This window comes from Anomaloglossus baeobatrachus, chromosome 1 (assembly GCF_048569485.1).
Source record: "Anomaloglossus baeobatrachus isolate aAnoBae1 chromosome 1, aAnoBae1.hap1, whole genome shotgun sequence".
Taxonomy (NCBI): Eukaryota; Metazoa; Chordata; class Amphibia; order Anura; family Aromobatidae; genus Anomaloglossus; species Anomaloglossus baeobatrachus.
Genome location: NC_134353.1, coordinates 453458868 through 453530956, shown reverse-complemented (window position 1 = coordinate 453530956; position 72089 = coordinate 453458868). Strand labels below are relative to the sequence as shown.

The 72089-nt window shown below is 47.8% G+C and overlaps 1 protein-coding gene across 2 annotated transcripts; it reads left to right on the top strand.

Moving 5' to 3' along the window:
* The first annotated feature begins 11693 nt into the window (after positions 1-11693).
* On the top strand, positions 11694-47612 carry REEP6 (receptor accessory protein 6). Of its 2 annotated transcripts, XM_075353152.1 has the most exons (6): positions 11694-11901; positions 17593-17686; positions 35158-35296; positions 44274-44442; positions 44536-44609; positions 47242-47612. In XM_075353152.1, the coding sequence occupies exons 1-6, from the start codon at positions 11787-11789 to the stop codon at positions 47257-47259; spliced, it is 609 nt and encodes a 202-aa protein (XP_075209267.1). In that variant the 5' UTR covers positions 11694-11786; the 3' UTR covers positions 47260-47612. The 2 variants fall into 2 exon arrangements, with proteins under 2 accessions (XP_075209267.1, XP_075209276.1); XM_075353161.1 differs by lacking the exon at positions 44536-44609 and having other exon boundaries at positions 11704-11901.
* The last annotated feature ends 24477 nt before the right edge of the window (positions 47613-72089 follow it).

Sequence of the window (72089 nt, the reverse complement as noted above, 5' to 3'; positions counted from 1 at the left end):
TCTCGAGGACGGATATATCCGCTGTCTCCTGCCGAAACAAGGGCCATGTCTACCTACATCACAGAGAACCTGGCAAGGGGATTTATTCGGAGATCCTCCTTTCCTGCTGGAGCAGGCTTCTTCTTCGTTAAGAAGAAAGAGGGCGACCTACGCCCATGCATTGACTACCGGGGATTGAACCAAATCACCGTGAAAAATAAATACCCTCTGCTGCTCATCCCCGAATTGTTTGATCGGCTTAGAGGAGCTCGTGTGTTCACCAAGTTGGATCTTCGGGGTGCCTACAACCTGGTCCGCATCCGCTCTGGGGATGAATGGAAGACCGTGTTCAATACTTGCGATGGGCACTATGAATACTGTGTGATGCCCTTCGGCCTGTGTAACGCACCAGCAGTCTTTCAGGAATTGGTGAACGACGTGTTCCGGGACCTTCTCTACGTCTGTGTGGTGGTGTATCTTGATGATATCCTGGTCTTTTCTCCGGACCTCCAGACCCACAGAGAGAACGTGCAGCTGGTACTACAAAGACTGAGGGAGAATCGTCTGTACACCAAGTACGAGAAGTGTGTCTTCGAGCAGTCTTCTCTTCCCTTCCTGGGTTACGTAATCTCCGATACCGGCCTGCAGATGGATCCGGAGAAGGTCTCTTCCATTCTCAACTGGCCCCCTCCTTCTGGACTGAAGGCAATCCAACGCTTTCTGGGATTCGCAAACTATTACCGTCAGTTCATCCCTCACTTCTCTGCTCTGACTGCACCTCTCTCCGCCTTGACCAAGAAGGGGGCTAATCCAAAGGACTGGTCACCTGCGGCCGACGCCGCGTTTGGCTCCCTGAAGCGGGCATTTGCTTCCTCCCCTGTGCTCCACCGTCCGGAGTTAAACCGACAGTTCACCTTGGAGGTGGATGCCTCCTCCTCGGGAGCCGGAGCAGTGCTCATGCAGAAGTCCTCCTCCGGGAAGATGGTTACTTGCGGTTTCTTCTCCAAGAGCTTCTCAGCGCCTGAACGCAACTACACCATCGGTGACCGAGAGCTATTGGCAGTCAAACTGGCTCTGGAGGAATGGCGCTACCTTCTGGAGGGAGCAGTGTACCCCGTGATCATTTACACGGACCACAAGAACCTGGAATACCTGCGGTCCGCTCAGCGACTGAACCCACGGCAAGCCAGGTGGTCCTTGTTCTTTGCCAGGTTCGATTTCCAGCTCCATTTCCGACCAGCGGACAAGAATGTATGCGCAGATGCCTTGTCCAGGTCATTCATGCCCATGGAGCAGGAGGAGGAGACATCCCAGCCCATCATCTGCCCTAGTAAAATCATTCCGGTGGCCCCTGTCACCCTGGCCCAGATACCGCCCGGCAAGACCTATGTCTCTGAGACTGACAGGCAAAAAGTGTTGCACTGGGGCCATGCCTCGAAAACAGCCGGCCATGCTGGTCAGAAGAGAACATGGAGTACAATTGTACGTCACTACTGGTGGCCATCCCTTCGCACGGACGTCGCTTCTTTTGTCTCAGCCTGCTCCTCTTGTGCCAGGAACAAGACGCCCAAACATCTGCCATATGGCCGTCTTCTGCCTCTGCCTATACCCTCCGTTCCGTGGCAACACATTGCAATGGACTTTATTACGGACTTGCCCCTGTCCTCCGGACACACAGTCATATGGGTCGTGGTGGATCGGTTCTCCAAAATGGCTCATTTCGTCCCTATGGCTGGACTGCCCTCAGCCCAGGAACTCGCTGACGCTTACATACAGCACATCTTCCGGTTGCATGGCTTTCCATCTCACATTGTGTCCGACAGAGGAACTCAGTTTACCTCCCGCTTCTGGAGGGCTCTCTGCAAACATCTGGGAGTGACTCTGGACTTTTCTTCAGCCTACCATCCTCAGTCGAATGGCCAAGTGGAACGAGTCAATCAGATCTTGACCTCCTTCTTACGTCACTACGTCAACGCCCATCACGACGACTGGTCCACGCTTCTTCCTTGGGCTGAATTCTCCCATAACCACCACGTCAGTGAGTCCTCCTCCAGCTCTCCCTTCCATGTCGTTTACGGACTTCAGCCTTCCGTCCCGTTACCTGTATCCTCTTCCTCGGATGTCCCTGCTGCTGATGCTGTAGCCCGTGACTTTGCAACAATTTGGGACTCTGTCAAGGCGTCCCTTGGATGTGCTTCCCTGCGGATGAAGAGACACGCAGACAAGAGGCGTCTGGATCCTCCGCGTTTCTCTCCAGGAGATCTGGTCTGGCTTGCTTCCAAGTACGTCCGATTGAAGCTACCATCATACAAGCTGGGTCCTCGCTACATCGGGCCGTTTAAAGTCCTCAGCAAAATAAATGAGGTCTCCTACAAGCTGCAGCTCTCGGCCACGATGAGGATACCCAACTCCTTCCACGTCTCCCTGCTCAAGCCGGTTGTCCTTGGTCCCTTCTCCGCTGCTGCCAGTTTGGCTCCTCCTCCTATTGCTGATGATGACATCTATGCGGTAAGGGATATCGTGGCCATGAAAACTGTACGGGGCCGGCAGTTCTTCTTGGTGGACTGGGCAGGGTATGGTCCTGAGGATAGGTCCTGGGAACCCCGGGAGAATGTGGGTACTCCTCTGATACGTGCCTTCCTGTCCCGGTTGCGGGGAGGGGGGGCGTGGGGGGGGGTACTGTCACGCTCCCCGGGTCCCCTGCCCTGCTTCCCGGCTCCCCTGCCTCGCTCCCCGGCTCACCTGCCACGCTCCCCGGCTCCTCTGTTAGGCGTCCCCCGCTCCACAGCCTCCAGCCCCCATCACCTGCGGTCCCCATGCGGCCCAGTCCCCGCTCCCGGCGCCCGTCGGCAGTTCTGCTCCAGGCCGGCTCCCCTGCTTCCTATTCACCGCTCCCTGCCCTGGCTTTTGGCACCCGGGCCTCGCGCATGCGCATTAGGGCGCGCGCGCGGTCATTGACCCTCTCTTAAAGGGCCAGCGTCAACTGACAGGATATTGAACACACAGGTACAGGGTATAAAGGGGTTTAGTGTCCAAGTGGGCGGGGCCTGTTCTTCGTGTCTTCCTAAGCTAGCAGTCAGGTCTCCTTGCGTTTGCTGGTATACTTACCTATCTCTCTTCTAGAGCCGCTCCTGCCTCGCCATCCGGTCCTGACGATTCCCGAACCCCGAACACTGACTGTCTGCCATCCCGTCAGTCCGTACCATCTCTGATCCCTGTGGTGACCCGTCCTCTCGCTCCATCGGTTCCGGAATCTGCCTGACAACATCTCGGCCTCCGAACCTGAGCTCCGTCACCCGGACTACCATCAGTGACTCCGTGGTCCCAGGGACTTCTCCACTCCACTCTTTTGAACGGACTGTCCTGCTACCTGTAGTGCTCCGGCTACCGGACCCCTTGCCTTCAGTAAGGTGTTCGGCCCAGTGGATCCACCTCCTGGGTCTGCCCGTCCACCTGGCCCTAACAGTACTCCAGCGTCCTGCCTCTCCTGCTGTGGTCTCGGCTCTGACTTCCGGGTTGCGGCACTCACACATGCACACTAGGGGGCACGCGCCTGCACTCACCTAGACTTAAAGGGCCAGCACAGCTGTCCGGAATATCACTAATAAGTAACCTTGGGTATTTAAAGGGAACCTGTCATCAGAAATTTTGCTTGAAACCTAAAAGTTTCCCCCTCTGCAGCTCGTGGGCTGCATTCTAGCAATGTTCCTGTACTTTTTGTGGCCCCTTTTAAACCAAATTAAATCCTTTATAAACTTGTACCTTTTGCTATGTAAATTTTGTAAACCGTCAATGGGGGCGGGCTCTCTGCTGACCGTTGCTGTTCCTCCAGCAGATTTACGCCGCCCCCAACGCTGAATTTCATATCTCAGGACGCCGCCCCTGGGCGCCCGTTGTCCCACGCATGCGCTGTGCGACTGTAGCAGGACTGTGGACTGTGTGCACGTGTGACCGCTGGTGACGTTTTGCGCAGGTACGAGGTTATGGGCGGCGCTGTGAGTGTCATCAGCAAGTGCCGCCCATAACCTCGTGACCGCACTTTCCCCTCTTCTTCCAGCGTTCTGCGCAAGCGCTTGCTGGCCAGATGACCCGACGTTACCTTTTTCCCATCTTGCCCTGCTGCAGGGTAAGATGGGAGGGTGACGTCGGGTCATTTGGCAGGCGAGCGCTTGCGCAGAACGCTGGAGGCAGTGGGTGAAAGCGCGTCCACGAGATGATGGGTGGGCACTTGAGATGCAATCACAGCGCCGCCCATAATCTCGTGCTTGTGACACATGGTACCAGCGATCCTGGCGTGGGCTGCACCTCGGGTGCAGTGGGCAGCGTCCTGATGGATGAAATGGAGCGTGGGGGGACCGCGTCAATGTGCTGGAGGAACAGCAACGGTCACCAGAGAGCCCGCCTCCATGCACGATTTACAAAATTTACATAGCAAAAGGTACAAGTTTATAAAGTATTCAATTTGGTTTAAAAGGGGCCACAAAAAGTACAGGAACATTGCTAGAATGCAGCCCACGAGCTGCAGAGGGGGAAACTTTTAGGTTTCAAGCTAAATTTCTGATGACCGGTTCCCTTTAAGACTTCCTATTCCCCATGGATAGTGATTGTTCAACATGTCCCTGTAGCTTGTCTCTTGTACTAGTTGTTCAGGTTCCTCTATGCCTGTGCTTGGTGTAACTCTGTCTCTGCTTGCAGATCCTGAGTACCGTTCTGAGCACACACTCCAGCCTGATCCCAGTAACCTGCACCAGTCTCTGGTTCTGGACTTCAGCCTGATCCCGTTAACCTGCACCAGCCTCCACCTTCAAACTTCAGCCTGAGCCCGTTAACCTGCACTAGTCTCCGCTCTTGGACTTCAGCCTGATCCCGTTAACCTGCACCAGTCTCCACTCCTGGACTTCAGCCTAATCCCTGTGACCTGCACCAGTCTCAGTTCTGGACTTCTGCCTGATCCTGTTAACCTGTACCTGGTCCAGATCGGATCCTGCATCCAGTGACTCTTGCTGATCTCGGCTTCCGTGCATCTAGGCCCTCTGTGGTTATGCCTGACAATCCCTGTATAGGGGTTCGCTCGAGGCGGTGGTGCAGGTGAGTCCGATGCACGGTTCAGTGGGTCCACTCCCAGGACTATCCTTACATCCTTTATCCCACTAACTCTTGTATTAAAACACTCATTGGGACCAGGTCTTTTAGCCCACTAGGATTTAGCTTTCTTATGTAGAGCAGGCTAAATCCCAGTGGGAAGAAGGACTTGGTCCAGTGGATCACTAAGTCTTCTATTAAAACACTTATTGGGACCTGGTCCTTTACCCAGTAGGATTTAGCTTTCTCATAGAGAACAGGCTACATCCCAATGGGCAGAAGGACCTGGTCCAGTAGATCACGAAGTCTTCTATTAAAACACTTATTGGGACCTAGTCCTTTACCCACTAGGATTTAGCTTTCTCATAGGCCTCCTTCACACGCACGTGTCTCCGGTACGTGCTAGGTCCATGCCCGCATGTACCGGAGACACGGGCACATGTAAACCCATTAAAATCAATGGGTTTATGTGCACGCACGTGTGCAGCCATTGGCCCGTGCCTCCATGTGGAGCAGACATGAGCCCGTGTGCTCCACACGGATGCATGTCCGTGTTTCTCCGGCAGCACGGGTGTCACGCGGCCCGCACACGTACCACATGGAAGTAGCGTGGATGGGGGCCCACGTGACACGCGCCGGAGAAACACACATGTCATTTTGAAAATAAAAAAAACACACACTCACCTCCACGAGTCCTGCAGGCTCTGCCGCGGCTGTCACCTGCATCTATCCCCCAGTGAATTTGAACAACGCATCATCTTCACTGGGGGCCGGAAGCAGCGTCAGCGGGGCGGGGCCTGTGCCGGACGCTGTCATTCAGCACCACAGACAGCTCCGGAAGAATAAGGTAAGGCAGGACTTTCCGTTCTCCATGTGTTATTACGTATAACACACGGAGAACACACGTCGTGCCATAAACACGGCACATGGAGGGGAACACGCACCTTTGACACGTCCGTGAAACACGTGCATGATTTTCACGGACGTGTGAAGGGGGCCATAGAGAGCAGGCTAAATCCCAGTGTGCAGAATGACCTGATTCATTATCTCACTACTTCATGTCATAAAAATATGTGGGAAAAAAGCCAGCAAAAAATTGACAAGTGGTGAAATGGTTAAAGCACTCATTGGGACCTGCATGGAAAAAATATGTGGTTGTAAAATCCAGAAAAATTACTAAATGAATTGGGCCGGGGATGTGATCGGTGCAGTGCATTGTAGAGACGGAAAACTCCAGGACATAAACAAAGCTGAAAAGTAAAGATCGGTGATTGGACGTCATATCTAGTCATATGTGAATAATAAAATGAGAGGGATACAAGGTATCTACAGTGCCTTGCGAAAGTATTCGGCCCCTTTGAATTTTTCAACCTGTTCCCACATTTCAGGCTTCAAACATAAAGATAAAAATTTTAATGTTATGGTGAAGTTCAACGATATTTATTGCTTTTTTTAAACTTTTATAAAAAATAAATAACTAAAAATTGGGGCGTGCAATATTATTCGTGGCCTTTAAGTTAATACTTTGTAGCGCCACCTTTTGCTGCGATTACAGCTGCAAGTCGCTTGGGGTATGTCTCTATCAGTTTTGTTCATTTTGTTTTTTTGTCCTGATGAAGAAGACGGATATGTCTTTGAAACGCGTTGACCTGCAGAAATAAAGAAAAAGGAATTTATTATACCTGCTTCGATTCCTGTGATTTCTAGCGCACCATCAAACCCGTATTTCTCTTTTTACCCTCATTGTTGTAGTTTTGCACATCGAGAGACTGAAATTCTTGCCCATTCTTCCTTTGCAAACAGCTTGAGCTCAGTCAGGTCGGATGGAGAGCGTTTGTGAACAGCAGTTTTCAGCTCTTTCCACAGATTCTCGATTGGATTCAGGTCTGGACTGTGACTTGGCCATTCTAACACCCACCTGGATACGTTTATTTGTGAACCATTCCATTGTAGATTTTGCTTTGTTTGCGATCATTGTCTTGTTGGAAGACAAATCTCCATCCCAGTCTCAGGTCTTTTGCAGACTCCAACAGGTTTTCTTCAAGAATGGTCCTGTACTTGGCTCCATCCATCTTCCCATCAATTTTACCCATCTTCCCTGTCCCTGCTGAAGAAAAGCAGGCCCAAACCATGATGCTGCCACCACCATGTTTGACAGTGGGGATGGTGTGTTCAGGGTGATGAGCTGTGTTGCTTATACGCCAAACATATCGTTTGACATTGTGCCCAAAAAGTTTGATTTTGGTTTCATCTGACCAGAGCACCTTCTTCCACATGTTTGGTGTTCTCCCAGGTGGCTTGTGGCAAACTTTAAACAACACTTTTTATGGATATCTTTGAGAAATGGCTTTCTTCTTGCCACTCTTCCATAAAGGCCAGATTTGTGCAGTGTTCGACTGATTGTTGTCCTATGGACAGACTCTCCCAGCTCAGCTGTAGATCTCTGCAGTTCATCCAGAGTGATCATGGGCCTCTTGGCTGCATCTCTGATCAGTCTTCTACTTGTTTGAGATGAAAGTTTGGATTGATGGCCGGGTCTTGGTAGATTTGCAGTGGTATGACATGTGGAGACACGGGGCTCAGTGGGTGCTCTCGTCCACTAAAACCCGCCGCCTTTAGAAAGACAGCGTGGCTCAGGGCTCATCCCAACTGAACGCCGGCCTCCTTAACCGTGGGCGTAACACTACTCAGACAACACAGGGTGAGGGAACCACAATAATTAGACTTTATTGGATCCCCAAACAATTAATGGCACATAACACATAGCCAGCAAAACACACAAATGTAACAGGCAACAGTGTCTCACCCTTCCGCTGGCTCACCAGGGATTTAGAATGTCCATGACTCACAGGTTCCAGGGCCACTTACTCCAATACAGCAGCACCCCGCTTTTGGCGGGCACCCACCGTGACTGGAATAACGCCAGATTTAGGAAGCTGTGTGAGGTCTGCAAAGTCTGTAACAGGTGACTGAACTGTCCCAACCTGAGTGTCCTCCTTAGGTAGTCCTGTATGATGATACAATCCTGGCTGCCGGGGTCGAAATCCCTAGGCTGTGGATATGGTCTCCAACTGGAACCGGAGCCCCTAGATTGAAGCCATAAGATATCCTGATCCTCTAGTCAGCTCCAAAGAGCTTAGACTGGATCCATCAGCATCCATCAACCTTCATCAACCTGGTGGCTTAAAGAAGTCCCTTTTATAGCCACTGCCTTCCACTTAGATACACTGCGTCCTCATCGGATTGGTTGGACAAGATTGCTTCTCCCATTGGATGAATTTCAAGCTGCATGGATAATGTTCATTTAAATGATGTGCATAGAAAGACTCAGTATGTCTACATGGAGTCGGCAAGTCACCGACTAGACAATGGCTACTAAGGTAATTACATTATCAATACACAACTACAATACAATGGTTACTGGAAATGTCTGGAGAACAATACGTCTGGCTTTCAGTGGCCAACGCAATTACATTGAGTCAACAAGAGTCTTGTAAAAACAATGAGGGACTTCTCCCCCGTCTATAGACAATCTATCATGCTGTCTGGCTGGATTTTAAGAAACTTTAACCCATGAGAGTCCATGTCGTCACATGACACTCCTTCCATATCAATATGATCGCTTGCACAGTGCTTCTTAGGATGTTTAAAGTTGTGGAAATCTTTTTGTAACCAAATCCGGCTTTCAACTTCTCCACAACAGTATCATGGACCTGCCTGTTGTGTTCCTTGGTCTTCATGATGCTCTCTGTGCTTTAGGCCCGTTTCACACGTCAGTGAAAAACACAAACATTCTTCACTGACGTGTAAAACACGCACATGTCCCTCCGTGTTCCGTGATTCACGGCACACATGGGTTGTCCATGTGCAATCCGTGATCTGTGATTGCATATGGACATTACTCACCTGCCTTCGCTCCTGTTGTCCATGGTGCTGATCTCTTCAAGTCTAGAGCGTCCGCCCACCGCTCTCAGCAGCTACTTCCTGGTCGGGTTTTCCTTCTCTCATGAATATTCATGAGCCAGGCAGAAACTGCTGAGAGCGGAGGCTCCAGAGCGAATCGAAGGCAAGGTAAGTTGAAAATATTTAATATGTCCGTGATTTTCTGGTACGTGTTTCACTGATCACACACGGATCACACCATAGTGTGGTCTGTGGGTCATCAGTGATGCCAGAAAAAAACTGACTTGTCTCCGTGCAGAATCACGGCCACGTCGTGTGCACGCTGCATGGAGACACGTTCAGTGAAAAATCACTGATGTGTGAGCAGACCCATTGATTATAATGGGTCTGCGTATGTCAGTGATTCTGGTACGTTTTAGGGTACTTTCACACTTGCGTTGTTTTCCTTCTGTTACAATCCGCCCTTTTGGAAAACAGCGGAATCCGTTAACGGATTCCGCTGTTTCCCATAGACTTGTATGGTTGACGGATTGTACCAAAAGGACCTGCATTGCTTCCGCTGGGCGACGCTCCATTGCTTCCGCCCAGCGGGAGGAACGCAGCATGTAACGTTGTTTTGAGCAGCGGAATCCTCTGGCTTTCACTGCGCATGCTCTTTTTTTTTTTTTTTTTAATCACAAACTTTATTTTGGCTTGCGGTGGCCGAACGTTCAGCTGAGCGCCCGGCCGTCGGCAAGTGACAGCGCTCAGCTGAGCGACCGGCCGCCGACATGCCCGGCCGCCGGCAAGTGACAGCGCTCAGCTGAGCGCCCGCCCGCTGGCATGCCCGGCCGCCGGCAAGTGACAGCGCTCAGCTGAGCGCCCGCCCGCCGGCATGCCCGGCGCCGGTAAGTGACAGCACTCAGCTGATCACCCGGCGGCCGGCTGCAGGGAGCGATCAGCAGATCACCCGGCGGCCGGCTACTGGGAGCGATCAGCTGATCACCCGGCGGCCGGCTACTGGGAGCGATCAGCTGATCACCCGGCGGCCGGCTACTGGGAGCGATCAGCTGATCACCCGGCGGCCGGCTACTGGGAGCGATTAGCTGATCACCCGGCGGCCGGCTACTGGGAGCGATCAGCTGATCTTTCACAATAGTCTGCCGCCGGTAAAACTGTAAAAAAAAAAAAAATCAAAATGGATTCCGTTATTTTGCAGCATCCGTTGTGCCACTATATGCAACACATCCGTTGCATCCGTCACACAATGCAATGCAACAGATACCGTTCAACGCAAGTGTGAAACTAGCCTTAAAAAAAGCACAAACGTACCAGCATCACTGACGTGTGAAAGGGGCCTTAAACAGAACACTGAGACTATCACAGTGCAGGTGCATTTATACGGAGACTAGATTATACACAGGTGGCTTGTATTTATCATCATCATCATCATCATCATCATTTAGGACAACATTGGATCATTCAGAGATCCTCAATGATAACCTGGAGTGAGTTTGCTGCACTGACAGTAAAGGGGATGAATAATATTGCACGCCCCACTTTTCAGTTCTTTTTTACATAAGTTTAAAATAAGCAATAACTTTCGTTCAACTTCACAATTGTGTCCCACTTGTTGTTGATTCTTCACCATAACATTAAAATTTGTATCTTTATCTTTAAAGCCTGAAATGTGGGAAAAAGTTGAAAAATTCAAAGGAAAAGCCAAGACAAAGCGTCAGAATTGGTGCATGTTATGTGATGCCCCACTTCTGGGGGCTGTGGGCTATTTTTAAGCTGGGACGGACGCGATAACCATGAGCCTGATAATACCAGGCCACAGTTGTCTGCTTTACCTTTGCTGGTTATGAAAAATAGGGGGGACCCTACGTCTTTTATTTATTTCGTTAATAGCTGTAAAATCTATTATTTATCATCTATCTCTCTATTATTTAATTATCATGTCTATCCATCTATCACTATTTATCTCTCCCTCTTTGCACACTTTAACACAAAAAATAAACATTCATTTGGGTATGGTGTTTTTCCCGCGTTGTGTCACACGTGACGTACCAGACACACATGGACAGTACCCGGATGGTTATCACGTGCGTTTCCTATGCGGCCTGTACAGGAGGCCTGAATTCATTGTTTAGCCGTCTTCTCTCTGTCGCTTTGCATTTCTTGTGAATAGGTGATTTCCCTTTCTCCACATGTATACTCTGTGTCTTTATACATGAGTTACTATAATATAGCACCTTCTTGGCCCACTATTGCTTTATACATTGGTGTATAATCTATATACTATGAGTATGAACATGTTACTGAACATGCGCAGAAATGACGTTATACCATTGCTGGCCAATATGGTCATTTCTGTGGCACGTTCTCAGGCTGATGTACCCTGGAAAAGACATGGTGTGCGCATAGCCTACGTAATGTGGCTTTGACACCCGCCATCGCCACAATTCCATATTTAGGCCATAGAATTGGAAACGTATACAACCATGGGTACATACAGTCCACCAGCAGGGTGTACTGTGCATTGGACGCCTGTCAGCGCACATGTACGCGGCGCCGGTGTGTCACGTGCCGCGGCCCTCTCAGCGTGTGACCACTCCAGCACTGGAGCCTGACAGCGCTGCGGAGGTGCATGACGTCACGCAGACAGCAGGCTCGGTAGTACTGCACACCTAAAGACCCATTCGTAGCCTCCAGCATGCACCTGTACACTACGAACACGCCCCCTGCAGGGATTGGCTGCTGCCGGTCAGGTGTCGGCCGTAGCCGGGGGCGAGGCATCTCCTAGAGGCGAGCTCAGCTGGGCTCTGTACGGTGCAGTCGCCATGCCGTCCCTCCGGGAGCGGTTCATCAGCTACCTGAATGGGGATAACATAGTCGCCAGACTGCTGGGGAAAGCGGAGGAGAAAACCGGCATCAAGAAGGATTATCTGGCGACCGGTGAGCTGCCGTTTATTGGCCGTTAGTCGGAATACACCTGCCTGTGTGACGGGCTCCTGTAGTGAAAGCACATGCGCATACATCTGAATACATGCGAGAGGGGAGAGGGAGGGTGCTGCCTGCCTGGCGACCGCATACGAGCCTGTGCTGACACCGCCTGCTGCTGCTGGCCACTAGTCACCACACCACGGTTAGATAAGGATTCCCCGCGGGGAGGGGGGGGCTGCTGCCTGTGCTGACACCGCCTGCTGCTGCTGGCCACTAGTCACCACACCATGGTTAGGTAAGGATTCCCCGCGGGGAGGGGGGCTGCTGCCTGTGCTGACACCGCCTGCTGCTGCTGGCCACTAGTCACCACACCACGGTTAGGTAAGGATTCCCCGCGGGGAGGGGGGTGCTGCCTGTGCTGACACCGCCTGCTGCTGCTGGCCACTAGTCACCACACCATGGTTAGGTAAGGATTCCCCGCGGGGAGGGGGGCTGCTGCCTGTGCTGACACCGCCTGCTGCTGCTGGCCACTAGTCACCACACCATGGTTAGATAAGGATTCCCCGCGGGGAGGGGGGCTGCTGCCTGTGCTGACACCGCCTGCTGCTGCTGGCCACTAGTCACCACACCACGGTTAGATAAGGATTCCCCGCGGGGAGGGGGGTGCTGCCTGTGCTGACACCGCCTGCTGCTGCTGGCCACTAGTCACCACACCACGGTTAGATAAGGATTCCCCGCGGGGAGGGGGGTGCTGCCTGTGCTGACACCGCCTGCTGCTGCTGGCCACTAGTCACCACACCATGGTTAGATAAGGATTCCCCGCGGGGAGGGGGGCTGCTGCCTGTGCTGACACCGCCTGCTGCTGCTGGCCACTAGTCACCACACCACGGTTAGATAAGGATTCCCCGCGGGGAGGGGGGTGCTGCCTGTGCTGACACCGCCTGCTGCTGCTGGCCACTAGTCACCACACCACGGTTAGATAAGGATTCCCCGCGGGGAGGGGGGTGCTGCCTGTGCTGACACCGCCTGCTGCTGCTGGCCACTAGTCACCACACCACGGTTAGATAAGGATTCCCCGCGGGGAGGGGGGTGCTGCCTGTGCTGACACCGCCTGCTGCTGCTGGCCACTAGTCACCACACCACGGTTAGATAAGGATTCCCCGCGGGGAGGGGGGCTGCTGCCTGTGCTGACACCGCCTGCTGCTGCTGGCCACTAGTCACCACACCATGGTTAGATAAGGATTCCCCGCGGGGAGGGGGGCTGCTGCCTGTGCTGACACCGCCTGCTGCTGCTGGCCACTAGTCACCACACCACGGTTAGATAAGGATTCCCCGCGGGGAGGGGGGTGCTGCCTGTGCTGACACCGCCTGCTGCTGCTGGCCACTAGTCACCACACCACGGTTAGATAAGGATTCCCCGCGGGGAGGGGGGTGCTGCCTGTGCTGACACCGCCTGCTGCTGCTGGCCACTAGTCACCACACCATGGTTAGATAAGGATTCCCCGCGGGGAGGGGGGCTGCTGCCTGTGCTGACACCGCCTGCTGCTGCTGGCCACTAGTCACCACACCACGGTTAGATAAGGATTCCCCGCGGGGAGGGGGGTGCTGCCTGTGCTGACACCGCCTGCTGCTGCTGGCCACTAGTCACCACACCACGGTTAGATAAGGATTCCCCGCGGGGAGGGGGGTGCTGCCTGTGCTGACACCGCCTGCTGCTGCTGGCCACTAGTCACCACACCACGGTTAGATAAGGATTCCCCGCGGGGAGGGGGGTGCTGCCTGTGCTGACACCGCCTGCTGCTGCTGGCCACTAGTCACCACACCACGGTTAGATAAGGATTCCCCGCGGGGAGGGGGGCTGCTGCCTGTGCTGACACCGCCTGCTGCTGCTGGCCACTAGTCACCACACCACGGTTAGATAAGGATTCCCCGCGGGGAGGGGGGGTGCTGCCTGTGCTGACACCGCCTGCTGCTGCTGGCCACTAGTCACCACACCACGGTTAGATAAGGATTCCCCGCGGGGAGGGGGGCTGCTGCCTGTGCTGACACCGCCTGCTGCTGCTGGCCACTAGTCACCACACCACGGTTAGGTAAGGATTCCCCGCGGGGAGGGGGGGTGCTGCCTGTGCTGACACCGCCTGCTGCTGCTGGCCACTAGTCACCACACCATGGTTAGATAAGGATTCCCCGCGGGGAGGGGGGGTGCTGCCTGTGCTGACACCGCCTGCTGCTGCTGGCCACTAATCACCACACCACGGTTAGATAAGGATTCCCTGCGAGGAGGGGGGGGTGCTGCCTGTGCTGACATCGCCTGCTGCTGCTGGCCACTAGTCACCACACCACGGTTAGATAAGGATTCCCCGCGGGGAGGAAGGGGGTGCTGCCTGTGCTGACACCGCCTGCTGCTGCTGGCCACTAGTCACCACACCACGGTTAGATAAGGATTCCCCGCGGGGGGAGGGGGGGGTGCTGCCTGTGCTGACACCGCCTGCTGCTGCTGGCCACTAGTCACCACACCATGGTTAGGTAAGGATTCCCCGCGGGGAGGGGGGGTGCTGCCTGTGCTGACACCGCCTGCTGCTGCTGGCCACTAGTCACCACACCACGGTTAGATAAGGATTCCCCGCGGGGAGGGGGGCTGCTGCCTGTGCTGACACCGCCTGCTGCTGCTGGCCACTAGTCACCACACCACGGTTAGATAAGGATTCCCCGCGGGGAGGGGGGCTGCCTGTGCTGACACCGCCTGCTGCTGCTGGCCACTAGTCACCACACCACGGTTAGATAAGGATTCCCCGCGGGGAGGGGGGGGTGCTGCCTGTGCTGACACCGCCTGCTGCTGCTGGCCACTAGTCACCACACCATGGTTAGATAAGGATTCCCCGCGGGGAGGGGGGCTGCTGCCTGTGCTGACACCGCCTGCTGCTGCTGGCCACTAGTCACCACACCATGGTTAGATAAGGATTCCCCGCGGGGAGGGGGGGTGCTGCCTGTGCTGACACCGCCTGCTGCTGCTGGCCACTAATCACCACACCACGGTTAGATAAGGATTCCCTGCGAGGAGGGGGGGGTGCTGCCTGTGCTGACATCGCCTGCTGCTGCTGGCCACTAGTCACCACACCACGGTTAGATAAGGATTCCCCGCGGGGAGGAAGGGGGTGCTGCCTGTGCTGACACCGCCTGCTGCTGCTGGCCACTAGTCACCACACCACGGTTAGATAAGGATTCCCCGCGGGGAGGGGGGTGCTGCCTGTGCTGACACCGCCTGCTGCTGCTGGCCACTAGTCACCACACCACGGTTAGATAAGGATTCCCCGCGGGGAGGGGGGGTGCTGCCTGTGCTGACACCGCCTGCTGCTGGCCACTAGTCACCACGGTTAGATAAGGATTCCCTGCGAGGAGGGGGGGGTGCTGCCTGTGCTGACACCGCCTGCTGCTGGCCACTAATCACCACACCACGGTTAGATAAGGATTCCCCGCGGGGAGGGGGGGTGCTGCCTGTGCTGACACTGCCTGCTGCTGCTGGCCGCTAGTCACCACACCACGGTTAGATAAGGATTCCCCGCGGGGAGGGGGGGTGCTGCCTGTGCTGACACCGCCTGCTGCTGCTGGCCACTAGTCACCACACCACGGTTAGATAAGGATTCCCCGCGGGTAGGGGGGGGGTGCTGCCTGTGCTGACACCGCCTGCCGCTGCTGGCCGCTAGTCACCACACCACGGTTAGATAAGGATTCCCCACGGGGAGGGGGGGTGCCTGTGCTGACACCGCCTGCTGCTGCTGGCCACTAATCACCACACCACGGTTAGATAAGGATTCCCCGCGGGGAGGAGGGGTGCTGCCTGTGCTGACACCGCCTGCTGCTGCTGGCCACTAGTCACCACACCACAGTTAGGTAAGAATTCCCCGCGGGGAGTGGGGGTGCTGCCTGTGCTGACACCGCCTGCTGCTGCTGGGCAGTCATCACACCTAAGCAGCATGTCGTTACTAAGCATACGATCCTGTGCTTACCAGGGCTGTGGAGTCGGTAAGCCAAACCTTCGACTCCGACTCCGACTCCTCAAATTCTCTTGCACCGACTCCGACTCCGGCTCCGACTCCGACTCCGGCTCCGACTCCGACTCCTACATATATTGCTTATAGTTAGGTGAAAAATTTATTGTAGTACATGAATATGTGTATGTGAACATCAGACATTTAATAATTTTTATGATACAATAATCAAGATATTTGGATAGAACATAAAATATATTTATTGGAATACAACTTTAGAACACAAAAAACTGTAATAAATTGTAAATATGTAATACACTATGTAATATACAGTAGATTACATATATATCTTGTGTGTGTATATACACTATATATATATATATATATATATATATATATATATATATATATATATATATATATATATTTACAATTTATTAGTTTTTTGTGTTCTAAAGTTGTATTCCAATAAATATTTTATGTTCTATCCAAATATCTTGATTATTGTATCATAAAAACAATTAAATGTCTGATGTTCACATTGTACTACAATAAATTTTTCACTTAAATATAAGCATTATACTAAATGTTATTATTTAGTAAAATATTCAGCACATTCTGCATTGCACTCCTGCCCCCAATTTATTATATATTTTAGGAGTCGGAGTCGGTGCATTTTATACCGACTCCGACTCCGACTCCACCAAAATGAGCTCCGACTCCGACTCCGACTCCACGACTCCGACTCCACAGCCCTGGTGCTTACACCTGCCGGTGCGCTGACACTGCTGCTGGGCATGTCATCAGACAATGATTATACAGATAAGGGTTCCCCGGGGGGAGGGAGGGGTGCTGCCTGCCTGGTGACCCTAAACATGGTCGCCTGTACACTGCCGCCTTTGCCTGTGCGCTGCGGCTCTTGCCTGCACGCTGCCGCTTAGACTATGTTCACACTTCCGTTGTTTAGGATCAGTCACAATCTGCCGCTATGATAAACGCAATCCGTTTGGCGGCTTCCGTTGTTTCCCATAGACTTGTATGAGCGGCGGATTGTGACTGATGACCCTTTGTCCCTCCGCCGCGCATCAGTCGTTTACTGACTGTCGGGCGGGAGGGACACAGCCTGCAACGTCTTTTAGTTGCAGCAAAAAAACGCACCCCGCAGGATTCCGTTGGAATTCGTCAGGAGGCATAATGTGGTGCAAGATTCCGTTATCCTGCGTCCCGCAGCAGATTCCAGTGCAGGAATCTGTCACGTTGTACTGAGCATGCCCAGCAGAACGTCCGAAATCATGTAAAGTCAGTTCCCTTCTCTCTTCTCCCCCCACCCCCCCCCCCCCACGCAGGTTTTAAACTGAAATCATTGCACCGATGCAATCCGTTCTTTGTGAACAAGTCCATGCATTTCTTGTCACACGTTGCACAGCACATCAGTCCCATGCGTCAAGCAACACGTGCAAAACAACGGAAATGTGAACATAGCCTTACATTGCAGAGTTCTGGGTGCCATTCATCAGACCATGATTATTACACATAAGGCTTTCCCGGGGGGAGGGGTGCCGTCTATCCGGTGACATGAAGCATGTGAGCCTGGGCTTACACTGCCTGCTACAGGAGGATTACACACTAATTCTTATCAACACTGTGGGAAAACACTGGCTATATAATGCTGAGATTCTGGTGCTATTAACCCTCTGTGCTTCTGTCTCCGTAGGCTCCATCTGCTCTCTGGGCTTGTACCTTGTGTTTGGCTATGGGGCTTCTTTGGTCTGCAATCTGATTGGCTTTGTGTACCCTGCTTATAGATCGTAAGTACGGGGTGTGAAGAATTGCTGGCCATATACACTAGATGGCGGTGCAGCCACATCCCCCCCCCCCCCCCGTAAAGCTGCATGCTGGGGTGATCTGAGCATACGTGTTTATTTCATGGAGCATAATGACAGTAACAGCACCAGCCATGCTAAAATCTAGTATGCTTGATATTTCTTTCTTTATAATCTGCTGCTATCAGGTGTATGTATGAGTCCGCCGGACGTTTTCCAAGGAGATACCCGCAGCTAGAAATGTCTGCCGGAGGCTTATCCTCCTTCCCCTACTGAAATGAACAGGCACGCTCAGCTAATCCATCCATGCATGCATGTTTATGGGGTTGCCCAAAGTGATATGTACTGTCAGAATGGATCGGTGGTAGCGCTTGTGAGTCCCAGCTCTTCTCATGGTCTACAGCCCAATGGTCGGACCTTCAGCGATCTGCAAGTTATCCTGTGCACAGGTGACCACTTGCTGAGATGGGACAGTATTTCAAGAGCTGAAGTCCGAGAGACCTGTTGACATTACAGCGATATCTTGTATGTAATACCAGATGTTAAAAAGGGCTACTCTGAGAATGGTACAGTATTGGGCACATCTGCACATCAGTTACTTTTCCCTGTATTTGATTTTCATTTGTTTACTGTTTGTCTCGCTTACCAGCCACCACTTCAGCTTGTCAGAGGCGGCCGGTCTCCCAGGCAAGGAGTAAGGCTAGGTTCACACACTGCGTTTTTTTGACGCTGCGTTTTCTTCAGCGCTCTATTGGGAGACCCAGACGATTGGGGTATAGCTACTGCCCTCCGGAGGCCACACAAAGCACTACACTAAAAAGTGCAAGGCCCCTCCCCTTCTGGCTATACCCCCCCGTGGTATCACGGGTTCTCCAGTTTTCAAGCTTTGTGCGAAGGAGGTCAGACATCCACGCATAGCTCCACAGATTTTTGTCAGCAGTAGCTGCTGACTATTTCGGATGGAAGAAAAGAGGGCCCATATAGGGCTCCCAGCATGCTCCCTTCTCACCCGTGGATGGTGTTGTAAGGTTGAGGTACCTATTGCTGGTACGGAGGCTGGAGCCCACATGCTGCTTTCCTTCCACATCCCCCTGAGGGGCTCTGAGGAAGTGGGATCCTGCCGGCCTCAAAGCTCTGACGCCGGGCTCCATCCACAGACCCATTTGAACCTGCTGGATACGGAGCTGGAGTACCGTTCAGGGACATGGCCCTGCACCATTACAGGTACTCTGTGTCCCCGTACACACAGGCACAGCACACTCCAGACTTGCTGGGTGTGCTAGTGCGCCGGGGACAGTAAAGGGTTACAGTCACTGCAGCTTTGCTGGGTGACTTTGTGTTTTGGGAACTACCGCGCCGGACGCTCCGGGAGCGGCGGCGCGGCTGGGACTTGTAGTTCGCCGGGGACTGGGCGCCGACCGCGCTTTTACGGCGGCGGCGCTTATAAATCCAGTCCCCGGCTTCTGCGGCCTAGTGCCGCTTCGTTCCCGCCCCCTCCCTGTCACTCAGGGAAGGGGACAGGCGCTGAGCAATCAGCAGCGCCGAGGGCTGGAGCCTTTTTACATGCTCCAGCCCTCTCACTGCACACTGTCGGACGCCGGATTCCCGCTCTGCCTTGGGGGCACGCCCACGGCCCGCCCCTCCTCACATGAGCTGGGGAAGAAGCCGGCAGCCATTACTGCAGTCCGAGCTCGGACTTTCGGCACCAAGGCAGGACGGTGGCGATCATACACCCGCTTATAGGCGGGCGGTAAGAGGCACACATAGTGCTGACCACGATATAACTGCAGTGTGTACATGTGTTGTTTTTTACTGCATAGGTCGCTATATGCCCGCTTGGGGAGCGACACATCAGCAGCAGGAAAGCAGGTGTGCTAAGGCACAGGCTTTCTAGGCTGCTTGTATTGCACGACTGAGGTGTTCATTTGTGTTTATGCTTATATGCTATACATTGCACTGTACAGTCGCTAGTCTTAGCTATATTCTCCTGGAATGGCTAGACTACAGCAGCTGAAAACCAAGGGTGCTGGGGCACAGGTTTTTTTCTATGCTGCTTGTATTGCATGGGCTGCAGTGTGCATTTGTACTTGTGCTTGTATGCTATACATAGCACTGTATGGTCACTCTTCTGGGCCATATTCCCCGAGATGACTAGTCTACAGCAGCAGAAGAGCTGGGGTGCCAGGGCACAGGCTTCTATGCTGCTTGTATTGCATCTGCTGCAGTGTTCATTTGTACTTGTGCTTGTATGCTATACATTGCACTGTAGGGTCACTCTTCTGGGCTATATTCCCCTAGATGACTAGTATACAGCAGCAGAAGAGCAGGGGTGCCAGGGCACAGGCTTCTATGCTGCTTGTATTGCTTGTGCTGCAGTGGTCTTTTGTACTTTATGCCTGTATGCTATACATTGCAATGTACGGTCACCAATCTTGGCTATATACTTCTAGATAGCTAGTCGGCAGCGGCAAAAAAGCAACACAGATTTCAGTGCTGTTTTTACTACATGGGATGCTGTTCATGACACCGTCCCATTGTGTGCATGCTCCCCTGTAGCACGTCGTCTGCCGGGGTCTCTAGCACTTCGTCTGCCGGGGCTCTACTAGTTGTGGCCAAAGAAACCTCCTGTCAACCCTGTCCATGGACAGGGACGGAGTAGTCATAATATAGAGACTTGCACCCATGGGCAATCTACTTGACCAAAATGGCAGCTCTTCAGGGCTTTGTTACTGACATCGCTCTCAATCCGGAGACACCGGGTGGTAACGCCATACGGAATGATCCTATACCGTCCATCAATGGAAGGTTGGATCTTTCTCCCTCAGCTCCCCCAGTGGAGATAGGAGACGAACAGGAGAAGTTCCTTTTCAGTATCTCACGCAGATATTGAGTATTTTTCTGGCCACGCTGACTTCAGAGAAGCAGTCCAGGAACACCACGCTTACCAGATAAGCGTCTTCTCCAAACGTTTTTAGGATACACGTTATCCCTTTTCCCCTGACGTGGTCAGCGCTGGACCCAGGGTCCAAAGGTGGATTCTCCAATCTCCAGGCTTGCATATAGAGCCATAGTTGCACTGGAGATGGGGCTTCACTTAAAGATGCCATTCACAGACAGATGGACTCTGGTTGAAATCTGTCTAGGAGGCTATCGGCGTGTCGGTTGCTCCGGCATCCACAGCCGTATTGGCAACCTAACCTTTTCAGCTGTTCTTGCGCAGCTGACCTTGAGCAGGGACATCTGTACCGCAGAGGCGTCCGTAACCCCGCAATGTCTGCACTGCGACTTACCCTGTTAATACTGTCCTAAAAGTACAGTCGAGGTTTCGGTCCTTCCCAAGCTCCGGCAGGTCCCACTTGTCCTCGTGCAAAAGGGCTACAAAACCTCAGACGGGCTCAGATTCCGGCCGGGCTCAATCTCGCCCAAGGAAGGCAGTCGGAGGAACCGCTACCAAGGCGGTCTCCTCAGGACTCTCAGCTCTCTCTCTCTCTCTCCGCATCCGCGGTTGATGGCAGACTCCCCCGCCTTTGGCGACATTTGGCTGCCACAGGTCACAGACCGGTGGGTGACGGACATTGTGCTCACGTGCACAGGACAGTGTTCTGTTCTCGTCCTCCGACTCCATTCTTCAGAACGGCCCCACCTCTCCACCGAGCAGATGCCCTGCTGCAGGCGGTGGACGCTCTAAGAGCAGAAGGAGTGGTGATCCCTGTCCCCCCTCAGGAACGAGGGCGAGGGTTTGTACTCCAATCTCTTTGTGGCTCCAAAAATGGACGGTTCCTTCCGTCCTGTTCTGGTCCTGAAACTGCTCAACGAGCATGCGAACGCCAGGCGGTTCCGGATGGGATCCCTCCGATCCGTCATTGCCTCAATGTCTCGAGGAGACTTCCTTGCCTCAACAGACATCAAAGATGCCTATCTCCACGTGCCAATTGCTACGGAGCACCAACGTTTTCTACGTTTTGTGATAGGAGACGAACATCTTCAGTTCGTAGCTCTGCCATTCAGTCTGGCGACAGCCCCACGGGTGTTCACCAAGGTCATGGCAGCAGTGGTAGCAGTCTTGCACTCTCAGGGACACCCGGTGATCCCGTACTTGGACGATCTACTCGTCAAAGCACCCTCCCTCGAGGCATGCCAACGCAGCCTGAATGTTACGCTGGAGACTCTCCAGACTTTCGGGTGGATCATCAATTTGGCAAGGTCAAATCTGTCTCCGACTCAATCACTAACGTATCTCGGCATGGAGTTTCATACTCTATCAGCCATAGTGAAGCTTCCGCTGAACCAGCAGCGTTCACTGCAGACAGAGGTGCAGTCTCTCCTTCAAGGCCAGTCGCACCCCTTAAGGCGCCTCATGCACTTCCTAAGGAAGATGGTGGCAGCCATCGAGGCAGTTCTCTTTGCGCAGTTTCATCTGCGCCAACGGCAATGGGACATTCTCCGCCAATGGGATGGGCAGTCAACCTCCCTGGACGGGAAGTCTCCCTTTCCCTGACGGCCGAGGACTCTCTGCAATAGTGGCTTATTCCCACCTCATTGTCATAGCCCCCATCCTGGGCAGTGGTCACGACAGATACGAGTCTGTCAGGGTGGGGAGCAGTTTTGTCTCCGCCACATGGCTCAGGGGACGTGGACTCAGCAGGAGTCCACCCTTCAGATCGATGTTCTGGAAATCGGGGCAGGGTATCTTACCCTATTAGCTTTCCAGAAGTGGCTAGAAAGAGAGCAGATCCGAATCCAGTCGGACATCTCCACAGCGGTGGCATACATCAACCACCAAGGAGGGACACGCAGTCAGCAGCCTTCCAGGAAGTCCGGCGAATCCTCATGTGGGTGGAGGACACAGCATCCACCATATCCGCGGTTCACATCCCGGGCGTAGAAAACTGGGAAGCAGACTTCCTCAGTCGCCAGGGCATGGACGCGGGGGAATGGTCCCTTCACCCGGACGTGTTTCAGGAAATCTGTTGCCGCTGGGGGGTGCCGGACGTCGACCTAATGGCGTCTGGGCACACCAACAAGGTCCCGGCATTTATGGCACGATCGCGCGATCACAGAGCTCTGGCGGCAGACGCCTTAGTGCAAGATTGGTCGCAGTTCCGGCTCACATATGTGTTTCCACCTCTGGCACTCTTGCCCAGAGTACTGCGCAAAAATCAGATCCGATTGCAGCCGCGTCATACTCGTCGCACCAGACTGGCCGAGGAGATCGTGGTACCCGGATCTGTGGCATCTCACGGTCGGCCGACCGGGGTCACTACCAGACCGACCAGACTTACTGTCTCAAGGGCCGTTTTCTCCATCGGAATTCTGCGGCCCTGAACCTGACTGTGTGGCCTTTGTGTCCTGGATCCTAGCGTCTTCAGGATTATCCCAAGGGGTCGTTGCCACCATGAGACAGGCTAGGAAGCCCACGTCTGCTAAGATCTACCACAGAACGTGGAAGATTTTCTTAATCTGGTGCTCTACTCAGGGAGTGTCTCCCTGGCCATTTGCATTGCCTACTTTTCTTTCCTTCCTACAATAGGAGTTAGAAAAGGGCTTGTCGCTAGACTCCCTCAAAGGGCAAGTCTCGGCACTATCCGTGTTTTTTCAGAAGCGTCTAGCACGTCTTTCTAAGGTGCGCACGTTCCCGCAGGGGGTTTGTCATATCGTACCCCCGTACAAGCGGCCGTTAGATCCATGGGATCTGAACAGGGTTCTAGTTGCTCTCCAGAAGCCGCCTTTCGAGCCTCTGAAGGAAGTTTCCTTTTCTCGCCTGTCACAGAAGGTGGCGTTTCTCGTTGCGATCACATCGCTTCGGCGAGTGTCTGAGCTGGCAGCTCTGTCATCCAAGGCTCCCTTCCTGGTGTTTTCACCAGGACAAGGTAGTGCTGCGCATCATTCCGGAGTTTCTCCCTAAGGTCGTATCCTCGTTTCATCTTAATCAGGATATCTCCTTACCGTCCTTTTGCACTCATCCGGTTCACCGGTATGAGAATGTTTACGTTTGCTAGATCTGGTGAGAGCACTCAGAATCTACATTTCCCGCACGGCGCCCATACGCCGTTCCGATGCCCTTGTCGCTGGTACGCGCAAGAGGTTGCAGGCTTCTAAAGCCACCCTGGCTCGATGGATCAAAGAACCAATTCTGGAAGCCTACCGTTCTGCAGGGCTTCCGGTTCTTTCAGGGCTGAAAGCCCATTCAACCAGAGCCGTGGGTGCGTCCTGGGCGCTACGACACCAGGCTTCGGCTCAACAGGTGTGCCAGGCAGCTACCTGGTCGAGTCTGCACACTTTCACCAAACATTATCAGGTGCATACCTATGCTTCGGCGGATGCCAGCTTAGGTAGAAGAGTCCTGCAGGCGGCAGTGACATCCCCGTAGGGGAGGGCTGTTTTGCAGCTCTAACATGAGGTATCTCTTTACCCACCCAGGGACAGCTTTTGGACGTCCCAATCGTCTGGGTCTCCCAATAGAGCGCTGAAGAAGAAGGGAATTTTGTTACTTACCGTAAATTCCTTTTCTTCTAGCTCTTATTGGGAGACCCAGCACCCGCCCTGTTGTCCTTCGGGATTTCTTGGTTGTTTGCGGGTACACATGTTGTTCATGTTGAACGGTTTTTCAGTTCTCCGACGTTATTCGGAGTTAATTTGTTTAAACCAGTTATTGGCTTCCTCCTTCTTGCTTTGGCACTAAAACTGGAGAACCCGTGATACCACGGGGGGGTATAGCCAGAAGGGGAGGGGCCTTGCACTTTTTAGTGTAGTGCTTTGTGTGGCCTCCGGAGGGCAGTAGCTATACCCCAATCGTCTGGGTCTCCCAATAAGAGCTAGAAGAAAAGGAATTTACGGTAAGTAACAAAATTCCCTTCTTTGTGCGTTTTTGCGGCAAAAACCGCACAAAAACGCACCTGCGTCAAAAAAATGCGGCAAAAAACGCACGCGTTTTGCCGCACTTTGGTGCGCTGTTTTGCTGCGTTTTTGCTCACTGCGTCTTTGTGCGTTTTTTTATCAGTGAACAAAAAAAAGGTCTGTCATTTCCTTCTTCAATGTGTTCTTCATTCTCCACTAGTGTATGCAGAAGAGCAGACAGCTGCAGAACTACAAGGCTCAGCAGACTCCATCCAATAGTATATGCAGGAGAGCAGACAGCAGCTGCAGAACTACAAGGCTCAGCATGCTCCATCCAGGACTGTATGCTGGAGGGAGAGTCAGGGGGAGCAGACCTACAAGGCTCAGCATCCTCCATCCAATAGTGTATGCAGGAGAGCAGACAGCAGCTGTCGAACTACAAGGCTCAGCATCATCCTTCCAGGACTGTATGCAGGATTTCTTTGCCCCCCCCAAAGAAAAAAAATGACGTGGGCTTCGCCATATTTTTGTATGCTAGCCGGGTACAGCAGGCAGGTACGGGCTGCCCCCAACTCCCAGCTGCCTATTTGTACCCGGCTGGGAACCAAAATTATAGGGAAGCCCTTTTTGTTTAAATTATTTCATGAAATAATTTAAAAAAAAAAATGACGTGAGCTTCGCCCAATTTTTGAGTCCAGCCGGGTACAACTAGGCAGCTGGGGATTGGAATCCACAGTGCAGGGTGCCCATGCTTTCTGGGCACCCCCGCTGTGAATTGCAGTCCCGCAGCCACCCCAGAAAATGGCGCTTTCATAGAAGCGCCATCTTCTGGCGCTGTATCCAACTCTTCCAGCTGCCCTGATGCCGGGTGGCTCGCTGGGTAATAATGGGGTTAGGGCTAGCTGTATAGCTGGCCCTAAGCCCGAAATTCATGGTGTCACGCCAATATTAGACATGGCCACCATGAATTTCTAGTAAAGATAAAAAAAAAAAAACACAACACACAGAAAAATATTTTTATTAGAAATAAAACACAACACAATTAGTGACTCCATCTTTATTGAAATAAAGAACCCCCCCCTCCGCAGTAATCCTGGGTCAAGGGTCCCGCGCCGTCCAATCCGGATCCAATATCATCTGATCGGTTTGCTGGAAGGCAAAGCGATCAGATGATGTCAGGTTCTAGGGGCTGAATCACATCACACATCAGCTGATTGTATAATCGGCTTTTATACAATCAGCTTTTATACAATCAGCTGATGCATCGGTGGGAAAAAAAAAAAAAAAATACTTATGTGCTGATTACCGGCAGCTCCTGGAGCGATGGGGCGGGAGTCCGATCCTGTCCGATCGCTGCAGCAGCTGCCGGTAATCAGGGATGAAGTCTCCTGACGCATCCGCTGATAACCGGCTGGGCGCCGGCGTCAGCCCGAGACTTACGATCAGCTGATGTGTCAGGTGACTGCATCAGGTGATCCATCGCCAGGTCCTTCATCCTGCAGGCATACGCACCCGGGGAGACTGCAAACACCCCGAGCGGTGGTACCGGTAGGAGGATCTGGGAGCGGGCATGGCACCGGGAGGCTGCAGACAGTTGAGTATAACTTTTTTTTTTTCTACTGTTCACTTTTGTTTTTGCAGCCGCTTCCACCTCCCGCCCAGACATGGCGCCTCACGGCAGCATACATGCCCAGGACGGGAGGTGGAAGCGGCGGTGACGGTACCGGGAGGATTCACGCTTCTGTGTTTACTGACAGAAGGAATCCTCTTCCTGTACACGTCACTTTACTTCCCACCTCCTGCGTTTATAGCTGCGTTTTTGGTCTTAGAAACGCACCAAAACGCAGCTATTTGCGTTTCTCATTGCGTCTTTCAACATCCCATTGCACTCAATGGATGAAAAGCGCAGTGAAAAACGCGGGAATAATTGACATGCTGCGTTTTTGTGACACCACAAAAACGCAGCTGAAAAAAAACGCTGTGTGCAGACAGCAAAAATGAAAACTCATAGACTTTGCTGGGGAAGCAAAGTCATGCAGTTTTCTGAGCAAAAACGCACCCGAAAACTGTGCAAAAACGCAGCGAAAAACGCACTGTGTGAACTTACCCTAAAGCAGTTTTAAGGTTCTTCAACCTGTAATGGCTGCCATGCAGCTGTTTGCTTTAACCCTGGCCAGCTTCAGTGCTGCTATGCTCTCCAATGCTGTATATGGCTGGTTTCAGATGTCCGTGATTCAGGTATGTGTGACATCTGTTTTTAACACGGATGCCACACGTACCCATGTTATCCTATTGTGTTAATCACACAGCCGTGTTTTCACATGGACCGTGTGACCCTTCATGACCACACACGCAGACATGTCCGGTTTTTCTCCAGCAGAGCATGAGTGTCGCACGGATCGCATACTGATGTGATCTGTGCGACATCAGTGTCACATGTACCGGAGAAAACATGGGTCTTTTAAATAAAAAAAGATATTCTTTACCTGTATCCAGCGCTGTTTTCTTCGGCTCTGCTGACTCCCACTCCTGACCGCCGCTCATTATATTCACTGAATATTCACTGCACTGAAGAGCTGGAAGCCGGAGCATTGCTGGGGACTTCAGTGTCGGGGACCGCATCACACGTGTGTGTGTGTGTGTGTGTGTGTGTGTACACCAATAAACTCTGATAAACCCGTGAAGTCACTGTGGTGACACCCGCTGCAGCGCGGGTGTCGTGGAGGTGTTATCAGGATGTCATCAGAGTTCATTGGATGTCCCTGCGCACACACTGCTTGCTGAATACTCACCTGTCCTCGGCGATGCTGTCCCCGGCGATGCTCCGGCTTCCAGGTCCTTAGTGCGGTGAATAATCAATGAATATAAGGAGCGGGAGACAGCAGAGCCGAAGAAAACAGCGCTTGATACAGGTAAATATAGAAAATATTTTTATATAAAAGACCTGTGTTTTCTCTGGTATGTGTCACACGTATGCAAACATGGATGTCACACGCGGGACACACGTATGACCATAACCATGTGTGTGTGACCTGTACCTGATTAAACACGGACATCTGAAACCAGCCTTATTTGTTTTTTCCTTTTTCTTTCCCCTTTTTTACATTTTATTTTGAAAGTTGTTGTTTTGTAGCTGAAATGATGCAATAACATGGGTAGTTTTTCAGTGATGGTGTAATTTAAAGGAGGGTCAGGAAACATTTAGCACCTTGAAAGTCCATTTTCTGTCCCTAAATTGAGCAACTGGGTGGAAGCACAAAGTTATAGTGGTGCAGGGGTTACAATTTTCTTCCTAAAGCTGGGGTTCACACATGGCGACAACGACGTCGCTGTTACGTCACCATTTTCTGTGACGCGACAGCGACCTAGTAAGTCGCTGTTATGATCGCTGATTAGCTGTCAAACACAGCAGACGCAGCAGCGATCATAATGATACGCGTCACTGTGGAAGCCATGCTGCACTTGGTAACTAAGGTAAATATCGGGTAACCATTACCCGATGTTTACCTTGGTTACCAGCGCACAAGCTTAGCGCTGGCTCCCTGCTCTCCTAGCCAGGGTACACATCGGGTTAATTACCTGATGTGTACTGCAGTTACATGTGCAGAGAGCAGGAGCCGGCACTGGCAGCATGAGAGCGCGGTGCTAGTAACTAATGTAAATATCGGGTAACCAAGGGAAGGGCTTCCCTTGGTTACCCGATGTTTACCGTGGTTACAGCTTACCGCAGGCTGCCAGATGCCGGCTCCTGCTCGCTTCAGTTCGTCGCTCTCTCGGTGTCACACACAGCGATGTGTGCTTCACAGCGGGAGAGCGATGAGCAAAAAATAAAGCAGGACATTCAGCAACGAGCGGCGACCTCACAGCAGGGGCCAGCTCGTTGCTGGATGTCACACACAGCGACGGGACGTCGCTGCTACGTCACAGAAAATGGTGACGTAGCAGCGACGTTGTTGTCGCCATCGCTGTGTGTGACACCACCTTTAATACCACAGAAGTAAACCTCTGTTAGATTCCCTATCACACTTCCATGTTTACGGTGCATGTGGCGTCTGTTTTCACTTGCACTGGAAACGCGTTCACACGAATCCTCATTAAAGGGAACCTGTCAAGTTTTTTGCCCTATAAACTGCGGCCACTACCACCAGTGGGCTCTTATATACCACATTCTAACATGCTGTATATAGGAGCCCAGGCCGCTGTGTAGAGCGTAAAAAGCACTTTATAATACCTAAACCGTTCGCTGCGGTGGAGTTGGGCCATATGGGCGTCTCCGTTGTGCGGTGCCTCCTGTTTCGGCCATCTTCGTCCTCCTTTTGAAGCTTGTGTGCATGACGCATTTTACATCATACACGCTCGCCTGTCCCGTGGAGGCGCACTAAAATACTTTGATCTGCCCTGCTCAGGGTAGATCAAGGTGCGCCTGCGCAGGACCTCAATGCTGGCTAGTGTGGATGACGTAGTTACAAGAGAAAAAGTTTGGGTACCGTGTTAGCCAGTTGAAAAATGATTGATTGATCTCAGTGAGAACAATCATTTTGGATGACGTAGGACGCGTCATGCACCCCGGCTTCAGAAGAAGGACAAAGATGGCTGAAAGAGGAGGCGCCAGTGTGGCGCCCCTGAGGCTTCCGTCGCCACAGGTCATTGCACCCCATCCAGCGGTGTGATGCCCCATTCTAGGAGAGGAAGAGAGTGAACTCCGGTCCCCTGGTAAATCCACACTACACCCATTGCTAGGAACACACTGGGACCAGGGAAAGTGGCAGACAACCCTTCCATGCTGCATGCTGGGAGGGGTCGTAAGACCCATCCCTGCTCCCATAGGGTGGTAGCTTAGCAACTGGGGAGGTGGGAGGAGCCATCTGAGAGCAGACACAGAGAGGAAGGTCAAGTTTAGTTAGTCTACCTCAGAGAGTGAGAGAGTGAGGAGCCAGCATGTAGTTGGAGAAGAAGAACGAGAGAAAGGAGGGAGGAGGAGGCCTGCTGGAGGCAGGCAAGGAGGAGAAAAGGAAAGAAAGAAAGCAGGAAAGAAAGCTCCAAGTCAGACAGGAGCAGAGAAACAGAAGGAGACGCTTCCTGGTGAAGATCCTGGGACCCAGAGGTCCAGGTGACACCACGTAGAAGACAGAAGGTATCCCAGGGCCACGGGTAGTCCTAGAGGTACCACGAGCAGTCCTAGAGGTACCAAGGAGAGGGCCTAGAGGCGCCACGGGTAGTTGTAGGCTGCGGTGGCCTGTTCCACATTAACATCGGTGGAGGGATCAAGCTGCGACAGGGGATGGTCCCTAGAGACTGGAGGAGTGCAAAATAATCTCCAAACAGTAAAAACCGAGGCCCAGGGAATGTTGTAAACTCCCAGGGCCAGAACCCATAGCAGACTTCCAGAAAAGGGGTAATCAGCCGACAGGTGACCCCCCCCCCCCCCCCCCCAGCCTGGAGGCTGTAGTGGAGGCCAAGCCAGGTCCATCCTAACAAAGGCAAGGCTAAGGAAGACAGCAGAAGAGACACTAAGAGAAGGGTACCGGCTTTCACTCTCAGAATCACCCAGAAACGGCGGAGGTCCCTGACAGTGGTCCCAGCAGTCCAAGGGTCCCTACAGCTGTGACAAGAACTGTGAGTAAAGAACTTGAACTGCACCCTTGAAGTGGTCTCTGTTATTTCAGCTGCATAGACACTCACAAGCACCAACTCTGCCCCGGGCATTGCTCCACCTGTGGGGAGCAGTATCACCATTGCTGCCATAACACCATCCCGGAGGCCTCACACAGCAGCGGCGGCTTAATAGCCGCATACCACAGGTGGCGTCACGAACACAAACTTTATTCACCAAGCCACATATTCTACTGAGACCCACCAGGGCCACGGAGCCGGGCCCAGCCACCACTGACTACCACCGGACTAGTCCGGCACCGGGTGTCCCATAGCCCTGGGGTGGGCGAGTCAACTTTGGCGCTGTGAACAGGATTTCGTGCCCGGTTGCACCGGGTACTGTGCGCCTGAAGAATCGTGAAGAAGCCTGTGTTAAACTGTGAAAAACTGCCGCTATTGAAGTCACTGAGCGCGGGAAGAAGGGGGGCGTGAAAGAAGAAAGAGTGCGAAGAGAAGCCCCGCCCCCTTGTCCAAGAAAAGAGCGCGAAGCAGTGCCCGCCATAGAAGGCGGAAGAAGAAGAAATGGCGACCAGATAAGCTGGCCGGCTGGCAGAGAGAGTCTAAATGCCAGACCAGCAGATAAAGAAAATGTACCTTATCGCAAACGGAGTGATGCCGGTCGTGATGGGCTGGGCGCCAGTCTGGCGCCAGATGCTAGTGCAGCCTCCGGCCCCGCTTCCGAGAAGGGAAAGGGAGCAGCCGAGTGGCGTGGTCGAGCACCCGAGCAGTGTTCCAGTCAGCATTCACCAGGCCGGTAGCATGGCGGAGGAGCTGCAGCAAGGTGCACCAGGGACCGGAGAAATGGATTCTGAGCTGGACCTGCTTCGAGAGGAGATGCGAGTCCTGGCCCGGAGGCTGAGCAGCGTGGAAGTGGGAGCAGAGCGGCAGAAAGAAACGCCGAGGGTGCCGGAGGATCTGGAGCGGTGGATGGATGCCGCGGAGCGGAAGCAGGGTGAGCAACCAAAAACCCCGTCCAGTCCGGACCCCGGGCCCCGCCACGCGCCCCCGCTTAGCCCCTTCACTGACCCTCTGGCCTTCCCAGCCTACCCTGCGGACGCCCGGTGGGGTACCGGAGGCCTGCCTGAGACCCCCACAGACGGAGCTTGGAGAGGGGTGGACCCTGAACAGCTAGCGGGCCCCCTGCCGAGTCCCCCTGTGAGCCTCCTGGGAATGGCATCCCCGGGAGTGAATTGGGACGCAGCGCCCATTGAAAGCAGGGGGCTGCAGCGGCCGCTGCGCCCTAAGGCGACCCCCCCTGGCCAACGAGCTAACGTGCCAGAGGCTGGTGATCGAGTATCAGAGGGAGCGGGAACTCCGGGAGGAGACACGCCGGGCCAGAGAAGTCGCTAATCTGGCCTCCAAAGAAGAGGTCACGAAGGCCCTGAAGGGATCCGAGGGCCCAGTGCGACGGGGCCTAGTAGTGGACTTCCGACAAGCTGGTGGCTGGGGCTTCATCAGGGAGCCCGGCCTGGGCAAGGACGTGTTTGTAGCCCGAAGAGACATCGAGGAGCACCTGCCCAGAGGCCACCCAGGGCGCGATGCCAAGCCGGGTGATGTGGTGGAGTATACATGGCTGATGGGGGACCGTGGATGGTACGCGCTGCATGTACATATCCTGCGGGAAGAAGCGGCCCCAGAAGAGCCAGAGTGGCGCCGCACAGTGCAGGAGCGCAGCATCTCACCTAGCAGCAGCACCACCTCAAGGCAGACCCAGGCCACAGAACTGAGCAGAGGTCCTGCAACAGCCACTCGGGAGACGCAGACCAGGATCTCCATGGCGTGTGTGATGCAGGGAGCCCGGCCAAGACAGGGCCCTAAAGACCACAGTAACAGCCCCCTACAGGCGAGCAGCCCTCTGCAGCAACGTCATACAACACCTGCAAGCAGTCCCACTCCAAGTCAGGCTGCGGAGCAGCGCAGAAGGTCGGGGACAAGCGCCCAGGGGACCCAGACGATGATATCGTCGGCGTACCTGCTGCCAGGAGCAATGCCGGAGTGGGACCCTCGCATCTACCCTCGTAAGGATGAAGAGATGCTGAACTGTATATAGCCCCTGTCTGTCCCTCATTCTTTTTGAAGAAGTCCCTTGTGTTCTGCCCCTCATTCTTTTCGAAGATGACACCCTTTCCTGCTGTACTGCCCCTCATGCTTTTCGAAGATGTCACCCCCCCCCATGTTTATGTGTACCGGGCCACTGAACTGGAATGTGGGCCCTGGTAAATGTGATGTCTTATGTGTCTTATGTAACCAGGCCATTGGACTTAGTGGCTGGTTGAGTATTTGTCCCATTGTTGATTGAAAGAAACGAACTGTCAGGCTACTGGACTTGTTGTAGCCGAAAATGTATATAGTTGCACCCGTTGTGCCCCCTACCAGAATTATGGGGGAAGTGCCCAAACCGTGCAATGAACTGGAAGTGCACACATAGTTTCTTTATAAGAAGTTTGCAACGTTAAAGTGATTATGCCTCCCATAAAGGGAAGAAATGTTTTATTGTTTTATGTTTTGCATACCAAAAATGTTTTCCAGTTCTCCACATGTTTTTGTTGTTTTTCAGCCCGAGGACGTGCTGGGATTTGCTGTGGGGGAGTGTGGCGCCCCTGAGGCTTCCGTCGCCACAGGTCATTGCACCCCATCCAGCGGTGTGATGCCCCATTCTGGGAGAGGAAGAGAGTGAACTCCGGTCCCCTGGTAAATCCACACTACACCCATTGCTAGGAACACACTGGGACCAGGGAAAGTGGCAGACAACCCTCACATGCTGCATGCTGGGAGGGGTCGTAAGACCCATCCCTGCTCCCATAGGGTGGTAGCTTAGTAACTGGGGAGGTGGGAGGAGCCATCTGAGAGCAGACAGAGAGGAAGGTCAAGTTTAGTTAGTCTACCTCAGAGTGAGGAGCCAGCATGTAGTTGGAGAAGAACGAGAGAAAGGAGGGAGGAGGAGGCCTGCTGGAGGCAGGCAAGGAGGAGAAAAGGAAAGAAAGAAAGCAGGAAAGAAAGCTCCAAGTCAGACAGGAGCAGAGAAACAGAAGGAGACGCTTCCTGGTGAAGATCCTGGGACCCAGAGGTCCAGGTGACACCACGTAGAAGACAGAAGGTATCCCAGGGCCACGGGTAGTCCTAGAGGTACCACGAGCAGTCCTAGAGGTACCAAGGAGAGAGGGCCTAGAGGCGCCACGGGTAGTTGTAGGCTGCGGTGGCCTGTTTCACATTAACATCGGTGGAGGGATCAAGCTGCGACAGGGGACGGTCCCTAGAGACTGGAGGAGTGCAAAATCATCTCCAAACAGTAAAAACCGAGGCCCAGGGAACGTTGTAAACTCCCAGGGCCAGAACCCATAGCAGACTTCCAGAAAAGGGGTAATCAGCCGACAGGTGACACCCCCCCCCCCCCCCCCAGCCTGGAGGCTGTAGTGGAGGCCAAGCCAGGTCCATCCTAACAAAGACAAGGCTAAGGAAGACAGCAGAAGAAAGAGACACTAAGAGAAGGGTACCGGCTTTCACTCTCAGAATCACCCAGAAACGGCGGAGGTCCCTGACAGTGGTCCCAGCAGTCCAAGGGTCCCTACAGCTGTGACAAGAACTGTGAGTAAAGAACTTGAACTGCACCCTTGAAGTGGTCTCTGTTATTTCAGCTGCATAGACACTCACAAGCACCAACTGTGCCCCGGGCATTGCTCCACCTGTGGGGAGCAGTATCACCATTGCTGCCATAACACCATCCCGGAGGCCTCACACAGCAGCGGCGGCTTAATAGCCGCATACCACAGGTGGCGTCACGAACACAAACTTTATTCACCAAGCCACATATTCTACTGACACCCACCAGGGCCACGGAGCCGGGCCCAGCCACCACTGACTACCACCGGACTAGTCCGGCACCGGGTGTCCCATAGCCCTGGGGTGGGCGAGTCACCAGCACCGGAGAATGAAGTCACCCATATGATCCAACTCCACTGCAGCGGCCGTTTAGGGGAGTATTATAAAGTGTTTTTATGGTATAATCAGCAGCCTGGGCTCTTATATACAGCATGTTAGAATGCTGTATATAAGAGCCCAGTTACAGCTTATAGGGCAAAAAACTGGTGACAGGTGCCCTTTAAATTCTTTGGGACACTTCACACCTCCATGTTTTACATGTACCGCATGTCCCATTCTATGTTGTCTACATGGAGTCATAACCATTTTTGACTAGCAACATGGAATCATACACATCTATGGATCCATGAAAAACATGTACAGCCCACAGATGACCTCCATGGGACATCTGTGTTGTAAGTTTTTAACATTACAAAACAAAGGAGAAACTTACATTACAAAATTTCATTTTTCCTCCCAACCATACCGGAAAAATACAGATGTCACATGTTGACACATGCGGATGGACAAAACAGACGTGCAAAGGGGGTCTCATGTAAGGTCATTGGAGAGCAGATGGTGCAGACCAGCAGCGCGATGGATTGTCAATCACAGGCGCTCATTACGCCCTGGGAAACAGGAGGCGGAGGAGTGGGCACTGCAGAAGACAGGTCATCAGACTGCACTGTGTCACGCTTCACATGGAGTTCCTTTTAGGAATTGAAAGTGAGAAAAATGTGGTTATGTAGACCAGTAGTCATTCTGTCCTTCTTTGTGGATTATATTTGCATGTTTGTGTGTAATTGATAAAAATAATGTTCTGGCCATAAGCCTTAAACATGTACAGTCTTATTCCTCCCAGAAATTCCTGCTCCTTAATTGTTATATTATGGGGAATACAATTCTTTAGTAAAACGGACATGTCAGTAGCAATGAGCGCTGCTAATGGACAAGGCAGGGCCATCCAAAAGTGTGGGCACTTGCCCACTGACTTCTATCATTCTTTTAAGGCTTTTTAATTTTATTTATTTTTATTTATTTATTTATTTATTTATTTTTTTTTTTTTAAACTTTTACTGCTTATTGTTTAAATGCATATCTTTTTTCAGAATTAAAGCCATTGAAAGTGAAGATAAACAGGATGACACAATCTGGCTGACATACTGGGTGGTGTATGGCGTGTTCAGTGTAGTGGAGTTCTTCTCGGATATCTTTCTCTTCTGGTTTCCGTTCTACTATCTGGGAAAGGTAAGTGTATACATGTTATGGGTGCGTACACTTCCCACATCTGTACAAGGTTCAAGTTCTGTGTGGCTGGCACGTGGCTGTGTTTCCAAGTGCTGCCCATTCCCTCATTTTGCTGAATATTGTGGGTATAGATCTTCACAACGGAGTACAAGTAAGGATCGTGTACACTGATATTTTCTGGTCAGATTGAGCTGTGATCAACAATGCAATCGTCGTCAGTCTTCCTGATCAAAATCTTTTAAGACGCACTCAAGCCTTTTATTTATATTGTCACTTGGTGCAGTATTGCATAATAATATACAGGCTCTTGTCTTGTGGATACCTTTTGCTGTTTATCTGGGTTGCCTGCCATCTTGATCCCTTCTTCCCCCAATGCAAATAAAATTTCCTGTGCAGTTGAGCAAAAAAGCTTTTCAGGATCTGGTCCAAATTCATTGAACTCGGTGACCTCGCCTCTGGTGAAGTCATTGCCTAATCCGGTATTGAGTTCAATGTGCACACATTGAGTATTTGAGTGCAGGTGTTTCTAGACCAAATCTGTATCTCCTGGAAAAAAAAAACACACGTGGTTTTGGTGTATCACAATATGGGGGACCCTACTTAATTTTTTTTTTTTTCCCCAATTATTTATTTTTATGATCCACAACCAATTACAGACACTGGCAGTCTAACTGCAACCAATCACAGACGCTGTCAGAGGGTTAATCAGTGGACTCGGAAGCAGTGTGACAGCCATGCGGTAGACTGTTAGTATAACTGTCCCACTATGCAGCCCCCTATCCCTTTCTATCACCCTTTTACAGCATGTATGTATGGGGTTTGGCGTTTCTGCAGATGTTCTAGTCCAATCCCAAACCAGACTTCTAAAAAAAAAAAAAAATTGCTGACACAAATACCTAATCTGCATGTTCGCCCAGCTCTAGTTCTGAATACCTTTTTAAGTAGCACTTTAGCAATTTTATACAAGGTGGCCTTGAAGCAGTATGCAGACTGAGCCAGTGGACAGAATTGCCTGAAAATTGGTATGTATGCTATTCAAGGCATGGGGAAACTAAAGGCATCTTAAAAAAAAAAAAAAAAAAAAAAAAAATTGATACCAAAGCTCCCCAATAGGTGAAAAAGTGTCGCTGTTTAGTGGGTGCGCCTTGCAACTCAGTCTACAACTTGCCTGTTTCTTTGCCGGATCATGCGCTTTTTGTGCGTGTTTTTTTTTTTTTTTTTTTTTTTTTTTTTTTTTTTTTTTTGAGAATGCTACAGCTGCACTGAGAGCTTTTTGTCACTTGAAAGACCTTCACACACGTAGCGGTCCAATGGCTGTCAATTCGTTGAGACGGATAATGACACGTTTTGAGGAAACAGGATTACTGAGTGTTCAGCCAGGTGCGGGCGATGACCAGTAAGCAGAGAGGTTGTGGAGGACATTGCCACTGCCATCGTGGAACGGCACGAACAACCCTGCCGAGAACAGCAGTGCAGGCAGTGTCTCCAGGCAATTAGGGCTCCCGTACAGCACAGTGTGGAAAGTTCTCCGAAAGGTCTTACGGGCATTCCTGTACAAGATTAGCCATTAATAATGTCTTGCTCGTGACAATGATGCCCACATGACATTTGCATTCATGTTTATGGCGAGAGTGAAAGTGGATGGCAATTAGCCATGGAATGTTCTGTGGTGCAATGAAGCACATTTTTACCTGAATGGAACGGTAAACACACAACTGTCGTATATGGGCTACCGAAAATCCGCATGCGGTCGAGGGGGTTCCGTTGCATTTGCCAAAGGTATCCGTTTGGTGTGGCTTCACCTCATCATTCATCCTCAGATCGTTCTTTTACGAAGAAATGAGTCCTACTGGGGTTGCTACCTGTTCCGTGACAACAGCGAGATACCAGACAATGCTGGAAACAGTGGTCGTTCCGTAACTCCAACAGTGGCAGTGTCTTCAGACGACCACCTTCATGCATGATCCAGCATCTCCTCACATCGCAAATCGTGTGAAGAACGTTCTGTGTGCACATTTTCCCAATGATAGGGAAGGAGTGGCTCAAAATCCTAACGCGTGGCCACCGCATTCACCCGATCTCAAACTTTGTGATTTCTGGTTGTGGGGTCATTTGAAATACCGTGTTTATCGGGGAAATTTTGACACCCTGGCTGACCTCAAAGACCGTATCATTTTGGAAGTGCATAGCATCCCACCAGACATGTAACATGCAAGTGTCGAGCATGTTCTGCATAGGATGAACATGATCACCATGCATGATGGTAGCCATATTGAACAGTTATGCTAGTCTGTGGAACAATTGTGACATATCCAATTATCGGCACACGACACACTGTTTTTGGGCTGCTCGGTCACTGAACAGCGCCACTTTTTTTCACATGGTGGAGTTTTTGGTATAATTTTTATTTAAGATGCCTTCCATTTCCCCATGCCTTGAATAGCAAACATACTGATTTTCAGCCAATTCTGTCCACTGGGTCAGTCTGCACACGGCTCCAAACACCGTAGGTCAAGGGTGGGGAACCTTTTCACTGCCGGGGGCCATTTGGAATTTTCTACCAACCTTCGGGGGCCGCACCAAATTATCAACTTGAAAACGACCAGACTATATTTGGTCAAACAATTAACTCACCCCTAATGTGGTGGCTGGAGCGGCTGTGATGTTCGGTGATATTGATCATTTTGTTTCTCACAACTGCTTTTCCAGGTTTGTCTTGGTCTGGAGAGGCTGGGGGCATACACATCACAGGAGACACTGAGGCATATACATCCCAGGACAGGCTGGGGCGTATACATCACAGGAAGGGTGTATACATCACAGGAGATGCTAAGCACGGACAGCGCTAGTGGGCGGGCACAGAGGACAGCGCTAGTGGGCGGGCACAGAGGACAGCGCTAGTGGGCGGGCACAGAGGACAGCGCTAGTGGGCGGGCACAGAGGACAGCGCTAGTGGGCGGGCACAGAGGACAGCGCTAGTGGGCGGGCACAGAGGACAGCGCTAGTGGGCGGGCACAGAGGACAGCGCTAGTGGGCGGGCACAGAGGACAGCGCTAGTGGGCGGGCACAGAGGACAGCGCTAGTGGGCGGGCACAGAGGACAGCGCTAGTGGGCGGGCACAACGGGCACAGACAGTGACAGCACCAGGAGGCTGCACAGATTACACAGCACTGAGGGATTACACACAGTACTGGGGGGGTACACAGAACTTGGGGCAACACACAGTACTAGGGGGTACACAGCACTGGATGGGGGGGCAGCGATGGGTTGCATACTCACAGTACAAGGGGAGGAGGAGGAGTCACATAGCACAGGTCCAGGAGACATGTACAGCAGGAAGGCATCTGCTGCACCTCTTCTGCTGTGACTGGAGAGCACAGCGTGCTGTTTACCCCGCCCTCAAGGTAAACCCTCAGCATGCGAGCACAGTCCCGGGTTCAGTCTAGAATGTATGGGCTGTAGTCAGGTCCCGAAAAGAGCCCGTACATTCTAGTACGGGCTGCAATCAGGATCTGTAAATAGCCCGTACATTCTAGCATCTACCCATAACGCACTGGGATTTTAAAGGGCCGGCGGCTGGCAAAAGCGCAAGTGCCGCTCGAGCACTGGGGTAGCCTGGAATGTGCCCTGGTGCCGCATTAAGTGTCATCGCGGGCCGGAGGTTCCCCACCCCTGCCGTAGGTTATTTTATGGCCACCTTGTATTTTCCCCATTCATTTAATGGTAGTTGGGTCTTGTGTGCTCCAGTCAATTGTATGCACTGATGTGTACAGAGGTAGTAATGAGCTATATTTCTTGCCACAGCTTGTTACTTGATCGAGCATCGGAGTTTGAAAATGCTTGAGTTTCCCATTGACCTAAATTATATTCAGTACTCTAGTTGTGCCTGAGAATCCCGATGCTCGATCGAGTAACAAGCAATGGTGAGCATGCTCCCTCATCTCTACAGTCATGGCCAAAGGTTTTGAGAATGACACCAAAATTATATTTTCACATGTTCTGTTGCCCTCTGGTTTTTAATTGTTTGTCTGATGTTTACATCACATACAGAAATATAATTGCAATCATTATGAGTACCAAAAGGTTATATTGACAGTTAGAATGATTTAATGCAGCAAGTCAATATTTGCAGTGTTGACCCTTCTTCTTCAGGACCTCTGCAATTCTCCCTGGCATGCTCTCAATCAACTTCTGGATCAAATCCTGACTGATAGCTGTCCATTCTTGCATAAGCAATGCTTGTATTTTGCCAGAATTTGTTGGTTTTTGTTTGTCCACCCGTCTCTTGATGATTGCCCACAAGTTCTCAATGGGATTAAGATCTGGGGAGTTTCCAGGCCATGGACCCAAAATCTGTCTTGTTCAATGAGCCATTTAGTGATCACCTTTTGCTTTATGGCAAGGTGGTCCATCATGCTGGAAAAGGCATTGTTGGGCGCCAAACTGCTCTTGGACAGTTGGGAGAAGTTGCTCTTGGAGGACATTCTGGTACCATTCTTTATTCATGGCTGTATTTTTAGGCAAGACTGTGAGTGAGCCGATTCCCTTGGCTGAGAAGCAACCCCACACATGAATCGTTTCAGGATGCTTAACAGTTGGCATGAGACAAGACTGGTGGTAGCGCTCACCTCTTCTTCTCCTAATAAGCTGTTTTCCAGATGTCCCAAACAATCGAAAAGGGGATTCATCTGAGAAAATGACTTTACCCCAGTCCTCAGCAGTCCACTCCCTGTACCTTTTGCAGAATATCTGTCGGTCCCTGATGTTTTTTCTGGAGAGAAGTGGCTTCTTTGCTGCCCTCCTGGAAACCAGGCCTTGCTCAAGCAGTCTCCGCCTCACAGTGCATGCAGAAGCACTCACACCAGCCTGCTGCCATTGCTGAGCTAGCTCGGCACTGCTGGTAGTCCGATCCCGCAGCTGAAACCGTTTTAAGATACGGTCCTGGCGTTTGCTGGTCCTTCTTGGGCGCCCTGCAGCCTTTTTGGCAACAATGGAAGCTCTCTCCTTGAAGTTCTTGATGATGCAATAGATTGCACCTCAGTCAACAATCTTTGTAGCTGCGATACTCTTCCCTGTTAGGCCATTTTTTGTCAGAGCAATGATGGCTGCACGTGTTTCTTTAGAGATAACCATGGTTAACTGAAGAGAAACAATGATACCAAGCACCATCCTCCTTTTAAAGTGTCCAGTGATGTCATTCTTAATTAATCATGACTGATCGCCAGCCCTGTCCTCATCAACACCCACACCTGTGTTAATGGAACAATCACTAAAACAATGTTAGCTACTCCTTTTAAGGCAGGAATGCAATGCTGTTGAAATGTGTTTTGGGGGTTAAAGTTCATTTTCTTAGCCAATATTGACTTTTCAAGTAATTTCTGTTAAGCTGATCACTCTGACATTCTAGAGTGTATGCAAATTGCCATTAGAAAAACTTAATTTTTACAAAGTCTACTGCTTAATATTTGTAGCATTCTCAAAACGTTTGGCCATGACTGTAGTAGCAGGTCATATGACCTACAGGATAACCTCACCACCTTTTGAAGCCACCTCTGGTAACTCAGCCCCCTCTCCACATGGCCCACTATCCTTGTCACTCCCTGTATTCTGAGGACTAAGGGCTCATAGACTGACTAGTGAGCCTGTACACGGTCTGTGCACACGCTGCTACATGCAGAAGCCAGCTCTTCAGGGCAGTGTTTTCAGTGCTCATTGTGGACATAGACACCCATTATCAGTAAGGCTATGTGCGCACGTTGCGTAAAAACATGCAGTTACGCTGCGCTTTGTAGCGCAGCGTAACTGCATGCGTCCTGCGGCCCCTGCACAGTCTATGGAGATTGTGCAGGGGCCGTGCGCACGTGGCGTCTAAGAGCGCAGCGCTTCGGCTACTGCCGAAGCGCTGCGCAAAAAGAAGTGACATGTCACTTCTTTCCTGCGCTTTGCCGGCAGCTCCTGCTCTGTCTATGGCAGGAGCTGCAGGCAGAGCGCATGGAATCGGCGCTCACTACGGACATTTCTGCAGCGATCTAAAGCGCACATGTGCTCTTCAGATCGCTGCAGAAATTTCTGCAGGGCTTGTACGCAACGTGCGCACATAGCCTTACAGTTTGTGGTTTCTTTTTTCCCGTGCTTCTGTTCTTGAGATAAGGCCAAGTTTAGCCAAAGGGGCATGATCCTCAACTTTTCTCTGGTGTTTTTATTGAGGATTATGACCCCTTAGTTTAAAGGGACTAGATTTACATACAAGGAAGAGGGAGCCATACTTCAGTAACAAGAAGGCGGAGGACTGGGAAAAAATAAAACCACCAACCTCGCCAATGTCTCCCAACAGAAACCGAATAGCTCCAACTGATTCTGGGTATAATAGAATAGAAAACTGTTTAAAAGGGTCATGTAAGATTTTAAGAAAGTTGCTGGAAGGTTGAAAAGGGTTTCTAAAAACCAAAAAAAGAAATGCTAGTCCATAAAAGATGTATCCACATGAACTAAACCTATGAGCATTGTGTATGTATGTTAATATACGCACCTACTTCCATCTTCTCCAGTATCTACCTGGTGCTCCTCTTCTCTGTGAGACCCAGACTTGGCTTTTATAGTGCAAGTCAATGGATAGTCTGGACAAGGCTCCATAGGCTTAAAGGGAATCTGTCACCCTTTTTTTTTTTTTTTTTTTGTTTTGTTTTTTTTTTTTTTCCCTTTACTTATTAACATTGACATACAGGTAGCATAAAGGTGAAATTAGCCATACCTCTATGCCTCCAGGATGAGGGTTGTTTAGTAAAAAATCTTTTATCTTCCACGCTGTGGGGCGTGTGCTGCCTGGGAGATAAGCAGTCCTCAAGTCTTCATTATCCCGAACTTGTCCTCCTCTTCTCTTTTTAGTAAGCACTTGTGTCGTCAGGAGGCCGCTGGAAATCCAGTGACTGTGCATTCTGCCTGTCGTCTTTATCCTGCTCTGGGAAGCAGCAGTGACTCCCTGGCACCTGTTCATATCAAAATTGAAGACAGTGCCCACAGGAGGGCAGAACAATAGACGGAGAGACGGCAGGCATAATGCACAGCATTTCTTGCCACACAACTGAGATCACAGGGACCCGGAGGAAGGGAAGGAGGAATCCTGTATAATGAAGACCAGAGGCAGTCTTATCTTTCAGGCAGCACACACCCCATAACCTGGAAGATCAAAGCTATAAGGATATGTGCGCACACTGCAGTTTTGTTCCTCCAGCGAAAAACTCTGGCAGAAAAAACATACCTAAGGCAGAAAAAAACCGCATGCGTTTTTGCCTGCATTAACATTATCAATGGCAAAACACAGGGAAAATTGAGGAAAAGCGACATGCTGATTTCTTTTTTCTGCAACCAAAACTGCAGGCAAAAAAGAAGCAACGTGAGCACAGTCTTTCAAATTTTCTCAGACTTTGCTGGGGAAGGAAATGCCTGCAGTTTAGGACCAAAAACGCCGCAAAAAAGCAGTGTGCGCACAGGGCCTAAAAGTTTTTGGGGTGTGGTTTGTTTTTTTTTTTTTTCCCCTCTCTCCAAGATGACCCATCATCTAGGAGGCATACAGGTATAGCTAATTTAACCTCCTCTATGCCCATATTAATAACTAGAAAAACGCGAGGGTGACCGGTTCCCTTTGAGGTATGTTGTATGTTCACATGCAGTGTTTTTTGTTTTTTTTTTCTTCTTGCCCTGACTGATTTGAACTGCAGTGCTTTGTAAATCTGCAGCATGTCAATTCTTTCAGCATTTTTACTGTGTTTTATGTAAATAAAACGAAGTTTATCAAGTGTATTGTAGACAAATAAAAATAAAAAAAGCAAAACGCAGCATTTTACAGCCAGGTTTTGGCTGTAGAAAAAAACTAAACCTAATAAACGTTGCATGTGAACATGGCCGTACATTGTAAAAGAATTCCTGGAGTATAGAGTGAACTTGTTGGTCTCAAAAGCAGTGACATCACTCAGCTGAACGGCTCTGGATCCCGGAGAAGACTGGTGAGTATATTAAGACAGACCACATTTACACAGATTTGAGGAGAAACCTTTTCATGGGAAGGCTTCTTTAAATCCACGTCTGCTGCTTCAGCAACGTAGTTGCATACATAATTTCTATGGCCCCAGTAGCCAACCCCAGAGTTTAGCGGTCACATCCAAAACCTGCATCATCACTGTCAGTGTTTGCTGCAGCTTGTGACTTCATCACAACCAACAAGGCAGGTTTTCTTCATTTTACTTTATACAATTTCCTGATCTTAGGCAGTTTCTTTAAATCAATATTTGTCCTTCAAAAACATTTTAAAAAAAAAAACAAAAAAAAAAAACCTTCCACTGAAATCAATGAGCCTATTTGTGGGAAAAGTTTATTTATTTAAAATTACTCCACAAGGGCAATGGCATCTTCCTGGGCTGAAAGGTCAGACATCACCATTGAGCAGATCTGTAAGGTGGCCACATGGTCTTCACCTTCCACTTTCTATAAGCCCTATAGGTTGGACTTATCATTTACTGACCTCACCTTTTGGGAGAAGGGTTCTGCAAGCTTTAGTCCCCAGCCCCCAAAGTATTCTTCGGTCTATGTAATTCTTTTGTAGTGCTGTCATGGGTGCTGGAAAAATACGAAATTATTTACCAGAAATGTGGGGTTTTTTGGGTGTGGGTTTTTTGTTTTTTTTTGTTTTTTTTTTTTTCTTTCTGAACCCATGACAGCACCCTTACATTCCCTCCCTATACGTGGATAGATGTTGGTGCTGGTTTATGTCATAACAATGTTTTTTGTTTTTTTTTTTGTTTTTTTTTAACCGGAGATCCTTTCATGCTCTGTAACCAACTGATGCGGGGAGAGATACCGCCCCTTTTTATCCTGTAGGTTTCCTTTCCTTGAAGGGTGGATCCTCTCTCTCGTGGTGCTGTCATGGGTTCAGAAAAAAACACATTACCTGTAAGTAATTTTTTTTTTTTTCTTCTGACAGTGCGCTTTCCTGCTCTGGTGCATGGCTCCTTTTACTTGGAATGGCTCACAGATCCTATACAGCCGCTTCATCCGACCGTTCTTCTTAAAGCATCATCAGACTGTAGATAGTGTAGTAAGTGATCTTGGCGGCCAGGCACTGCACACTGCTGAAAATGTCACAAGACAAGGTATGTTATGTCAGAAATGTGGTTGGAGATCTTTGCATGTTCTATGTCTTCACTTGTGTAAATAAATCTCTTCCTTTCTCTGTAATACCGCAGTACTGCAGACTCTTACCAGCGGCAGATCTCTTCTGGCTCCACAGGGAGGCCAGCAGGCCCTTCCCAGCACCTCTGTATGTACCAAAAAGCACGGAGAGAGCTCAGTTTGGTGTTCTTATCTCCCCTTTTCCGGCATCTAAATTGAGCATTCATGAGTTTGGGAAAAAATACAGACTTCAGCTTGAAAGTTGAGAAAATGCCAGCAAATTTAAACTGTTCTTGGCACAAAATATATAGTTATTAATTTTTTGTTAGTTCCTAGTTTTTGCTCCATAGAAAATCCACAATAGTTTTAGAATCCTTTTCCTATATCGCATGCAAGAAGATATTTGTCCTCTGCCTGATACACCGAGGAAACAGTGTGGTTTGTACAATTGGAAGCGTGGATCAGACGGGTCTTGTGCTCTGGAGCACTTTTTTTTTTTTTTTCTCTCCCCCCTCAGTCTTGTTTGTGTTGTTGAGCTGGGGTCACACTTGGGTGTTGCTTCTTATGCAAGAGAAACGGATACGATATGCTAATGACCCTTGGCTCAGGCTCTGGTGCGAGCGTGAGCAGAGTGTCATGCGTTTGTGACCCGATCCTGTGATCAGATCACAGCTGCGAAGGAGGGGAAGGGATTGATCTTCCGATCTCCTCTGTCAGCCCGTGCGTATATCTCACTGCACTTGGATAACATCCGAGTGCAGTCTGTTTCTCTCGCACCCATAGATTTGTATGGGTGCGAGTGACATGGTTTTCACAGACAATGGCAGCATGCTGTGAGATTTTTTTTTTTTTTTTTTATTATCCTCAGTCTGCTTTTGGCTGAGGAAAAACTCACAGATCTCAGCTGCAGTATTTTTTTTAAATGAGGCCGAGTGCAAAGTGAGATTTTCTCACGTTGCACTCGTGCAAGTCATACGCAAGTGTGACTTCGGCCTTAGAAACATAACCATGACATAACCACATTAAAATGTGGTCCCGTTTTAGCTGCGTAAATACATTGAAGATCTCATATTCCAAACTTAGCTCTCTTATAAAGTGCTTGAAAAGTTCCAAGTTCTGCGCACAAATAGGAGGAATTAATCATCCCCTCTGCGCCAGAAAACTTTCATCAATTAGTCGCAAAGTCTTTTGCAAATGATATTTTGCACCCCTCTTCTCTTCTTTGTGCTGCTCCTGCCCGTTTTCAGAAAGTGAGCATATCTTACCAAAAACTGGGTGTAGCATATCTTCCCAACAAATTTACTATAATTTTATACCAGAAAATTGCTATACATTGTAGTTGAAACCTACGCCAGCTTGTGGCTGGTGCTGACTTCATTTTTCTGGCGCATGGACAGCCCAAAAGATATGCTAGAATTCTTCAGAGGTGTGAGTCTCTCAAGAAATTTGGTACATCTACCTCCAGTGGGCTTTAAACTGCTACACTTAACACCAGGCCTGGTACTTTCACCCCCAGTGGGTTTTCTATTCTCACTAGTTAGTAAACTTTCCCCCACAGTGCACTGGCTGTCCTCAAGCAGACCAAAGTACTGAAGTGTGTTGAAATCCTTTGTTTGCGGGTTGTCTGTCATTATTCCCTGGCAGCTAGGAGCAGTCATGCTGGCAATTCTCATATCTGTAAATTTGTATAATTGTTCCTGAAATTATATCACCAAGTCAGGACCCACAATCTAAAACTCCAATCAGCACGTTGTTGATTGCACAGTATTATTTTGGTTATGTAGTATGTTCTCTTAAAGAAATGATCTTATTCCTCAGAGCTAAGATCTGCCAACAAATAGCAGCTCATTCTTTAGAGTGCTCGTCCAAGTCGTTTACCCTGTGGTCACCACTTTGTTCAAATGCAGTGGCTCCTTCAAGAAATATTCCAAAAACAAAGGCTCTAATACAAATAGTACAGTGGTCTGCTAGGTTTTTGATTACATGGTGTATTATTGAATGCAGAATCCAAAATATGGACTTGTAATATAGTCCATGATGCTTGTGCCCATTGCTCATGACGTCTTATTTGGAAATGCATATTTATGATTGGTATCCTTGCGTTGTCATGAAAATTTCCTTATGGAATTATAACACAGTAATTCTATTTGAACAATGATGATTCCCCCACGTTTTAGTATGGACGTGACACAGACAACGTGATGGAAATGTCACGCCAGCTAGGAGCCCATACATTCTAGCATCTATCATTTGTACTGCATATGCCAGTCTCTTTAGTGCATTTGCAGTACAAGCTGATGGAAAATAAAGAATAAAAATCTTCTGGCAGAGAAAAGCGCCCAGGTTTTATTGACAACCCAACTCAAAGGCCACACAAAATGATGCTGGGCAGATTTGGCTTGTGGGCCTTGAGTTTGACAGTCCTGATCTAAGCCAACTGTCAGGGTAAATACTAAATAATTTACAAAGTATTTTTAACACTAGAACATGGGCTTTGTGCATAAGCTGCTAGTTAATAGTGCAAAGAGGTACTGTAGACTGTGTAGATAAGCTGCCTCCATCTCCTATTCCTTTTTATCTCGTGCAGTCTTGTGCAAATGAAATATTCTTTTTAGCAGTATGTAACTGTATAATGGTCAATCCCTTCTAGATTAGGCACCCTATAATACATGAAGGATACCATGTACATGACCTGCGCTGCAGCCTCAGTGTGGCTCCTTGAAGGTATAAGTGATTGGTCCCTTTGCTTCACTATTTCATGGTTGTTCTTTTCTTTTTAGCACTCGAAGGAACAGTGAATAGTCACCTGACAAAGGAAAAAAGGAAGTGATGGACTTACTCTAGGACACCTGATTCTGAAGCGACCGTCTGATCAAAGACTAATATCATTGTTGGCCCTGTTTCTCACCCGAATTTCACACCAGCGTTTACTCCCCCATCGGATTTAATATGTAATTTCTTTTTTTTTTTTGGTTCGTTTTCAGCTCAGCACTGTTGTATAAGTGGAAAACTTGTTTCTTCCAGGTTTTTGCTCAGTTTTAAGCTAGTTGTAGGTTTCTGGACCCAACTGTGAGCTATGAAAGTGCTTCTGCAATGCAAATGCTGGAAGCACCAACTGCCATAATAAACTTGAATTCCTGGTTGAAAAATTCTTCGGTGTGTTTGTCATAGAGAGAGATATTAAGAGACCACTGCAAAATTAGTTAATTCTGATTTTTCTTTTATAGATATATTTTTGAGTAAAATGTAAATTGTTCTTTTATTCTATAAACTACTGACAAAATGTCTCCAAATTTCCAAACATTTTTTGTATTTTCTGAAAATGAGAAATGGTCAAAATAAGAAAAAAAAAATGCATTGATTTCAGACCTGAAATAATGCAAAGAAAAAAAGTTGATAATCATTTAGTAACAACAATACTAATGTTTTACCTCAGGAAGAGTTCAGAAATCAATATCTTGTGGAATAACCATGATTTTTAATCACAAATTTCATGCATCTTGGCATGCTTTCCACCAGTCTTTCACACTGCTTTTGGGTGACCTTATGCCACTCCTGGTGCAAAAATGTAAGCAGTTCTTCTTTGATGGCTTGTGACTATCCATCTTCCTCTTGATTTACATTCCAGAGGTTTTCAATGGGGTTCAGGTCTGGAGATTGGGCTGACCATGACAGTTTTGATGTGGTGGTCCTTCATCCACACATTGACCTAGCTGTGTGGTATGGCGCATTGTCCTGCTGGAAATACCAGTCCTTAAGGGGGCTTTACACGTTAGCGATATCGCTAGCAATTTGTAGCGATAGCGAGCATGTAAATAGCGAGCCTGTAAGTACCCGCCCCCGTCGCGCATGCGATTGTTTGTGATCACTGCCGTAGCGAACATTATCGCTACGCAGCGTCACACATACTTACCTGGTCGGCGGCGGCGCTGTGACTGCCGAACAATCCCTCCGTCAAGGGGGAGGGACGTTCGGCATCATAGCGACGTCACCGGAACGTCACTAAGCGGCCGGCCAATCAATCAAAGCGGAGGGGCGGAGCTGAGCATGATGTAAACATCCCGCCCACCTCTTCCTTCCGCATGGGGCCGGCGGCAGGTAAGGAGACGTTCCTCGCTCATGCGGTGTCACACATAGCGATGTGTGCTGCCGCATGAGCGATGAACCACAACGCTAAACAACCCTTACCGATTTTATATTATAGAAATGGGCCCGATGCTATTGCATTGGGAGTATGGTGAAATGAACATCTATGCTTAGTGGTGCTGACAGGAGCAGTAAACATGTGTCACACTGTTTGCGTTTTCCAACAGATCTGTTGTATGTCATCATTCTGCATTTGTGTATTGTATGTGTTGCAATTTGATGTCTTTCACCCCTGTGCACCGTCTCTTCCTTGTGTGCTGTATATTGGTATCTGGTCTTGTTTCTTGAGCTGTGGTGTGTGTGTGTGTGTGTGTCGCGCTTTTTTGCGTTTTTTGTCTTTTTGCAAAGTTCATTTCTCCTATTCTGAGTTTTTGTCTCACACTGGTAGCTGATAAGTTTTGCAGACAGTTATCTTCCAGGTAGCATGCTCCCCATACATTGGAAGATGTAATTTACATATAAGAAAAATGTGGAGGAAGACATCAGATTGCAGACATGAAGGTATCATTTTATTCAGCTTCCTATGTCCTACATGCCTATATGGATGGCTTATACGGGTGCATCCTACTGACAGCTTTCCTTTAAAACTAGATGAGGAAGAGACAAACTGTTACAGAGAGGAGGTTGTGGAAGACAGTTTCAGGCCGTACACTATGGCAAGATCGAGCACTGCAACAACACACGGTAGTTATACTTCAAGGTCTATCTCCGGGAAAGATTTCAAAGCCAGATGGGTTTCAAGATGTGCCATTCAAGCTCTAGAAGAAGCACCAAGACATAAGCAACATTGAGGACCTTAGATGCATCTGTGGTGCCCCTGACCTGGTCAGGCACCACAGAGTACTGCACCCATGCTGGGACAGTGCTTCCAGGTAATTCCAAAAGGCCAGGATGAGATGTACATACAAACATAGCAACCAGGTCTCCCACACCTTGAGAGGGGACCCTTGGGTAGCCTCAGGAGAGGTCAGCTTTCAATTCTCAGCCAGGGGTGCAGTGGAGAAGCTGCTTGCTAGGATGCAGTGGCAGACAGGAAAAGGAGGAGGAGCAAGCCTGTCTGAGAGCAGTGTACAGAAGTTGCTGAAGGGAGCTGACGTACAGCCACGCTAGTCAGACCCTGCTTGTGTGGTAGCTGTTAGCGGGGGAGTACAGTGACCAGAAAGGCAGCTTGAAAGACACCTGAAGAGAGGCAGTAAAGTACGGGGATTGCTGGTAACTACGCACACACAGGGAACAGGTCCCCAGAGCCAGATATCGATCTACTGATCTACTAAACCTGCCGGTGAGGGGACTAGAGGTTCCTCATCAAAGAAACAGAGCTCGAGCCTCAGCAGCAACAGGGGGACCCATAAGTGAGAGAGGGCCAGAAGCCATCTTACCAGGTTCATGCTGCCGGCAAACGGGCCAGAAAGGGAAGGAGAGGCAGTAGCAACTTTCCCTGGATGAATCCCACGATACTGCAAGTGAGAGGTTATCCGAAACAAAAGTGCAAGGAAGGCGAGTTAATAGCTACCCTCAGAACGGCCTGCAGGAATTCCTGGTTCCACCTGGTATAATTTCAGCATCGCCCGGGTATCTTACTAACCAACTAAAAGTGATAAATTAAAAGACTTTTTGGACTGTTTGAGTTACTCTGCAACCTGTGGTTCCACACATATACCTGGGGGCCAGCCTCACTCTTGGGAGGCCATAACACCAGACTGCAGACACCATCAGCCCCAGACGCTCGTTAAACTGCAGCCGCGGTCACCCCTCATCCTGACCGCAAAACCGAGAATGGTGTCACGTCTCATATACAAGTGAACCTCACCTACCTGTTGCCAGAAGGGTCTCTACAGAGAAGTCCCTGCAAGCGACCGCTGCAGCGCTGTGGTGGGTGACTCGCATCCAAAGCAACTTTAGTGCAGGGAATGAAAGCTGACACTTGCTAACGTCTATCAGTGCAATCAGCTGAGAACTCCCAGCTACATTCATCTACTGTTTGGAGAATTTTATATCAAAAAATTCTGTAGGTAATTCTTCTAAATAGGAGCAAGAAATCTGATGAAATGAATCAATTTTATTGTAAATATTAAAACCATATAGAAAATATGTTTACAGAATAAATTAGAGGATATAGCAGCATAACGAGCAAAATTACATATTGTGATGTTAAATAATTGTTTATAAAACAGCAAACTGGAGCTACCACAATAAATTACAAAAATCTAAAAAAAATCAATATAGATTATTCCCTCGGTAAATACAACAATGTGTAATCTATATTGATTTTGCTGTTTTATAAACAACTATTTAACATCACAATATGTAATTTTGCTCATTATGAAGCTATATCCTCTAATTTATTCTGTATACATCTGTTTTATATTTTCTGTATGTTTTTAATATTGTTTACAATTAAAAAGATATTTAATTTTATCAGATTTCTTGCTCCTATTTAGAAAAATTCTGTAGGTAATTCTAAATAAAGCTTTTTTGAGAGAAAATTTGAACGGGAGTGTCCTTCTATATGGTTTGACCAAAAAAAATTGCTAATTCGGTTTGGAGAAGCCTGTCCAGAAGAGGTCTTCATGGAACAATTGTGGTCAAAAAGCCATATATTTTACATTGCAAAAAGTTCAAGCAACTGAACTATGCACTAGAACATAAGAAATGACTAATTAGTCAAAATGTGAAATAATTTGCTGAAAAAGAAGGTAGCTTGTTTCCAAAAGGAATTTGAGAGCAGTATAATAATTGTTTGCATTCAACAGTGAAGGATGGTGAAGGTTCGTTGCAAATTTCGGGCTTCAGGATAATTAATTGGTTAATGGTGTTCTCAATGTGGAGAAATACAGGAGGCGGACACTTATCCGTCATGTAATACCATCTAGGAGATGTTTGACTTCAAATTTATTCTGCAACAGAAAAGTGGCCTCAAAGATACACACTGTGCAAAATTATTAGGCAAATGTATATTTTGATCACATGATACTTTTTATACATGTTGTCCTATTCCACGCTGTTTAGGCTTGAGAGGCAACTACCAATTAAGTAAATCAGGTGATGTGCATCTCTGTAATGAGGAGGGGTGTGGTGTAATGACATTAACACCCTATATAAAGTGTGCATAATTATTAGGCAACTTCCTTTCCTTTGGCAAAATGGGTCAGAAGAGAGATTTGACGGGTTCTAAAGTCCAAAATTGTGAGATGTCTTGCAGAGGGATGCAGCCGTCTTGAAATTGCCATCAAACGCTTGATTGTTCGGTGATCACGCTTCAAAAGTTTGGCAAATAGCCAACAGGATCGCAAGAAGCGTTTTGGGCAAAAAGGCGCAAAATAACTGCCCGTGAATTGAGGAAAATCAAACGTGAAGCTGCCAAGATGCTAATTGCCACCAGTTTGGCCATATTTCAGAGCTGCAACATTACTGGAGTATAAAAAAGCACAAGGTGTGCCATACTCAGGGACATGGCCAAGGTAAGGAAGGCTGAAAAATGACCACCTTTGAACAAGAAACATAAGATAAAACCCCAAGACCAAGGCCAAAAAATATCTTAAGACTGATTTTTCAAAGGTTTTATGAACTGATGAAATGAGTGACTTTTGATAGGCCAGAGGCTGGATCAGTAAAGGGCAGAGAGCTCCACTCCAACTCAGACGCCAGCAAGGTGGAGGTGGGGTACTGGTATGGGCTGGCATCATCAAAGATGAACTTGTGGAACTTTTTCGGGTTGAGGATGAAGTGAAGCTCAACTCCCAGACCTACTGCCAGTTTCTGGAAGACAACTTCTTCAAGCGGTGGTACAGGAAAAAATCGGTATCGTTCAAGAAAAACATGATTTTTATGCCGTACAATGCTCCATCACATGCATCCAACTACTCCACAGCATGGCTGGCTAGTAAAGGTCTAAAAGATGAAAAAATGACATGGTCCCCTTGTTCACCTGATCTGAATCCCATAGAGAACCTGTGGTCCCTCATAAAATGTAAGATCTACAGGGAGGGAAAACAGTACACCTCTCGGAAGAGTGTGTGGGAGGCTGTGGTGGCTGTTGCCTGCAATGTTGATTGTAAACAGATCAAGCAACTGACAATATATGGATGGAAGGCTGTTGAATGTCATCATAAAGAAAGGTGGCTATATTGGTCGCTAATTTTTGGGGGTTTTGTTTTACATGTCAGAAATGTGTATTTCTAAATTTGTGCAGTGATATTGGTTTACCTAGTGAAAATAAACAAGTGCGATGGGAATATTTGGTTTTTGTTAAGTTGCCTAATAATTCTGCACAGTAATAGTTACCTGCACAAACAGATATTCTCCTAAAACAGCCAAATCTAAAAAAAAAAACACTCTAACTTCCAAAAATATTAATATATTATATATATTAATATTTAAAAATCTTCTAAAATACAACTTACCTAATAATTCTGCACACGGTGTACATCTAATGACATTAGCAAATATCTTCAGTGTAAAGAACAGCGAGGTTTGGAAGTGATGATGCCATCCCCACAGACCCTTGATCTCAACATCATAGTCTCTATGGAATATCATGAAAACAGAAGGATTGGCTCAAGCCTACATCCAGAGGAGATCTGTGGTCCTCCGAGATGTTTGAAACAATCACCCTACTGGGTTTTTCTTCAAAAACTGTTACAAATGTACTTAGAAGAACTAATCCTATTATGAAGACAAAGGTTGGTCACAGCTGCCTAAGGCCCGTTTCACACGTCAGTGAAAAACACTGACGTTTTTCACTGGCGTGTAAAACACGCACATGTCCCTGCGTGTGCCGTGATTCACGGCACACGTGGGTTGTCTAAGTGCAATCCGGGCCCCGTGATTGCACTTAGAAAACAACTCACCTGTGCCCGCTCCCGCTCTCCATGGTGCTGATCGCTCCCGCGGTGCAGCATCTGGCCGGGTCGACTGTGTCGCGCATAATATGCGCGACAATAATGAGCCGGCTCAGAAGCAGCAAGCTGCACGAGCTGCAGAGGACATCGCTGGACGCCGGGTGAGTAAAAATGATTTTTATTTTAAAAGCACGTTTTTTTCTGGCACGTGTTTCACGGACCACACCACTGCGTGGTCCGTGGAACATAAGTGATGCCAGAAAAAAATGGACATGTCTCCGTGCGGCAATCACGCACACGCGGGTACGCCGCACGGAGACACGTGCAGTGAAAAATCACTGACGTGTGAGCAGACCCATTCATTATAATGGGTCTGCGTATGTCAGTGATTCTGGTATGTTTAAAAAAAAGCACAAACGTACCAGAATCACTGACGTGTGAAAGGGGCCTAAAACTTTCGCATGGTACTGCACATCACATATAACGCACTGCAGTATCAGGAGCGTAGTATTGTCACTGACCTATCACTGCTGCGATTATGAAGGTACAAGAGAAATATGATGAGACCCTGCCATCATGGGAAATGTCATCTATGTAAGGGGAACCATATCACGGATAGAAGGGATCAAGATGACAGATAACCCACACAAGGCATATCAACCAAACAAAATAGGTATACACAAACACCTCTACAGTATTCCCTAACAATAGCCTATGTGTCTGTGACGCCCTGGACTAGTCTGGTCGTCACAGGGTTCTGCACAATCTTTCTCTCCCTGTGCAGGACTCAAACCCCCATGGTTTTGGGTCCCCATCTTGCAGTACTGCCTCTACCAGCATCCACAAATCCTAGTTACACCTCGCACCACACCCTGTCAGTCACACCAGTGGGCTGCTTAAGCTGGAATAGGGCCGCCAACCTAGGGGTCAGGCAGGGAGGTGGGAGGTGACAAGTCAGTTCTGTGGTAGCCCTTGAGCTGTGAGGAGCTCGAGGAAGCTGGGAGTTGTAGCTCCCAGGGGAGAAGCAGACTAGGTCGCAGACTGTGATCTGGACCAAGAGGAGTCGGACCCCCAGTCGCAGGGGATTGAGGCTAGGTGCCTGGAACCTGTCTTGGAGGACGGTCAGCAGTCATTACCCAGGGTGATGGATTGGGGCAGCAAGATGACATTATCCTCCACGGGTAGGGGTGGGCCCCGGGACTCTGGATGGTGATGCAGGGTGCAGGGCAGGCGTTAGTCAGGTACTCGCTCAGCAATGAAGCAGACGCTGACAACAGGGTAAACTAAGTCTCTGACTGCCGCTGTCTCCTGAGGGGAGCTCGTCCGGGTCCAGTCCCCTACAGCACTGCGTGGTGGTCCATGACCTGCCTCCTGGCTCAAAGGTAGTGTCCTTTGTGGCCCATTAGCTTGGAGCTTTCCGGGCCCCGCTCCCCACTATGTCTAAGTGAGGGAGCCTGCTCTCAGGGGCTCACGCTTAGGATTTCAGTGGGCCGCTTGTCTGGGAAAGCCCTATCCCCCTAGTTGCCCTAGTGCCCACGATCTCTGAGCTTGTGGGAACAGTCCATAGAGGTCCTGTTCTGCGCAGGTTAATTGCCGGGTCGCCTGAGGCTTCTCCCCGACCTAGGGTCCGTGTACTCTGACGTGCCTTCGGTCCCGGACCGGTGATTAGGCCCAGGCTGCTGACCATCCTCCAAGACAGGTCCCAGGCACCTAGCCTCAATCCCCTGCGCCCGGTGGTCCGACTCCTCTAGTTCCAGACCACCGTCTGCGACCTAGTCTGCTTTTCCCCTGGGAGCTACAACTCCCAGCTTCCTCAGATCTCCTCACAGCTCGAGGGCTACCACTCAACTAACTTGACACCTCCCACCTCCCTGCCTGACTTATAGGTGGGCGGCCCTATTCCTGCTTAAGCAGCCCACTGGTGTGCCTGACAGGTGTTTAATACAAGGTGTATCTAGGATTTGTGAATGCTGGTGGGGGCAGTACTGCAGGATAGAGACCCAGAACCATGGGGGGTTGAATCCTGCACTAAGAAAAATAGCGTGCAGAACCCTATGACGACCTGAATAGTCCAAGGCGTCACACAAGCCTACATTAAGGGGCCAGATACGACCATAAAGGGGTTCTCCACTACTTGAATACCTTATTTCCACTTCTCTTACTAGCACAGTTCCAGAGATGTCAGCGCCAGTTTTCCCGGGATTCGCCTGACATTATGCAACTTACACTCTGCAGTCCCTTCATGCTCTTGCTTCGGACAAAACTCACATCCAGAAGAAATGAGAACACACACTCAGTGTCATATCGGGTGATAGAGTAACCTCCACTCTGTGTCATATCAGATGGTAGAGTGCTCTCCACATTCTCATTACAAAAAGCTTAGTGTGCTTAGACACTTTGTGCTTTGTCAGACTTCAGCTTTGACAGTGTCCACCTTTCTGAGGTGGGCACAAAAGCGCAATCCTCGACAAAGCACAAAGTGACTCCATATGCCAGCCCTGTCACTTGTGCTAGAATCTTATTTTTCAAGGCTTCATAAAGAAGCCCTGATGGAGAAACTGACATGTGGCAAAAACACAATCTGAACATCACCTTAACGTGATAGGTCCACTTTGATTTAAGGGCAAAATTATACAAATAATAATGCGCTGTTGGTTAACCCCTTCACGACCGCGGGCAGTAAAATTACGTCCTATTTTTACGTGACTTATCGACCAGTGACGTAACATTACTGCCTAAAATTCATTTGATTGCCGTGGCCATAGCAATGGCTTTCAAATGATGTCCCCTGCTGTTTCTTACAGCAGGGGACCTTTGCTTGACCCCAAGGGGGGTGGTATTGCCACCCCCCATCCACGATCATTGTGATTGGCTGTTCAATTCTGAACCGCCAATCACAGAGATCGCACTGTTTGAGGCTAAACAAATGCCCTAACAGTGCGATCCTGTAAGATCCAGCAAAGGTGCTGCAGCAGCAGCAGATCATAGCTGGAGATCCTCAAACATGCCCCCCCCCCTTCCCCAGCTCCTGCAGCACTGATTGGAGTGATCGTGCTATGACGCGCAATCGCTCCAATCAGCGTGCAGGGGGGGGCGGGCTGACCTAGTGGTGACGTTTCTCCCAAGGCTTGTCTTGGCCTGGAGAGCCCTCCCCCAGCCAGTCTGCGGCGTGCCCCTGCTGGAACTTGTAGTTACACGCCGTCACTGCTGCCCATCACCACTGCTTGATCTCCGACGTCGTCGCCGCAAGTACTGCCCCTCCTTCGATCTCTCTGTCTGTCCCCCTCCCCTTCCAAATACCAATTTTGTATATATACAGTTAGGTCCAGAAATATTTGGACAGTGACACAAGTTTTGTTATTTTAGCTGTTTACAAAAACATGTTCAGAAATACAATTATATATATAATATGGGCTGAAAGTGCACACTCCCAGCTGCAATATGAGAGTTTTCACATCCAAATCGGAGAAAGGGTTTAGGAATCATAGCTCTGTAATGCATAGCCTCCTCTTTTTCAAGGGACCAAAAGTAATTGGACAAGGGACTCTAAGGGCTGCAATTAACTCTGAAAGCGTCTCCCTTGTTAACCTGTAATCAATGAAGTAGTTAAAAGGTCTGGGGTTGATTACAGGTGTGTGGTTTTGCATTTGGAAGCTGTTGCTGTGACCAGACAACATGCGGTCTAAGGAACTCTCAATTGAGGTGAAGCAGAACATTCTGAGGCTGAAAAAAAAGAAAAAATCCATCAGCGAGATAGCAGACATGCTTGGAGTAGCAAAATCAACAGTCGGGTACATTCTGAGAAAAAAGGAATTGACTGGTGAGCTTGGGAACTCAAAAAGGCCTGGGCGTCCACGGATGACAACAGTGGTGGATGATCGCCGCATACTTTCTTTGGTGAAGAAGAACCCGTTCACAACATCAACTGAAGTCCAGAACACTCTCAGTGAAGTAGGTGTATCTGTCTCTAAGTCAACAGTAAAGAGAAGACTCCATGAAAGTAAATACAAAGGGTTCACATCTAGATGCAAACCATTCATCAATTCCAAAAATAGACAGGCCAGAGTTAAATTTGCTGAAAAACACCTCATGAAGCCAGCTCAGTTCTGGAAAAGTATTCTATGGACAGATGAGACAAAGATCAACCTGTACCAGAATGATGGGAAGAAAAATGTTTGGAGAAGAAAGGGAACGGCACATGATCCAAGGCACACCACACCCTCTGTAAAACATGGTGGAGGCAACGTGATGGCATGGGCATGCATGGCTTTCAATGGCACTGGGTCACTTGTGTTTATTGATGACATAACAGCAGACAAGAGTAGCCGGATGAATTCTGAAGTGTCTTGGGATATACTTTCAGCCCAGATTCAGCAAAATGCCGCAAAGTTGATCGGACGGCGCTTCATAGTACAGATGGACAATGACCCGAAGAATACAGCCAAAGCTACCCAGGAGTTCATGAGTGCAAAAAAGTGGAACCTTCTGCAATGGCCAAGTCAATCACCAGATCTTAACCCAATTGAGCATGCATTTCACTTGCTCAAATCCAGACTTAAGACGGAAAGACCCACAAACAAGCAAGACCTGAAGGCTGCGGCTGTAAAGGCCTGGCAAAGCATTAAGAAGGAGGAAACCCAGCGTTTAGTGATGTCCATGGGTTCCAGACTTAAGGCAGTGATTGCCTCCAAAATATTTTGTTTGGGTTTGGTTTATTTGTCCAATTACTTTTGACCTCCTAAAATGTGGAGTGTTTGTAAAGAAATGTGTACAATTCCTACAATTTCTATCAGATATTTTTGTTCAAACCTTCAAATTAAACGTTACAATCTGCACTTGAATTCTGCTGTAGAGGTTTCATTTCAAATCTAATGTGGTGGCATGCAGAGCCCAACTCGCGAAAATTGTGTCACTGTCCAAATATTTCTGGACCTAACTGTATACTAAGGTAGAACCTTCTAATCAAATACCACAAATACAACTACCTTAAAACCAATTACTTTAATAAACATTTATGCCACAAACATAGTACATATAATAAATAAATAATTTTTAGTGCACTGATGAATGAAGAGAAAGGTAGGAAATTTGATATGTACCCTACTCTCTTCCTTCCTAAGATACGGGGTTCGGCGTCCTAATCACTCTTGACACCTCTGTTCGTCGTCAACTAATACCTATATTGTCCCTGCCTTTTAGTGCCAGTGCTCCTATTTGGCAGTGGGTAAAGGTGTATCACCAATTAATGAGAGCCCACAAGAAATAGCGTGTGTACTGTCTTAGAGAATACATTAGTCTGCAATTTTCTATCGTCCTCTGAATTGGGATAGGGTAGTCCTAAATTAGTCAACTGCCAATTAGAATAATCACATATCTGTATCAGTTGGGTAAAATCAATTCAACGATTGCTATAAATTATCCAAGAATCCCTACGCGTTTCACCCCTTTTATATAGCATATGTTATTGGGGCTCATCAGGGGCATATCAAGAAAGATCCTTGAAAAATAAGTCACAGCTTGCAATCCGTCTCAGCTTCTTGTTTCTGATCAGAAGACCACCTGATGTTGGAGACCTTCTAAATTAGTCAATCATGATTAAATTGATAGCTTACTGCATCTGCCTTAGCTGCTTAAGTAAATGCAAAAAATTGTTAAACAGCCGCTACTTCAGTTTACTGGCCACCAGCATTTACCATGCTTCTATTAGATCGCCATGTTCTCATCTGCTCCTGTCTGCAAATATTCTGTGTCACACTAAATGTAGGCAATCAGCCAGAAAACCGTGTCATTGAATTTCTAGTCAGTCTGTCTGCAAATATTTCCTATGTCAATTACCGGTAGTTCCAACATGACACTATAGACACGTGTTAATTTCACTATCAATCTGGCGAGGTATGAGCAGTGATTTCAGAGCAGCGGTGTATTTGTTATGAAGGTGTCCCTTCCCCTTCCTCATGGCTTCTTCTGTCCCAACCTCCTTCCCACCCCCCCACCCCCATGGCTTCTGACCCCTGCCCCTCCTCCTCTCCCCCCTTGGCTTCTCCTGTCCCCCTCCAACGTCCCTTTGCCTGCTGCCGCCGCTGTCCGGATACTCCTGCTGAGTCGTCCGAGGTCTTCATCCATCTAAACTCATCTGCCGATAAGTGCCTCCATTGCTGGTGCTTCCTGGGTTCTAGCTTCAGTCTTCCTTCTAACTGCCTGCTGTAGAGTTCCTCTGGTGAACAAAGGAATGATCCAGCTTCACGTTTCCATAAAAACACAGCTTTAATAAAAAACTTTTTTAAAATAGAAAGAATATTTGTCTTGTAATAAAGATAAGCCACAAAAGGAAAAATCCAAAGGTTCTTTAAACCGCACACCAGACGCGTTTCGACCACATGGCCCTTAGACCTTGGTCTGCTGTAGAGTTCCTCTGGTCACTAATCTTCATGGTCCTGTGAGTAATTTTTTTTTGTCATCCCTAGTGGATTTTTGCACCCCATGCGTCCTGCAGCCGCCGATCGGCAATCCGTGGTGCACATCACAGATTGCCATCCATGTGCAATTTTGGTCAGGATTTTTTTCTTTTTGTCCGTCATCCCAAATCGCTTTTTGCACCCCATCCGTCTGTGCGTCCTGCAGCCGCAGATCAGCATGTGTGCGCAATTTTGGGCAGAACTTTTTTTTTTTTTTTTGCTTTTTACCGATGTCTGTTTACTATGTTTCTTTTTTTATGTTACCAAATCCGAATCACCTTTCTATTTTCTTTTTTTTTCTACTCAAAGAAAACAGATACACACACTATTTTTTTTCTTTTCTTTTTTTTCCTTTTACACACACTCTATACAATGTCCCACATGTTCCTTGCGGGGTGGGGGGTGTCACATGTAGGGGGTTTCCACTATTTAGGCACATCAGGGGCTCTTCAAATGCAACATGGCGTGCACTAACTATTCCAGAGAATTTTGCATTTGAAAATTCAAATGGCGCTTTTTGCTTTCCGAGCCCTGCATTCCCCCCATATATGGGTTATCAGGATACTCCAGAGAAATTGTCCAACACATTTTGAGGTCTATTTTATCCTGTTGTCCTTGTGAAAATGAATAAAATAGAGACTAAGAGAACATTTTTATGGTAACAATTTATTTTTTTCATTTTCATGGCACAACATTATAAAATTCACTGAAGCACCTGGGGGTTCAAAGTGCTCAGTACACATCTACATAGGTTCCTTGGGGGGTCTAGTTTCCAAAATGGGGTTACTTGGGGGGGGGGGGGAGCTCCATTGTCTAGGCACCTCAGGGGGTCTCCAAACCTGACATGGCATCCACTAATGATTCCAGCTAATTTTGCATTCAAAAATTTGAATGGCGCTCCTTTCCTTCCGAGCCCCGCCATGCGCCCAAACAACTTATTTCCATCACATATGAGGTATCAGCGTACTCAGGAGAAATTGCAAATAAATACTATGGTGCATTTTTTCTTGATACCCTTGTGAAAATGCAAAATTTTATGGCTAAAGTAACATTTTTTTAATAAAAAAAGTAAAATTTTAATTTTTTCATTCCACATTACTTTGGTTACTGTGAAGCACCTAAAGGGTTAACTTGGATGTGGTTTTGAACAGTTTGAGGGGTGCAGTCTTCAGAATGTTGTAACTTTTGGGTGTTTTTTTTGTCACCTAGGCCTCTCAAAGTCACGTCAAATGTGATGTGGTCCCTAAATATATCGTTTTGTAAATTGTGTTGGAAAAATGAAAAGTTGCTGATGAACTTTGACCCCTTCTAACTTCCTAACAAAATTTAATTTTGTTTTTTCGAAAATTGCGCTGATGTAAAGTAGACAAGTGGGAAATGTTATTTAGTAACTATTTTGTGTGATAGATCTCTTGGATTTATGGACAGACATACAATTTCAAAGTTTGAAAATTGCGAAATCTTCAAAATTTTTGCCGAAACTTTCACAAACGTAAAACATATCAGCATAAATTTACCACCATCATGAGGTACAATATGTCATGAAAAAACGGAATCACTGGGATGTGTGGAAGCGTCCAAGAGTTATAAATAAACGAAGTGACATTCACAATTAATAAAAAATAGCGTTGACTGGAAAAAACATTAAAAATAGGTAAAAACCTTTATTAAGAGCAATAAAAAAATGTTAAAACTTGTAGAAACATCACCACAGAGAAAAAGGAAAATTCGTGTTATATTCAGGGCTCAGGAGCGAGTAGCATAACAGAGCGCTGATAGAAGACAGGTCAAGCAAGTTCAGACCGTGGGAAATAATGCTTATGCGCATGTCCTGCAAGGTCATCCCAGTGCAGATGCTAGTCAATTGCATATCTAGGGGGCCCATAGGAGAGATGCTGCATAGAGGAGAAAAAAAATATATATATATATATAAGTACAAGAAAAAACCCAAAAAGTGCAGTAGATCACAGGAGTATATTCATAGTAGATGAGTGAAGGGATTTAATAAATAAATAAAACGAAGTAAGAGGATTTATAAGATCAATAAAATAAATCAGTTACTTCGTTGAGACCCAAAGGCTTCAATGTATTCAGTTTATAAATCCAAAAGGTTTCCTTTTTACTCAACATTTCATGTCTATTGGAGATATTGCTGGAAATCTGTTCTATAGGAGTAATAGTAAAATTTATCTTTTTGTCATGCACCATCGTACAATGACGTGAAAGACCATGAAGCAGGAAACCTTTTTTGATATTATGCCTGTGGGAATTTAAACGATTATGTAATGCCTGTGTGGTCCTGCCTATGTATTGCTTCCCACACAGGCAGTCAATCAGATACACCACAAAATCTGATTGACAGGTCATGTGTCCCTTAATGGAGTAAAGTTCTGGCTCTCCCCTTGGGCCAAAACTCTTTCTCCTATGTTTAATTATATTGCAACATAAGCATTTATTTGAGAAGCATTTGAACGCACCCATAGGAAGATCAGCCATTCTCTTATAATCATTATTAAGGATTCTTAGTCTGCTGGGTGCCACAACATTGCGAATAGTGGGTGCCCTTCTAAAGGTAATGCCAGGGTGGTCAGGAATATTACTACTCAAAACCGGATCATTTTTGAGAATGTTCCAATGTTTGGATAGTATTCTTTTTATGGACCCGTTGTCCTCACTAAAAGTGGTAATGAAATTTGATATAAAATTATTCTCTGTTGTTGATGCAGATTTTTCTCAGCTACGGTCTCCAACAAGGAGATCATAGTACAGCAACCCACACCAAAAGCCACAAAAAGAAAAAGTGTACAAGAGGAAGCAGAGCAGGAGTCAAACATAACCAAAAAAGGAAAGAAAACCACCCAGTAAATATAGGAAATATTTTTAATTTGTCCAACTATGTGCTCTCCAAATATGAAATCTCTGTTTTAAATAGAGGTCTCTCGTTTTGTCCCACCACGCGATCTAAAGACTTTGATCTATACCTTGATTTTCAAACGTATATTAGAAAACTTACTTTAAAAAGACACTTCCTTATGAAAACAGATCTAGGTAATGGCAAGCGGTCAAATGAACACATTGCTAGTAACCCACCCATGCTTACTGATTCCTTCCTGCATACTAATGTCAAAGCAAAATCTTCATTTTACCCAGTAGCAAGTAAAGGTCATCATATAAAAACGTTTTGCGATTTAGTTGTGAATGATTTTAAAAAGCTGAGCCTGAATAGCAGTAATAATCATGGACAATTCAATTTGGGTAAAAAGGAACGGTTGGCTCTTTCTGCACTAAAGAAAAACATAGACATCGTGATACGCTCGGCGGATAAAGGTGGTGGTATAGTGGTCCAAAACAGAACAGATTACATCTCTGAAGCGCTAAGAATTTTATCCAACCCCTTGCAATACCAAAAAAGTGATATATCACAATATGAGAAAGCCATTGTGGAATACAATGATTTCATTTTAGAAGCAATCAATAAAAATATCATTAATGAAAAAGAGAAAAAATTCCTACAAGTAAAAAACCCCAAAATGGCATTTATGTACCATCTCCCTAAAATTCATAAGGATCTTTCCAACCCCCCCAGGAAGACCAATTATTTCCGGGATTGAAGCATTGACTTCAAACCTAGCAACATATATTGATGAGATAATGCATGTCCATGTTGTTAAACTGACGAGTTACTTGAGAGATACAGCACAATTAATCACACTTATCAAAGATATTGAATGGAGAGACTCTTATCTTTTTCTCACTATGGACGTATCTGCACTTTACTCCAATATTAATCACGATCTTGGACTAGAATGTTTTTCAGTATTTATTGAAAATGACATGAGAATTCCGGTTTTGCAAAAAAATGTTATCCTACAAGGTATGAAATTCATTTTAAAGAACAATTTTTTTACATTTTTAGATGTTTTATACCAACAGATACTCGGGACCGCAATGGGGAGTAAAGTAGCACCTACTTATGCTAATTTATTTATGGGAATTTTTGAATCTATTTTTATTTACAATTCTATTTTTAAAGATGCCATTGTGTTTTACAGAAGGTACATTGATGATTTGATATTTATTTGGGATAATAAGGATAATAATATCTCAGATTTTATTACACACATCAATAACAATAATTGGGGTTTGGCTTTTTCACCCTGCATAGGTGATAAAACGATTGATTTTTTGGATCTTACCATCACGCATAGGGATAATTGTATTATTACTAAAACTTTTTTTAAAATGGTAGACACTAATGGATATATACATTTTAATAGCGCCCATTATAACAAATGGCTTCTTAATATTCCCCGAAATCAGTATAGAAGAATCAGAAGGAATTGTAGCCAGGATGAGGACTTTGAAGCACAGGCCAAAATTTTATTAAATCGGTTTTTAGAGAAAGAATACCCCAAAAAACTTTTAAAAAATGCCTTTAATGAGACCCGGGGTCTGAAACAGGAGGACTTAATTTTATCCAACGCAGAAAAATCTGCATCAACAACAGAGAATAATTTTATATCAAATTTCATTACCACTTTTAGTGAGGACAACGGGTCCATAAAAAGAATACTATCCAAACATTGGAACATTCTCAAAAATGATCCGGTTTTGAGTAGTAATATTCCTGACCACCCTGGCATTACCTTTAGAAGGGCACCCACTATTCGCAATGTTGTGGCACCCAGCAGACTAAGAATCCTTAATAATGATTATAAGAGAATGGCTGATCTTCCTATGGGTGCGTTCAAATGCTTCTCAAATAAATGCTTATGTTGCAATATAATTAAACATAGGAGAAAGAGTTTTGGCCCAAGGGGAGAGCCAGAACTTTACTCCATTAAGGGACACATGACCTGTCAATCAGATTTTGTGGTGTATCTGATTGACTGCCTGTGTGGGAAGCAATACATAGGCAGGACCACACAGGCATTACATAATCGTTTAAATTCCCACAGGCATAATATCAAAAAAGGTTTCCTGCTTCATGGTCTTTCACGTCATTGTACGATGGTGCATGACAAAAAGATAAATTTTACTATTACTCCTATAGAACAGATTTCCAGCAATATCTCCAATAGACATGAAATGTTGAGTAAAAAGGAAACCTTTTGGATTTATAAACTGAATACATTGAAGCCTTTGGGTCTCAACGAAGTAACTGATTTATTTTATTGATCTTATAAATCCTCTTACTTCAAGAACATGGTCATATTTGTGATGCTTGTTGTAACAATTTTAATGATTTTAATGTTAATTTTTTTTTTTTTTTAATTTTTTCTTTTTGTTTTATTTTTTTCATTTTTGCAGTATTTTTTATGTAGCACTGTTTTGTAATACTATTGGGGGCTGTAAACAATACAGACTTTCCTTTTTGGGGTTTAGTACTAATATCAGGTGGGCTTCCTCTTACTTCCGATACTATTTTTGGTTTTATTTATTTATTAAATCCCTTCCCTCATCTACTATGAATATACTCCTGTGATCTACTGCACTTTTTGGGTTTTTTCTTGTACTTATATATATATATATATATATATATATATATATATATATATATATATATTTTTTTTTTTCTCCTCTATGCAGCATCTCTCCTATGGGCCCCCTAGATATGCAATTGACTAGCATCTGCACTGGGATGACCTTGCAGGACATGCGCATAAGCATTATTTCCCACGGTCTGAACTTGCTTGACCTGTCTTCTATCAGCGCTCTGTTATGCTACTCGCTCCTGAGCCCTGAATATAACACGAATTTTCCTTTTTCTCTGTGGTGATGTTTCTACAAGTTTTAACAATTTTTTATTGCTCTTAATAAAGGTTTTTACCTATTTTTAATGTTTTTTCCGGTCAGCGCTATTTTTTATTAATTGTGAATGTCACTTCAGGTTTTTTAATACACATAGACCCTATCCCTTTAATACACATAGATCTCATACCATACACTCCTCTTTTGTTTTCACATTTGATTCTTTTATTTCCTACACATCTTTCACAGAATATGGAATAGCCAGTTTCACTAATAACACTGACTTTGAGGTTTTAAGGAATCCACCCTATGTGGGTTCTAGTGTAATGTTCACACCTAGAAAAGGTGTTTTTTTTTTTTTTTGTTTTTTTTTCTTTTATATAATGATTTCTGTTTTTTTTTTCTTTTCAAAATAATTTGTCACTCCTATAACTTTTATATTTGTTATTCATTATTATCTATTAGTCTATATGTGAAGTTGAGTTCTACTAAATATCTGTTATGTCACTGAATCAGTGGTTCCTCCCACTAGTTTTGTTTTTTTTTCTTTCATCTAATGGGCGGTGCTCTCTGTTATCAGCTGTATATATATGTCTGACATCTTCATTTATGCTATACTATGTTGATGCACTGGTCCTGAAGAAGAGGTGTATCCTCGAAACGCGTAAACCGATGGAATAAAAGAATACATTTATAACATCAACGTGCTACATCTTCATTTTGGCTGATGCGCGGCATTAACCCCCTCTTCACTCTGATTTGTATGCACATGTGACTCTGTGAGCATACATCCATGTGTTATCACGGATCACGGATAGCACATGGATAACCCACGTGTGCCGTGAATTACGGAACACGGAGGGACATATGCGTTTTTTACACGTCAGTTTTTTCACTGACGAGTGAAACAGGCCTTATAGTGCTGCATCTTTCTTTAACAAGAAAGCTATTGAGTTTTGACATAGTGATAGGACGAGTGGGTTAATCTGTGTTTTAAGCCTGGGTGTAGAGGCTTTTGCATTCTTTTTTGTGCACCAACAATAAAGAAACAGGAGAACAGGAGAAGCTGTTCTGTTGTCCTATCACTATGTCAAAACTCAATTCTCTCTGGCTTCATTGAGCCTATATTTGCCTACGCTATATGAGTCGCCCACCACAGCACTGCAGCGGTCGCCTGCGGGACTTCTCTGTAGGGACCCTTCTGGCAACAGGTATGTCAGGTTCATTTGTATAGGAGTCGTGACGCCACTCTCTGTTTTGCGGTCAGGGTGAGGGGTGACCGCCACTGCAGTTTAGCGAGCGTCTGGAGCTGATGGTAATTGCAGTTAGATGGTGTGGCCTCCCGAGAGTGAGGCTGGCCACAGGGGCTCGGGTATATCTGTGTGGAACCACAGGTCACAGAAGAACTCACACACAGTCCAGAATGTCTTTCAAGGTTTTTACTCACGTTCAGTTGTCCACTGTGAGGTAGCCCGGGCGATGCTGAGACAAAGTGCAGGGAGAACCAGGTATCCTTCAGGCTGGTCCAGGGGTGGCTGTCAACTCGCCTTCCTAGCCCTTCTTGTTTGAGATGACCCCTGACTTGAAGTATTGCGGGAATCCCCAAGGGAAGTTGCAACTGCCTTTTCTCCCCTTTCTGGCCCGTTTGCTGGCAGCGTGGACCAAGTAAAGATGGCTTCTTTCCCTATCTCACTTATGGGCCCCCTCGTTGCTGCTGATGTTGCAGACTCTGTGTTTGGTTGGTGAGGCACATCCAGCACCCTCACCAGCATGTTTAGCAGACCGAATAATTGGATTGCTGTTCTAGGGACCTATTTCCCCGTGCGGGCCTGGTCTACCAGGAGTCCCCATACTCAATCACCTCGCTCCTTCCTGAGGTGTCTTTCAGGCTGACTGTGTGGCAACCGAACTTCCCCGCCGACAGCCACTACACGTGCAGGGTCTGACTAGTGACCCCGCGCACGTCCTCCTTCTGCGACTGCACACTGCGCTTCCTCACTTCAGACTGGCTCACTACTGTCTCCTCTCTGTGTCTGCCACTGCAACCTAGCAAACAGTTTCTCTACGGCACCACTAGCTGAGATGTGGAGGTCAAGCCACCTCCTGGGTCTACCCAGGGGTCCCCTCTAAGGTGTGTGTGAGACATGGTCACTATGTGTCTGTGTGTTCACACCCCATTCCAGCCATCAGGATTATCTGTTTGCACTTACCCAGCGTCGGTGAAGTACTCAGTGGTGCCTGACCAAATCAGGGGCGCCACATTAACTCTACGCTATACTCTCTGGCTGCATTGATCCTATATTTGCCTACGCTATACTCTCTGGCTGCATTGGTCCTATATTTGCCTACGCTATAGTCTCTGGCTGCATTGATCGTATATTTGCCTATGCTATACTCTGGCTGCATTGATCCTATATTTGCCTGCGCTATAGTCTGTGGCTGCATTGATCCTATATTTGCCTATGCTATACTCTGGCTGCATTGACCCTAAATTTGCCTACGCTATACTCTGGCTGCATTGATCCTATATTTGCCTACGCTATACTGTCTGGCTGCATTGATCCTATGTTTGCCTACGCTATACTCTCTGGCTGCATTGACCCAATATTTGCCTACGCTATACTCTCTGGCTGCATTGATCCTATATTTGCCTATGCTATACTCTCTGGCTGCATTGATCCTATATTTGCCTACGCTATACTCTGGCTGCATTGATCCTATATTTGCCCACGCTATACTCTGGCTGCAATGATCCTATATAATTGCCTACGCTATACTGTCTGGCTGCATTGATCCTATATTTGCCTACGCTATACTCTAGCTGTATTGACCCTATATTTGTCTACACTGTACTCTCTGGCTGCATTGACCCTATATTTGCCTACGCTATACTCTCTGGCTGCATTGATCCTATATTTGCCTACGCTATTCTGTGGCTGCATTGACCCTATATTTGCCTACGCAATACTCTCTGGCTGCATTGATCCTATATTTGCCTACTCTATACTTTTTGCCTGCATTGATCCTATATTTGCCTACGCTATACTCTGGCTGCATTGATATTATATTTGCCTACGCTATACTGTCTGGCTGCATTGATCCTATATTTGCCTACGCTATACTCTAGCTGCATTGACCCTATATTTGCCTACGCTATACTCTAGCTGTATTGACCCTATATTTGTCTACACTGTACTCTCTGGCTGCATTGACCCTATATTTGCCTACGCTATACTCTCTGGCTGCATTGATCCTATATTTGCCTACGCTATACTGTGGCTGCATTGACCCTATATTTGCCTACGCAATACTCTCTGGCTGCATTGATCCTATATTTGCCTACTCTATACTTTTTGCCTGCATTGATCCTATATTTGCCTACGCTATACTCTTTGGCTGCATTGACCCTATATTTGCCTACGCTATACTCTCTGGCTGCTTTGATCCTATATTTTCCTACGCTATACTCTTTGGCTGCATTGACCCTATATTTGCCTATGTTATACTCTGGTTGCATTGATCCTATAATTGCCTACGCTGTACTCTCTGGCTGCATTGATCCTATATTTGCCTACGCTATACTCTCTGGCTGCATTGACCCTATATTTGCCTACGCGTTACTCTCTGGCTGCATTGACCCTATATTTGCCTACGCTATACTCTCTGGCTGCATTGACCCTATATTTGCCTACGCTATACTCTGGCTGCATTGATCCTATATTTGCCTACGCTATACTCTCTGGCTGCATTGATCCTATATTTGCCTACGCTATACTCTTGCTGCATTGATCCTATATAATTGCCTACGCTATACTCTCTGGCTGAATTGATCCTATATTTGCTTACGCTATACTCTGGCTGCATTGACCCTATATTTGCCTACGCTATACTCTCTTGCTGCATTGATCCTATATTTGCCTATGATATACTCTGGCTGCATTGATCCTATATTTGTCTACGCTATACTCTCTGGCTGCATTGACCCTATATTTGCCTACGCTATACTTTGGCTGCATTGACTCTATATTTGCCTACGCTATACTCTCTGGCTGCATTGATCCTATATTTGCCTACGCTGTACTCTCTGGCTGCATTGACACTATATTTGCCTACGCTATACTCTTGCTGTATTGATCCTATATAATTGCCTACGCTATACTCTCTGGCTGCATTGATCCTATATTTGCCTACGCTATACTCTCTGGCTGCATTGACCCTATATTTTCCTACGCTATACTCTGGCTGCATTGACTCTATATTTGCCTACGCTATACTCTCTGGCTGCATTGATCCTATATTTGCCTACACTGTACTGTCCGGCTGCATTGACCCTATATTTGCCTACACTATACTCTGGCTGCATTGATCCTATTTTTGCCTATGCTATACTCTATGGCTGCATTGATCCTATATTTGCCTACGCTATACTCTGGCTGCATTGACCCTACATTTGCCTACTCTATACTCTCTGGCTGCATTGACCCTATATTTGCCTTCGCTATACTCTCTGCCCGCATTGATCCTATATTTGCCTACGCTATACTCTGGCTGCATTGATCCTATGTATACTCTCTGGCTGCATGGATCCTATATTTGCCTATGCTATACTCTCTGGCTGCATTGACCCTATATTTGCCTACGCTACACTCTCTGGCTGCATTGATCCTATATTTGCCTACGCTATACTCTGGCTGCATTGACCCTATATTTGCCTACGCTATACTCTCGCTGCATTGATCCTATATTTGCTAACGCTATACTGTCTGGCTGCATTGATCCTATATTTGCCTACGCTATACTCTCTGCCTGCATTGACCCTATATTTGCCTACGCTATACTCTTTCTGCATTGATCCTATATTTGCCTACGCTGTACTCTCTGTCTGCATTGATCCTATATAATTGCCTACGCTATACTCTCTGGATGCATTGACCCTATATTTGCCTATGCTATACTCTCTGGCTGCATTGAACCTATATTTGCTTACGCTATACACTCTGGCTGCATTGATCCTATATTTGCCTATGCTATACTCTGGCTGCATTGACCCTATATTTGCCTACGCTATACTCTGGCTGCATTGATCCTATATTTCCCTACGCTGTACTCTCTGGCTGCATTGATCCTATATTTGCCTACGCTATAGTCTCTGGCTGCATTGATCCTATATTTGCCTACGCTATACTCTGGCTGCATTGATCCTATATATACTTTCTGGCTGCATGGATCCTATATTTGCCTATGCTATACTCTGTGACTGCATTGACCCTATATTTGCCTACGCTATACTCTGGCTGCATTGATCCTATATTTGCCTACGCTATACTGTCTGGCTGCATTGATCCTATATTTGCCTACGCTATACTCTCTGCCTGCATTGACCCTATATTTTCCTACGCTATACTCTGGCTGCATTGATCCTATATTTGCCTACGCTGTACTCTCTGTCTGCATTGATCCTATATAATTGCCTACGCTATACTCTCTGGCTGCATTGACCCTATATTTGCCTACTCTATACTCTCTGGCTGCATTGACCCTATATTTGCCTACGCTATACTGTCTGCCTGCATTGACCCTATATTTGCATACGCTATATTCTGGCTGCATTGATCCTATATTTGCCTACGCTGTACTCTCTGTCTGCATTGATCCTATATAATTGCCTACGCTATACTCTCTGGCTGCATTGACCCTATATTTGCCTACGCTATACTCTCTGGCTGCATTGATCCTATATTTGCCTATGCTATACTCTGGCTGCATTGACCCTATATTTGCCTACGCTATACTCTGGCTGCATTGACCCTATATTTGCCTACGCTATACTCTGGCTGCATTGATCCTATATTTCCCTACGCTGTACTCTCTGGCTGCATTGATGCTATATTTGCCTACGCTATACTTTTTGCCTGCATTGATCCTATATTTGCCTACGCTATACTCTGGCTCCATTTATCCTATATTTGACTACGCTATAATCTCTGGCTGCATTGACCCTATATTTGCCTATGCTATACTCTGGCTGCATTGATCCTATAATTGCCTACGCTATACTCTCTGGCTGCATTGATCCTATATTTGCCTACGCTATACTCTCTGGCTGCATTGATCCTATATTTGCCTACGCTATACTCTCTGGCTGCATTGACCCTATATTTGCCTATGCTATACTCTGGCTGCATTGATCCTATAATTGCCTACGCTATACCCTCTGGCTGCATTGACCCTTTATTTGCCTACGCTATACTCTGGCTGCATTGACTCTATATTTGCCTACGCTATACTCTCTGGCTGCATTGATCCTATATTTGCCTACGCTGTACTCTCTGGCTGCTATGACTCTATATTTGCCTACACTATACTCTGGCTGCATTCACCCTATGTTTGCCTACGCTATACTCTCTGGCTGCATTGACCCTATATTTGCCTACG

Excerpts from the sequence above, each read along its gene's own strand:
- REEP6 (XM_075353152.1), top strand. The coding sequence starts at position 11,787 with ATGCCGTCCCTCCGGGAGCGGTTCATCAGCTACCTGAATGGGGATAAC. Across the intron at positions 17,687-35,157 it reads GTGTACCCTGCTTATAGATC|AATTAAAGCCATTGAAAGTG; the intron begins GTAAGTACGGGG and ends ATCTTTTTTCAG. Across the intron at positions 35,297-44,273 it reads CGTTCTACTATCTGGGAAAG|TGCGCTTTCCTGCTCTGGTG; the intron begins GTAAGTGTATAC and ends TTCTTCTGACAG.